Below are 71,829 nucleotides of genomic sequence, written 5' to 3'. Positions count from 1 at the left end.
TAGTTTGGGGAATGATCCAGTGCTGTGGGGAGAGAGGAATTAGTTGACAGAGGGCTGTGGCGAGAGTGGGATTAGTTTGGGGATTGACCCAGGACTGTGGGGTGAGTGGGATTAGTTTGGGGATTGACACAGGGCTGTGGGGAGAGTGGGATTAGTTTGCGGATTGATATAGGGCTATGGGGAGAGAGGCGGGTGAGTGGGATTAGTTTTGGGATTGACACGGTGCTGCGGGGAGAGTGGGATTAGTTTGGGGATTGACACAGGGCTCTGGGGAGAATGGGATTAGTTTGGGGATTGACACAGCGCTGTGGGGAGAGTGGGGTTAGTTTGGGGATTGACACATGGCTGTGGGGATAGTGGGATTAGTTTGGGGATTGACACAGGGCTGTGGGGAGAGTGGGATTAGTTTCGGGATTGACCCAAGGCTGTGGGGAGAGTGGGACTAGTTTGGGGATTGACACATGGCTGTGGGGAGAATGGGATTAGTTTGGGGATTGACACAGGACTGTGGGGAGGGTTGGATTAGTTTTGGGGATTGACACAGGGCTGTGGGTAGAGTGGGAATTAGGTTGGGGATTGACACAGGGCTGTGGGTAGAGTGGGATTAGTTTGGGTATTGACACAGTGCTGTGGGTAGAGTGGGATTAGATTGGGGATTGACACAGGGCTGTGGGGAGAGTGGGATTAGTTTGGGGATAGACACAGGGCTGTGGGTAGAGTGGGATTAGTTTGGGGATTGAAACAGGGCTGTGAGGAGAGTGGGATTAGTTTGGGGATTGACACAGGGCTGTGTGGAGAGTGGGATTAATTTGGGGATTGACACAGGGCTGTAGGGAGAGTGGGAATAATTTGGGGATTGACACAGGGCTGTGGGGAGAGTGGGATTAGTTTGGGGATTGACCCAGAGCTGTGGGGAGAGTGGGATTAGTATTGGGCATTTACACAGGGCTGTGGGGTGAGTGGGATTAGTGTTCAGGATTGACACAGGGCTGTGCGGAGAATGGGATTAGTTTGGGGACTGACACAGGTCTGTGGGGAGAGTGGGATTAGTTTTGGGATTGACACGGTGCTGCGGGGAGAGTGGGATTAGTTTGGGGATTGACACAGGGCTGTGGGGAGAATGGGATTAGTTTGGGGATTGACACAGGGCTGTGGGGAGAGTGGGACTAGTTTGGGGATTGACACTTGGCTGTGGGGAGAGTGGGATTAGTTTGGGGATTGACACAGGGCTGTGGGGCGAGTGGGATTAGTTTGGGGATTGACCCAAGGCTGTGGGGAGAGTGGGACTAGTTTGGGGATTGACACATGGCTGTAGGGAGAGTGGGATTAGTTTGGGGATTGACACAGAGCTGTTATGAGAGTGGGATCAGTTTGGGGATTGACACAGGACTGTGGGGAGGGTTGGATTAGTTTTGGGGATTGACACAGGGCTGTGGGTAGAGTGGGAATTAGTTTGGGGATTGACACATGGCTGTGGGAAGAGTGGGATTAGTTTGGGGATTGACACAGTGCTGTGGGGAGAGTGGGATTAGTTTGGGGATTGACACAGGACTGTGGGGAGAGTGGGATTAGTTTGTGGACAGACAAAGGGCTGTGGGGAGAGTGGGATTAGTTTGGGGATTGAAACAGGGCTGTGAGGAGAGTGGGATTAGTTTGGGGATTCACACAGGGCTGTGGGGAGAGTGGGATTTATTTGGGGATTGGCACAGGGCTGGGGGAGAGTGGGATTAGTTTGTGGATTGACCCAGGGCTGTGGGGAGAGTGGGATTAGTTTGGGGATTGACCCAGGGCTGTGGGGAGAGTGGGATTAGTAATGGGCATTTACACAAGGCTGTGGGGAGAGTGGGATTAGGTTGGGGATTGTCCCAGGGCTGTGCGGAGAGTGGGATTTGTTTGGGGATTGACACAGGACTATGGGGAGGGTGGGATTAGTTTGGTGATTGACCCGGTGCTGCGGGGACAGTGGGATTAGTTTGGGGATTGACACAGGGCTGTGGGGAGAGTGGGATTAGTTTGTGGATTGACCCAAGGCTGTGGGGAGAGTGAGATTAGTTTGGGGATTGACTCATGGCTGTGGGGAGAGTGGGATTAGTTTGGGGATTGAAACAGGGCTGTGCTGAGAGTGGGATTAGTTCGAGGATTGACTAGGGCTGTGGGGAGAGTGGGATTAGTATTCGGCATTGACCCAGGGCTATTGGGAGAGTGGTATAGTTTGGGGATTGACACAGGGCTGTGGGGAGAGTGGGATTAGTTTGGGGATAGACACAGGGCTGTGGGGAGAGTGGGATTAGTTTGGGGATTGAAACAGGGCTGTGAGGAGAGTGGGATTAGTTTGGGGATTGACACAGGGCTGTGTGGAGAGTGGGATTCGTTTGGGGATTGACACAGGGCTGTAGGGAGAGTGGGAATAATTTGGGGATTGACACAGGGCTGTGGGGAGAGTGGGATTAGTTTGGGGATTGACCCAGAGCTGTGGGGAGAGTGGGATTTGTATTGGGCATTTACACAGGGCTGTGGGGTGAGTGGGATTAGTGTTCAGGATTGACACAGGGCTGTGCGGAGAGTGGGATTAGTTTGGGGACTGACACAGGGCTGTGGGGAGAGTGGGATTAGTTTTGGGATTGACACGGTGCTGCGGGGAGAGTGGGATTAGTTTGGGGATTGACACAGGGCTGTGGGGAGAATGGGATTAGTTTGGGGATTGACACAGGGCTGTGGGGAGAGTGGGACTAGTTTGGGGATTGACACTTGGCTGTGGGGAGAGTGAGATTAGTTTGGGGATTGACACAGGGCTGTGGGGAGAGTGGGATTAGTTTGGGGATTGACCCAAGGCTGTGGGGAGAGTGGGATTAGTTTGTGGATTGACCCAGGGCTGTGGGGAGAGTGGGATTAGTTTGGGGATTGACCCAGGGCTGTGGGGAGAGTGGGATTAGTAATGGGCATTTACACAGGGCTGTGGGGAGAGTGGGATTAGGTTGGGGATTGTCCCAGGGCTGTGCGGAGAGTGGGATTTGTTTGGGGATTGACACAGGACTATGGGGAGGGTGGGATTAGTTTGGTGATTGACCCGGTGCTGCGGGGACAGTGGGATTAGTTTGGGGATTGACACAGGGCTGTGGGGAGAGTGGGATTAGTTTGTGGATTGACCCAAGGCTGTGGGTTGAGTGAGATTAGTTTGGGGATTGACTCATGGCTGTGGGGAGTGTGGGATTAGTTTGGGGATTGAAACAGGGCTGTGCTGATAGTGGGATTAGTTCGAGGATTGACTAGGGCTGTGGGGAGAGTGGGATTAGTATTCGGCATTGACCCAGGGCTATTGGGAGAGTGGTAGAGTTTGGAGATTGACACAGGGCTGTGGGGAGAGTGGGATTAGTTTGGGGATTGACACAGGGCTGTGGGGAGAGTGGGATTAGTTTGGGGTTTGATACAGGGCTGTTGGGAGAGTGGGATTAGTTTGGGGAATGATCCAGAGCTGTGGGGAGAGAGGGATTAGTTTGGAGATTGACACAGGGCTGTGGGGAGAGTGGGATTAGTTTGGGGATTGACCCAGGACTGTGGGGTAAGTGGGATTAGTTTGGGGATTGACACAGGGCTGTGGGGAGAGTGGGATTAGTTTGGGGATTGACACAGGGCAGTGGGGAGAGTGGGATTAGTGTTCAGGATTGACACAGGGCTGTGCGGAGAGTGGGATTAGTTTGGGGATTGACACAGGACTGTGGGGAGAGTGGGATTAGTTTGGGGATTGACACGGTGCTGCGGGGAGAGTGGGATTAGTTTGGGGATTGACACAGGGCTGTGGGGAGAATGGGATTAGTTTTGGGATTGACACAGGGCTGTGGGGAGAGTGGGATTAGTTTGGGGATTTACCCAAGGCTGTGGGGAGAGTGGGATTAGTTTGGGGTTTGACTAGGTCTGTGGAGAGAGTGGGATTAGTTTGGGGATGGACACAGGGCTTTGGGGAGAGTGGGATTAGTTTGGGGATTGACACAGGGCTTTGGGGAGAGTGGGATTAGTTTGGGGATTGACACAGGGCTGTGGGGAGAGTGTGATTACTTTGGGGTTTGGTACAGGGCTGTGGGGAGAGTGGGATTAGTTTGGGGAATGATCCAGTGCTGTGGGGAGAGAGGAATTAGTTGACAGAGGGCTGTGGCGAGAGTGGGATTAGTTTGGGGATTGACCCAGGACTGTGGGGTGAGTGGGATTAGTTTGGGGATTGACACAGGGCTGTGGGGAGAGTGGGATTAGTTTGCGGATTGATATAGGGCTATGGGGAGAGAGGCGGGTGAGTGGGATTAGTTTTGGGATTGACACGGTGCTGCGGGGAGAGTGGGATTAGTTTGGGGATTGACACAGGGCTCTGGGGAGAATGGGATTAGTTTGGGGATTGACACAGGGCTGTGGGGAGAGTGGGGTTAGTTTGGGGATTGACACATGGCTGTGGGGATAGTGGGATTAGTTTGGGGATTGACACAGGGCTGTGGGGAGAGTGGGATTAGTTTGGGGATTGACCCAAGGCTGTGGGGAGAGTGGGACTAGTTTGGGGATTGACACATGGCTGTGGGGAGAATGGGATTAGTTTGGGGATTGACACAGGACTGTGGGGAGGGTTGGATTAGTTTTGGGGATTGACACAGGGCTGTGGGTAGAGTGGGAATTAGGTTGGGGATTGACACAGGGCTGTGGGTAGAGTGGGATTAGTTTGGGGATTGACACAGTGCTGTGGGTAGAGTGGGATTAGTTTGGGGATTGACACAGGGCTGTGGGGAGAGTGGGATTAGTTTGGGGATAGACACAGGGCTGTGGGGAGAGTGGGATTAGTTTGGGGAATGAAACAGGGCTGTGAGGAGAGTGGGATTAGTTTGGGGATTGACACAGGGCTGTGTGGAGAGTGGGATTAATTTGGGGATTGACACAGGGCTGTAGGGAGAGTGGGAATAATTTGGGGATTGACACAGGGCTGTGGGGAGAGTGGGATTAGTTTGGGGATTGACCCAGAGCTGTGGGGAGAGTGGGATTAGTATTGGGCATTTACACAGGGCTGTGGGGTGAGTGGGATTAGTGTTCAGGATTGACACAGGGCTGTGCGGAGAATGGGATTAGTTTGGGGACTGACACAGGTCTGTGGGGAGAGTGGGATTAGTTTTGGGATTGACACGGTGCTGCGGGGAGAGTGGGATTAGTTTGGGGATTGACACAGGGCTGTGGGGAGAATGGGATTAGTTTGGGGATTGACACAGGGCTGTGGGGAGAGTGGGACTAGTTTGGGGATTGACACTTGGCTGTGGGGAGAGTGGGATTAGTTTGGGGATTGACACAGGGCTGTGGGGCGAGTGGGATTAGTTTGGGGATTGACCCAAGGCTGTGGGGAGAGTGGGACTAGTTTGGGGATTGACACATGGCTGTAGGGAGAGTGGGATTAGTTTGGGGATTGACACAGAGCTGTTATGAGAGTGGGATCAGTTTGGGGATTGACACAGGGCTGTGGGTAGAGTGGGAATTAGTTTGGGGATTGACACATGGCTGTGGGAAGAGTGGGATTAGTTTGGGGATTGACACAGTGCTGTGGGGAGAGTGGGATTAGTTTGGGGATTGACACAGGACTGTGGGGAGAGTGGGATTAGTTTGTGGACAGACAAAGGGCTGTGGGGAGAGTGGGATTAGTTTGGGGATTGAAACAGGGCTGTGAGGAGAGTGGGATTAGTTTGGGGATTCACACAGGGCTGTGGGGAGAGTGGGATTTATTTGGGGATTGGCACAGGGCTGGGGGAGAGTGGGATTAGTTTGTGGATTGACCCAGGGCTGTGGGGAGAGTGGGATTAGTTTGGGGATTGACCCAGGGCTGTGGGGAGAGTGGGATTAGTAATGGGCATTTACACAAGGCTGTGGGGAGAGTGGGATTAGGTTGGGGATTGTCCCAGGGCTGTGCGGAGAGTGGGATTTGTTTGGGGATTGACACAGGACTATGGGGAGGGTGGGATTAGTTTGGTGATTGACCCGGTGCTGCGGGGACAGTGGGATTAGTTTGGGGATTGACACAGGGCTGTGGGGAGAGTGGGATTAGTTTGTGGATTGACCCAAGGCTGTGGGGAGAGTGAGATTAGTTTGGGGATTGACTCATGGCTGTGGGGAGAGTGGGATTAGTTTGGGGATTGAAACAGGGCTGTGCTGAGAGTGGGATTAGTTCGAGGATTGACTAGGGCTGTGGGGAGAGTGGGATTAGTATTCGGCATTGACCCAGGGCTATTGGGAGAGTGGTATAGTTTGGGGATTGACACAGGGCTGTGGGGAGAGTGGGATTAGTTTGGGGATAGACACAGGGCTGTGGGGAGAGTGGGATTAGTTTGGGGATTGAAACAGGGCTGTGAGGAGAGTGGGATTAGTTTGGGGATTGACACAGGGCTGTGTGGAGAGTGGGATTCGTTTGGGGATTGACACAGGGCTGTAGGGAGAGTGGGAATAATTTGGGGATTGACACAGGGCTGTGGGGAGAGTGGGATTAGTTTGGGGATTGACCCAGAGCTGTGGGGAGAGTGGGATTTGTATTGGGCATTTACACAGGGCTGTGGGGTGAGTGGGATTAGTGTTCAGGATTGACACAGGGCTGTGCGGAGAGTGGGATTAGTTTGGGTACTGACACAGGGCTGTGGGGAGAGTGGGATTAGTTTTGGGATTGACACGGTGCTGCGGGGAGAGTGGGATTAGTTTGGGGATTGACACAGGGCTGTGGGGAGAATGGGATTAGTTTGGGGATTGACACAGGGCTGTGGGGAGAGTGGGACTAGTTTGGGGATTGACACTTGGCTGTGGGGAGAGTGGGATTAGTTTGGGGATTGACACAGGGCTGTGGGGAGAGTGGGATTAGTTTGGGGATTGACCCAAGGCTGTGGGGAGAGTGGGACTAGTTTGGGGATTGACACATGGCTGTAGGGAGAGTGGGATTAGTTTGGGGATTGACACAGAGCTGTTGTGAGAGTGGGATCAGTTTGGGGATTGACACAGGACTGTGAGGAGGGTTGGATTAGTTTTGGGGATTGACACAGGGCTGTGGGTAGAGTGGGAATTAGTTTGGGGATTGACACATGGCTGTGGGTAGAGTGGGATTAGTTTGGGTATTGACACAGTGCTGTGGGGAGAGTGGGATTAGTTTGGGGATTGACACAGGGCTGTGGGGAGAGTGGGATTAGTTTGGGGATAGACACAGGGCTGTGGGGAGAGTGGGATTAGTTTGGGGATTGAAACAGGGCTGTGAGGAGAGTGGGATTAGTTTGTGGATTGACCCAGGGCTGTGGGGAGAGTGGGATTAGTTTGGGGATTGACCCAGGGCTGTGGGGAGAGTGGGATTAGTAATGGGCATTTACACAGGGCTGTGGGGAGAGTGGGATTAGGTTGGGGATTGTCCCAGGGCTGTGCGGAGAGTGGGATTTGTTTGGGGATTGACACAGGACTATGGGGAGGGTGGGATTAGTTTGGTGATTGACCCGGTGCTGCGGGGACAGTGGGATTAGTTTGGGGATTGACACAGGGCTGTGGGGAGAGTGGGATTAGTTTGTGGATTGACCCAAGGCTGTGGGTTGAGTGAGATTAGTTTGGGGATTGACTCATGGCTGTGGGGAGTGTGGGATTAGTTTGGGGATTGAAACAGGGCTGTGCTGATAGTGGGATTAGTTCGAGGATTGACTAGGGCTGTGGGGAGAGTGGGATTAGTATTCGGCATTGACCCAGGGCTATTGGGAGAGTGGTAGAGTTTGGAGATTGACACAGGGCTGTGGGGAGAGTGGGATTAGTTTGGGGATTGACACAGGGCTGTGGGGAGAGTGGGATTAGTTTGGGGTTTGATACAGGGCTGTTGGGAGAGTGGGATTAGTTTGGGGAATGATCCAGAGCTGTGGGGAGAGAGGGATTAGTTTGGAGATTGACACAGGGCTGTGGGGAGAGTGGGATTAGTTTGGGGATTGACCCAGGACTGTGGGGTAAGTGGGATTAGTTTGGGGATTGACACAGGGCTGTGGGGAGAGTGGGATTAGTTTGGGGATTGACACAGGGCAGTGGGGAGAGTGGGATTAGTGTTCAGGATTGACACAGGGCTGTGCGGAGAGTGGGATTAGTTTGGGGATTGACACAGGACTGTGGGGAGAGTGGGATTAGTTTGGGGATTGACACGGTGCTGCGGGGAGAGTGGGATTAGTTTGGGGATTGACACAGGGCTGTGGGGAGAATGGGATTAGTTTTGGGATTGACACAGGGCTGTGGGGAGAGTGGGATTAGTTTGGGGATTTACCCAAGGCTGTGGGGAGAGTGGGATTAGTTTGGGGTTTGACTAGGTCTGTGGAGAGAGTGGGATTAGTTTGGGGATGGACACAGGGCTTTGGGGAGAGTGGGATTAGTTTGGGGATTGACACAGGGCTTTGGGGAGAGTGGGATTAGTTTGGGGATTGACACAGGGCTGTGGGGAGAGTGTGATTACTTTGGGGTTTGGTACAGGGCTGTGGGGAGAGTGGGATTAGTTTGGGGAATGATCCAGTGCTGTGGGGAGAGAGGAATTAGTTGACAGAGGGCTGTGGCGAGAGTGGGATTAGTTTGGGGATTGACCCAGGACTGTGGGGTGAGTGGGATTAGTTTGGGGATTGACACAGGGCTGTGGGGAGAGTGGGATTAGTTTGCGGATTGATATAGGGCTATGGGGAGAGAGGCGGGTGAGTGGGATTAGTTTTGGGATTGACACGGTGCTGCGGGGAGAGTGGGATTAGTTTGGGGATTGACACAGGGCTCTGGGGAGAATGGGATTAGTTTGGGGATTGACACAGGGCTGTGGGGAGAGTGGGGTTAGTTTGGGGATTGACACATGGCTGTGGGGATAGTGGGATTAGTTTGGGGATTGACACAGGGCTGTGGGGAGAGTGGGATTAGTTTGGGGATTGACCCAAGGCTGTGGGGAGAGTGGGACTAGTTTGGGGATTGACACATGGCTGTGGGGAGAATGGGATTAGTTTGGGGATTGACACAGGACTGTGGGGAGGGTTGGATTAGTTTTGGGGATTGACACAGGGCTGTGGGTAGAGTGGGAATTAGGTTGGGGATTGACACAGGGCTGTGGGTAGAGTGGGATTAGTTTGGGGATTGACACAGTGCTGTGGGTAGAGTGGGATTAGTTTGGGGATTGACACAGGGCTGTGGGGAGAGTGGGATTAGTTTGGGGATAGACACAGGGCTGTGGGTAGAGTGGGATTAGTTTGGGGAATGAAACAGGGCTGTGAGGAGAGTGGGATTAGTTTGGGGATTGACACAGGGCTGTGTGGAGAGTGGGATTAATTTGGGGATTGACACAGGGCTGTAGGGAGAGTGGGAATAATTTGGGGATTGACACAGGGCTGTGGGGAGAGTGGGATTAGTTTGGGGATTGACCCAGAGCTGTGGGGAGAGTGGGATTAGTATTGGGCATTTACACAGGGCTGTGGGGTGAGTGGGATTAGTGTTCAGGATTGACACAGGGCTGTGCGGAGAATGGGATTAGTTTGGGGACTGACACAGGTCTGTGGGGAGAGTGGGATTAGTTTTGGGATTGACACGGTGCTGCGGGGAGAGTGGGATTAGTTTGGGGATTGACACAGGGCTGTGGGGAGAATGGGATTAGTTTGGGGATTGACACAGGGCTGTGGGGAGAGTGGGACTAGTTTGGGGATTGACACTTGGCTGTGGGGAGAGTGGGATTAGTTTGGGGATTGACACAGGGCTGTGGGGCGAGTGGGATTAGTTTGGGGATTGACCCAAGGCTGTGGGGAGAGTGGGACTAGTTTGGGGATTGACACATGGCTGTAGGGAGAGTGGGATTAGTTTGGGGATTGACACAGAGCTGTTATGAGAGTGGGATCAGTTTGGGGATTGACACAGGACTGTGGGGAGGGTTGGATTAGTTTTGGGGATTGACACAGGGCTGTGGGTAGAGTGGGAATTAGTTTGGGGATTGACACATGGCTGTGGGAAGAGTGGGATTAGTTTGGGGATTGACACAGTGCTGTGGGGAGAGTGGGATTAGTTTGGGGATTGACACAGGACTGTGGGGAGAGTGGGATTAGTTTGTGGACAGACAAAGGGCTGTGGGGAGAGTGGGATTAGTTTGGGGATTGAAACAGGGCTGTGAGGAGAGTGGGATTAGTTTGGGGATTCACACAGGGCTGTGGGGAGAGTGGGATTTATTTGGGGATTGGCACAGGGCTGGGGGAGAGTGGGATTAGTTTGTGGATTGACCCAGGGCTGTGGGGAGAGTGGGATTAGTTTGGGGATTGACCCAGGGCTGTGGGGAGAGTGGGATTAGTAATGGGCATTTACACAAGGCTGTGGGGAGAGTGGGATTAGGTTGGGGATTGTCCCAGAGCTGTGCGGAGAGTGGGATTTGTTTGGGGATTGACACAGGACTATGGGGAGGGTGGGATTAGTTTGGTGATTGACCCGGTGCTGCGGGGACAGTGGGATTAGTTTGGGGATTGACACAGGGCTGTGGGGAGAGTGGGATTAGTTTGTGGATTGACCCAAGGCTGTGGGGAGAGTGAGATTAGTTTGGGGATTGACTCATGGCTGTGGGGAGAGTGGGATTAGTTTGGGGATTGAAACAGGGCTGTGCTGAGAGTGGGATTAGTTCGAGGATTGACTAGGGCTGTGGGGAGAGTGGGATTAGTATTCGGCATTGACCCAGGGCTATTGGGAGAGTGGTATAGTTTGGAGATTGACACAGGGCTGTGGGGAGAGTGGGATTAGTTTGGGGATTGACACAGGGCTGTGGGGAGAGTGGGATTAGTTTGGGGTTTGATACAGGGCTGTTGGGAGAGTGGGATTAGTTTGGGGAATGATCCAGGGCTGTGGGGAGAGAGGGATTAGTTTGGAGATTGACACAGGGCTGTGGGGAGAGTGGGATTAGTTTGGGGATTGACCCAGGACTGTGGGGTGAGTGGGATTAGTTTGGGGATTGACACAGGGCTGTGGGGAGAGTGGGATTAGTTTGCGGATTGATATAGGGCTATGGGGAGAGAGCCGGGCGGTGGAATTAGTTTGGGGATTGATACAGGGCTATGGGGAGAGAGTAAGGCACTGGGATTAGATTGGGATTGATACAGGGTTAAGGGGAGAGAGTAGGGCTGTGGGATTAGTTTGGGGATGAAAATGGGCTATGGGGAGAAAGCGGAGCAGTGGGATTAGTTTGGGGATTGATACAGGGCAATGGGGACAGAGTGGCGCAGTGGGATTTGTTTGGGATTGATACAGGGCTATGGAGAGAGAGTGGGCAGGTGGATTAGTTTGGGATTGATACAGCGCAAAGGGGCGAGAGGCGGGCAATCTGATTAGTTTAGGGATTGATACAGGTCAATGGGGAGAGAGCGGGGCAATGGGATTACTTTGGGGATTGATACAGGGCTATGGGGAGAGAGGAAGCAGTGGGATTAGTTTGCGGATCGATTCAAGGCTATGGGGAGAGAGCGGGGCAGTGGGATTAGTTTGGGATTGTTACATGGCAATAGGGAGAGAGTAGGGCAGTGAGATTAGTTTGTGATTGATACAGGGATTGGGGAGAGAGCGGGGCAGTGGGATTAGTTTGGCGGTTGATACATGGCTATGGGGAGCGAGTGGGGCAGTGGGATTAGTTTGGGATTGATACAAGGCTATGGGAGAGAGTGGGCAGTGGGATTAGTTCAGTGAGAGATACATGGCTATGGTGAGAGAGAGGGGCAATGGGATCAGTTTGGGGATTGATACATGGCTATGGGGAGAAAGAGGGGTAATGGGTTTAGTTTGGCAATTGATACAGGGGTATGGGGAGAGTGGGATTAGTTTGGGGATTGACACAGGGCTGTGGGGAGAGTGGGACTAGTTTGGGGATTGACACATGGCTGTGGGGAGAGTGGGATTAGTTTGGGGATTGACACAGGGCTGTTGTGAGAGTGGGATGAGTTTGGTGATTTACACAGGACTTTGGGGAGTGTTAGATTAGTTTTGGGGATTGACACAGGGCTGTGTGGAGAGTGGGATTAGTTTGGGGATTGACTAAGGGCTGTGGGGAGAGTGGGATTAGTTTGGGGATAGACACAGGGCTGTGGGGAGAGAGGGATTAGTTTGGGGATTGATTTCGGGCTGTGTGGAGAGTGGGATTAGTTTGGGGATTGACACAGGGCTATGGGGAGAGTGGGATTAGTTTGGGGATTGACACAGGGCTGTGGGGAGAGTGGGATTTGTTTGGGGTTGGACTCAGGGCTGTGGGGAGAATGGGATTAGATTGGGGATTGACGCAGGGCTGTGGGGAGAGTGGGATTAGTTTCGGGATTGACTAAGGGCTGCGGGGAGAGTGGGATTAGTATGGGGATAGACACAGGGCTGTGGGGAGAGAGGGATTTGTTTGGGAATTGATTTCGGGCAGTGGGGAGAGTGGAATTAGTTTGGGGTTTGATACAGGGCTGTGCTGAGAGTGGGATTAGTTTGGGGATTGACACAGGGCTGTGGTGAGAGTGGGATTAGTTTGGGGATTGACACAGGGCTGTGGGGAGAGTGGGATTCGTTTGGGAATTGACACATGGATGTGGGGAGAGTGGGATTAGTTTGGGGATTGACACAGGGCTGTCTGGAGAGTGGGATTAGTTTGGGAATTGACACAGGCCTGTAGGGAGAGTGGGAATAATTTGGGGATTGACACAGGGCTTTGGGGAGAGTGGGATTAGTTTGGGGATTGACCCAGAGCTGTGGGGAGAGTGGGATTAGTATTGGGCATTTACACAGGGCTGTGGGGAGAGTGGGATTAGTGTTCAGGATTGACACAGGGCTGTGCGGAGAGTGGAATTAGTTTGGGGATTGACACAGGTCTGTGGGGAGAGTGGGATTAGTTTTGGGATTGACACGGTGCTGCGGGGAGAGTGGGATTAGTTTGGGGATTGACACAGGGCTGTGGGGAGAATGGGATTAGTTTGGGGATTGACACAGGGCTGTGGGGAGAGTGGGACTAGTTTGGGGATTGACACATGGCTGTGGGGAGAGTGGGATTAGTTTGGGGATTGACACAGGGCTGTGGGGAGAGTGGGATTAGTTTGGGGATTGACCCAAGGCTGTGGGGAGAGTGGGACTAGTTTGGGGATTGACACATGGCTGTGGGGAGAGTGGGATTAGTTTGGGGATTGACACAGAACTGTGGGGAGGGTTGGATTAGTTTTGGGGATTGACACAGGGCTGTGGGTAGAGTGGGAATTAGGTTGGGGATTGACACAGGGCTGTGGGTAGAGTGGGATTAGTTTGGGGATTGACACAGTGCTGTGGGTAGAGTGGGATTAGTTTGGGGATTGACACAGGGCTGTGGGGAGAGTGGGATTAGTTTGGGGATAGACACAGGGCTGTGGGGAGAGTGGGATTAGTTTGGGGATTGAAACAGGGCTGTGAGGAGAGTGGGATTAGTTTGGGGATTGACACAGGGCTGTGTGGAGAGTGGGATTAGTTTGGGGATTGACACAGGGCTATAGGGAGAGTGGGAATAATTTGGGGATTGACACAGGGCTGTGGGGAGAGTGGGATTAGTTTGGGGATTGACCCAGAGCTGTGGGGAGAGTGGGATTAGTATTGGGCATTTACACAGGGCTGTGGGGAGAGTGGGATTAGTGTTCAGGATTGACACAGGGCTGTGCGGAGAGTGGGATTAGTTTGGGGACTGACACAGGTCTGTGGGGAGAGTGGGATTAGTTTTGGGATTGACACGGTGCTGCGGGGAGAGTGGGATTAGTTTGGGATTGACACAGGGCTGTGGGGAGAATGGGATTAGTTTGGGGATTGACACAGGGCTGGGGGGAGAGTGGGACTAGTTTGGGGATTGACACTTGGCTGTGGGGAGAGTGGGATTAGTTTGGGGATTGACACAGGGCTGTGGGGAGAGTGGGATTAGTTTGGGGATTGACCCAAGGCTGTGGGGAGAGTGGGACTAGTTTGGGGATTGACACATGGCTGTAGGGAGAGTGGGATTAGTTTGGGGATTGACACAGAGCTGTTGTGAGAGTGGGATCAGTTTGGGGATTGACACAGGACTGTAGGGAGGGTTGGATTAGTTTTGGGGATTGACACAGGGCTGTGGGTAGAGTGGGAATTAGTTTGGGGATTGACACATGGCTGTGGGTAGACTGGGATAAGTTTGGGGATTGACACAGTGCTGTGGGGAGAGTGGGATTAGTTTGGGGATTGACACAGGGCTGTGGGGAGAGTGGGATTAGTTTGGGGATAGACACAGGGCTGTGGGGAGAGTGGGATTAGTTTGGGGATTGAAACAGGGCTGTGAGGAGAGTGGGATTAGTTTGGGGATTCACACAGGGCTGTGGGGAGAGTGGGATTTATTTGGGGATTGGCACAGGGCTGGGGGAGAGTGGGATTAGTTTGTGGATTGACCCAGGGCTGTGGGGAGAGTGGGATTAGTTTGGGGATTGACCCAGGGCTGTGGGGAGAGTGGGATTAGTAATGGGCATTTACACAAGGCTGTGGGGAGAGTGGGATTAGGTTGGGGATTGTCCCAGGGCTGTGCGGAGAGTGGGATTTGTTTGGGGATTGACACAGGACTATGGGGAGGGTGGGATTAGTTTGGTGATTGACCCGGTGCTGCGGGGACAGTGGGATTAGTTTGGGGATTGACACAGGGCTGTGGGGAGAGTGGGATTAGTTTGTGGATTGACCCAAGGCTGTGGGGAGAGTGAGATTAGTTTGGGGATTGACTCATGGCTGTGGGGAGAGTGGGATTAGTTTGGGGATTGAAACAGGGCTGTGCTGAGAGTGGGATTAGTTCGAGGATTGACTAGGGCTGTAGGGAGAGTGGGATTAGTATTCGGCATTGACCCAGGGCTATTGGGAGAGTGGTATAGTTTGGAGATTGACACAGGGCTGTGGGGAGAGTGGGATTAGTTTGGGGATTGACACAGGGCTGTGGGGAGAGTGGGATTAGTTTGGGGTTTGATATAGGGCTGTTGGGAGAGTGGGATTAGTTTGGGGAATGATCCAGGGATGTGGGGAGAGAGGGATTAGTTTGGAGATTGACACAGGGCTGTCGGGAGAGTGGGATTAGTTTGGGGATTGACCCAGGACTGTGGGGTGAGTGGGATTAGTTTGGGGATTGACACAGGGCTGTGGGGAGAGTGGGATTAGTTTGCGGATTGATATAGGGCTATGGGGAGAGGGCCGGGCGGTGGGATTAGTTTGGGGATTGATACAGGGCTATGGGGAGAGAGTAAGGCACTGGGATTAGATTGGGATTGATACAGGGTTAAGGGGAGAGAGTGGGGCTGTAGGATTAGTTTGGGGATGAAAATGGGCTATGGGGAGAAAGCGGAGCAGTGGGATTAGTTTGGGGATTGATACAGGGCTATGGGGACAGAGTGGCGCAGTGGGATTTGTTTGGGATTGATACAGGGCTATGGGGAGAGAGGGGGCAGGTGGATTAGTTTGGGATTGATACAGCGCAAAGGGGCGAGAGGCGGGCAATCTGATTAGTTTAGGGATTGATACAGGTCAATGGGGAGAGAGCGGGGCAATGGGATTACTTTGTGGATTGATACAGGGCTATGGGGAGAGAGGAAGCAGTGGGATTAGTTTGCGGATCGATTCAAGGCTATGGGGAGAGAGCGGGGCAGTGGGATTAGTTTGGGATTGATACATGGCAATAGGGAGAGAGTAGGGCAGTGAGATTAGTTTGTGATTCATACAGGGATTGGGGAGAGAGCGGGGCAGTGGGATTAGTTTGGGGGTTGATACATGGCTATGGGGAGCGAGTGGGGCAGTGGGATTAGTTTGGGATTGATACATGGCTATGGGAGAGAGTGGGCAGTGGGATTAGTTCAGTGATAGATACATGGCTATGGTGAGAGAGAGGGGCAATGGGATCAGTTTGGGGATTGATACATGGCTATGGGGAGAAAGAGGGGTAATGGGTTTAGTTTGGCAATTGATACAGGGGTATGGGGAGAGTGGGATTAGTTTGGGGATTGACACAGGGCTGTGGGGAGAGTGGGACTAGTTTGGGGATTGACACATGGCTGTGGGGAGAGTGGGATTAGTTTGGGGATTGACACAGGGCTGTTGTGAGAGTGGGATTAGTTTGGGGATTGACACAGGACTTTGGGGAGGGTTGGATTAGTTTTGGGGATTGACACAGGGCTGTGTGGAGAGTGGGATTAGTTTGGGGATTGCCTAAGGGCTGTGGGGAGAGTGGGATTAGTTTCGGGATAGACACAGGGCTGTGGGGAGAGAGGGATTAGTTTGGGGATTGATTTCGGGCTGTGTGGAGAGTGGGATTAGTTTGGGGATTGACACAGGGCAATGGGGAGAGTGGGATTAGTTTGGGGATTGACACATGGCTGTGGGGAGAGTGAGATTAGTTTGGGGATTGACACAGGGCTGTGGTGAGAGTGGGATTAATTTGGGGATTGACACAGGACTGTGGGGAGAGTGGGATTAGTTTGGCGATTGACACAGGGCTGTGGGGAGAGTGGGATTAGTTTGGGGTTTCATACAGGGCTGTGGGGAGAGTGGGATTAATTTGGGGATTGACACATGGCTGTGGGGAGAGTGGGATTAGTTTGGCGATTGACACAGGGCAGTGAGGAGAGTGGGATTAGTGTTCAGGAATGACACAGGGCTGTGCGGAGAGTGGGATTAGTGTTCAGGAATGACACAGGGCTGTGCGGAGAGTGGGATTAGTTTGGGGATTGACACAGTACTGTGGAGAGAGTGGGATTAGTTTGGGGATTGACACGGTGCTGCGGGGAGAGTGGGATTAGTTTGGGGATTGACACAGGGCTGTGGGGAGAATGGGATTAGTTTTGGTATTGACACAGGGCTGTGGGGAGAGTGGGATTAGTTTGGGGATTGACCCAAGTCTGTGGGGAGCGTGGCATTAGTTTGGGGATTGACACAGGTCTGTGGAGAGAGTGGGATTAGTTTGGGGATGGACACAGGGCTGTGGGGAGAGTGGGATTAGTTTGGGGATTGATTTCGTGCTGTGTGGAGAGTGGGATTAGTTTGGGGATTGAGACAGGGCTAAAAGGGAGAGTGGGACTAGTTTGGGGATTGACATATAGCTGTGGGGAGAATGAGATTAGTTTGAGGATTGACACAGGGCTGTGGTGAGAGTGGGATTAATTTGGGGATTGACACAGGGCTGTGGGGAGAGTGGGATTAGTTTGGGGATTGACACATGGCTGTGGGGAGAGTGGGATTAGTTTGGGGATTGACACAGGGCTGTGGGGAGAGTGGGATTATTTTGGGGTTTCATACAGATCTGTGGGGAGAGTGAGATTAGTTTGGGGATTGACACATGGCTGTGGGGAGAGTGGGATTAGTTTGGGGATTGACACAGGGCAGTGGGGAGAGTGGGATTAGTGTTCAGGATTGACACAGGGCTGTGCGGAGAGTGGGATTAGTTTGGGGATTGACACAGGACTGTGGGGAGAGTGGGATTAGTTTGGGGATTGACACGGTGCTGCGGCGAGAGTGGGATTAGTTTGGGGATTGACACAGGGCTGTGGGGAGAATGGGATTAGTTTTGGGATTGACACAGGGCTGTGGGGAGAGTGGGATTAGTTTGGGGATTGACCCAAGGCTGTGGGGAGAGTGGGATTAGTTTCGGGATTGACACATGTCTGTGGAGAGAGTGGGATTAGTTTGGGGATGGACACAGGGCTGTGGGGAGAGTGGGACTAGTTTGGGGATTGACACAGGGCTGTGGGGAGAGTGGGATTAGTTTGGGGATTGACACAGGGCTGTGGGGAGAGTATGATTAGTTGGGGTTTGATACAGGGCTGTGGGGAGAGTGGGATTAGTTTGGGGAATGATCCAGTGCTGTGGGGAGAGAGGAATTAGTTTGGAGATTGACAGAGGGCTGTGGGGAGAGTGGGATTAGTTTGGGGATTGACCCAGGACTGTGGGGTTAGTGGGATTAGTTTAGGGATTGACACAGGGCTGTGGGGAGAGTGGGATTAGTTTGCGGATTGATATAGGGCTATGGGGAGAGAGCCGGGCGGTGGGATAAGTTTGGGGATTGATACAGGGCTATGGGGAGAGAGTGAGGCACTGGGATTAGATTGGGATTGATACAGGGTTAAGGGGAGAGAGTGGGGCAGTGGGATAAGTTTGGGGATGAAAAGGGGCTATGGGGAGGATTCGGAGCAGTGCGATTAGTTTGGGGGTTGATACAGGTCTATGGGGAGAGAGGGGTCAGTGGGATTAGTTTGGGATTCATACAGGGCAAAGGGGCGAGAGCCGGGCAATCTGATTAGTTTAGGGATTGATACAGGTCTATGGGGAGAGAGCGGGGCAATGGGATTACTTTGGGGATTGATACCGGGCTATGGGGAGAGAGGGAGCAGTGGGATTAGTTTGCGGATGGATTCAAGGCTATGGGGAGAGAGCGGGGCAGTGGGATTAGTTTGGGATTGATACATGGCAATAGGGAGAGAGTAGGGCAGTGAGATTAGTTTGTGATTGATACAGTGATTGGGGAGAGAGCGGGGCAGCGGGATGAGTTTCGGGGTTGTTACATGGCTATGGAGAGCGAGTGGGGCAGTGGGATTAGCTTGGGATTGATACCTGGCTATACGTGAGACTGGGCAGTGGGATTAGTTCAGTGATTGATACATGGCTATGGTGAGAGAGAAGGGCAATGGTATCAGTTTGGGGATTGACACATGGCTATGGGGAGAGAGAGGGGTAATGGGTTTAGTTTGGCATTTGATACAGGGCTATGGGGAGAGTGGGATTAGATTGGGGATTGACACAGGGCTGTGGGGAGAGTCGGATTCGTTTGGGGTTGGACTCAGGGCTGTGGGGAGAATGGGATTAGATTGGGAATTGACCCAGGGCTGTGGGGAGAGTGGGATTAGTTTGGGGATTGACTAAGGGCTGCGGGGAGAGTGGGATTAATTTGGGGATAGACACAGGGCTGTGGGGAGAGAGGGATTGGTTTGGGGATTGATACAGGGCTGTGGTGAGAGTGGGATTAGTTTGGGGATTGACACAGGGCTGTGGTGAGAGTGGGATTAGTTTGGGGATTGACACAGGGCTGTGGGGAGAGTGGGATTCGTTTGGGAATTGACACATGGCTGTGGGGAGAGTGGGATTAGTTTGGGGATTGACACAGGGCTGTCTGGAGAGTGGGATTAGTTTGGGGATTGACACAGGGCTGTGTGGAGAGTGGGATTAGTTTGGGGATTGACACAGGGCTGTAGGGAGAGTGGGAATAGTTTGGGGATTGACACAGGGCTGTGGGGAGAGTGGGATTAGTTTGGGGATTGACCCAGAGCTGTTGGGGAGTGGGATTAGTATTGGGCATTTACACAGGGCTGTGGGGAGAGTGGGATTAGTGTTCAGGATTGACACAGGGCTGTGCGGAGAGTGGGATTAGTTTGGGGATTGACACAGGTCTGTGGGGAGAGTGGGATTAGATTTGGGATTGACACGGTGCTGCGGGGAGAGTGGGATTAGTTTGGGGATTGACACAGGGCTGTGGGGAGAATGGGATTAGTTTGGGGATTGACACAGGGCTGGCGGGAGAGTGGGACTAGTTTGGGTATTGACACATGGCTGTGGGGAGAGTGGGATTAGTTTTGGGATTGACACAGGGCTGTGGGGAGAGTGGGATTAGTTTGGGGATTGACCCAAGGCTGTGGGGAGAGTGGGACTTGTTTGGGGATTGACACATGGCTGTGGGGAGAGTGGGATTAGTTTGGGGATTGACACAGAGCTGTTGTGAGAGTGGGATCAGTTTGGGGATTGACACAGGACTGTGGGGAGGGTTGGATTCGTTTTGGGGATTGACACAGGGCTGTGGGTAGAGTGGGAATTAGTTTAGGGATTGACACAGGGCTGTGGGTAGAGTGGGATTAGTTTGGGTATTGACACAGTGCTCTGGGGAGAGTGGGATTAATTTGGGGATAGACACAGGGCTGTGGGGAGAGTGGGATTAGTTTGGGGATTGAAACAGGGCTGTGGGGAGAGTGGGATTAGTTTGGGGATTCACACAGGGCTGTGGGGAGAGTGGGATTTGTTTGGGGATTGGCACAGGGCTGTGGGGAGAGTGGGCTTAGTTTGTGGATTGACCCAGGGCTGTGGGGAGAGTGGAATTAGTTTGGGGATTGACTCTGGGCTGTGGGGAGAGTGGGATTAGTATTGGGCATTTACACAGGGCTGTGGAGAGAGTGGGATTAGGTTGGGGATTGTCCCAGGGCTGTGCGGAGAGTGGGATTTGTTTGGGGATTGACACAGGACTGTGGGGAGGGTGTGATTAGTTTGGTGATTGACCCGGTGCTGCGGGGAGAGTGGGATTAGTTTGGGGATTGACACAGGGCTGTTGGGAGAGTGGGATTAGTTTGTGGATTGACCCAAGGCTGTGGGGAGAGTGAGATTAGTTTGGGGATTGACACATGGCTGTGGGGAGAGTGGGATTAGTTTGGGGATTGAAACAGGGCTGTGCTGAGAGTGGGATTAGTTCGAGGATTGACTAGGGCTGTGGGGAGAGTGGGATTAGTATTCGGCATTGACCCAGGGCTATTGGGAGAGTGGTATTAGTTTGGAGATTGACACAGGACTGTGGGGAGAGTGCGATTAGTTTGCGGATTGATATAGGGCTATGGGGAGAGAGCCGGGCGGTGGGATTAGATTGGGGATTGATACAGGGCTATGGGGAGAGAGTAAGGTGCTGGGATTAGATTGGGATTGATACAGGGTTAAGGGGAGAGAGTGGGGCAGTGGGATTAGTTTGGGGATGAAAATGGGCTATGGGGAGAAAGCGGAGCAGTGGGATTAGTTTGGGGATTGATACAGGGCTATGGGGACAGAGTGGCGCAGTGGGATTTGTTTGGGATTGATACAGGGCTATGGGGAGAGAGGGGGGGCAGGTGGATTAGTTTGGGATTGATACAGCGCAAAGGGGCGAGAGCCGGGCAATCTGATTAGTTTAGGGATTGATACAGGTCAATGGGGAGAGAGCGGGGTAATGGGATTACGTTGGGGATTGATACAGGGCTATGGGGAGAGAGGAAGCAGTGGGATTAGTTTGCGGATAGATTCAAGGCTATGGGGAGAGAGCGGGGCAGTGGGATTAGTTTGGGATTGATACAAGGCAATAGGGAGAGAGTAGGGCAGTGAGATTAGTTTGTGATTGATACAGGGATTGGGGAGAGAGCGGGGCAGTGGGATTAGTTTGGGATTGATACATGGCTATGGGAGAGAGAGGGCAGTGGGATTAGTTCAGTGATAGATACATGGCTATGGTGAGAGAGAGGGGCAATGGGATCAGTTTGGGGATTGATACATGGCTATGGGGAGAAAGAGGGTTAATGGGTTTAGTTTGGCAATTGATACAGGGGTATGGGGAGAGTGGGATTAGTTTGGGGATTGACACAGGGCTGTGGGGAGAGTGGGACTAGTTTGGGGATTGACACATGGCTGTGGGGAGAGTGGGATTAGTTTGGGGATTGACACAGGGCTGTGGTGAGAGTGGGATTAGTTTGGGGATTGACACAGGACTGTGGGGAGGGCTGGATTAGTTTTGGGGATTGACACTGGGCTGTGGGGAGAGTGGGATTAGTTTGGGGGTTGACCCAGGGCAAATGGAGAGTGGGATTAGTTTGGGGATTGACACAGGGCTGTGGGGAGAGAGTGGGGCAGTGACATTAGTTTGGGAGTGATACATGGCTATGGGAGAGAGTGGGCAGTGGGATTTGTTCAGTGATTGATACAAGGCTATGGTGAGAGAGAGGGGCAATGGGATCAGTTTGGGGATTGATACAGGGCAATGGGGAGAGAGAGGGGTAACGGGTTTAGTTTGGTAATTGATACAGGGCTATTTGGAGAGTGGGATTAGTTTGGGGATTGACACAGGGCTCTGGGGATAGTGGGATTAGTTTGGGGATGGACAAAGGGCTGTGGGGAGAATGGGATTAGATTGGGGATTGACACAGGGCTGTGGGGAGAGTGGGATTAGTTTGTGGATTGACCCAGGGCTACGGGGAGAGTGGGATTAGTTTGAGGATTGACCAGGGCTGTGGGGAGAGTGGGATAAGTTTGGGGGTTGACCCAGGCAATGGGGAGAGTGAGATTAGTTTGGGGACTGACACAGGGCTGTGGGGAGAGTGTGTGGCAGTGAGATTAGTTTGGGAGTGATACATGGCTATGGGAGACAGTGGGCAGTGGGATTTGTTCAGTGATTGATACAAGGCTATGGTGAGAGAGAGGGGCAATGGGATCAGTTTCGGGATTGATACAGGGCTATGGGGAGAGAGAGGGGTAATGGGTTTAGTTTAGTAATTGATACAGGGCTATGGGGAGAGTGGGATTAGTTTGGGGATTGACACAGGGCTCTGGGGAGAGTGGGATTAGTTTGGGGATGGACACAGGGCTGTGGGGAGAATGGGATTAGATTGGGCATGACACAGGGCTGTGGGGAGAGTGGGATTAGTTTGGGGATTGACTAAGGGCTGTGGGGAGAGTGGGATTAGTTTGGGGATTGACACAGGGCTGTGGGGAGAGTGGGATGAGTTGGGTATTGACCCAAGGCTGTAGGGAGAGTGGGACTAGTTTGGGGATTGACACATGGCTGTGGGGAGAGTGGGATTAGTTTGGGGATTGACACAGGGCTGTGGGGAGACTGGGATTAGTTTGGGGATTGACACATGGCTGTGGGGAGAGTGGGATTAGTTTGGGGATTGACACAGTGCTGTTGTGAGAGTGGGATTAGTTTGGGGATTGACACAGGACTGTGGGAGGGTTGGATTAGTTTTCGGGATTGACACAGGGCTGTGGGTAGAGTGGGATTTGTTTGGGGATTGACACAGGGCTGTGGGGAGAGTGGGATTAGTTTGGGTATTGACACAGGGCTGTGGTGAGAGTGGGATTAATTTGGTGATTGACACAGGACTGTGGGGATGGCTGGATTAGTTTTGGGGATGGACACTGGGTTGTGGGGAGAGTGGGATTATTTTGGGAATTGATACAGGGCTGTGGGGAGAGTGGGATTAGTTTGAGGATTGACCAGGGCTGTGGGGAGATTGGGATTAGTATTGGGCATTGACCCAGTGCTATGGGGAGAGTGGGATTAGTTTGGAGATTGACACAGGGCTGTGGGGAGAGTGGGATTAGTTTGGGGAATAACACAGGGCTGTGGGGAGAGTGGGATTAGTTTGGAGATTGACACAGGGCTGTGGGGAGGGTGGGATACGTTTGGGGATTGACACAGGTCTGTGGGGAGAGTGGGATTAGTTTGGGGATTGACACAGGGCTGTGGGGGGAGAATGGGGCAGTGATATTAGTTTGGGATTGATACATGGCTATGGGTGAGAGTGGGCAGTGGGATTAGTTCAGTGATTGATACAAGGCTATGGTGAGAGAGAGGGGCAATGGGTTTAGTTTGGTAATTGATACATTGCTATGGGGAGAGTGGGATTAGTTTGGGGATTGACACAGGGCTGTGGGGAGAGTGGGATTAGTTTGAGGATGGACACGGGGCTGTGGGGAGAATGGGATTAGATTTGGGATTGACACGGGGCTGTGGGGAGAGTAGGATTAGTTTGGGGATTGACACAGGGCTGTGGGGAGAGTGGGATTAGTTTGGGGATAGACACAGGGCTGTGGGCAGAGTGGGATTAGTATTCAGGATTGACACAGGGCTGTGGGGAGAGTGGGATTAGTATTCAGGATTGACACAGGGCTGTGCGGAGAGTGGGATTAGTTTGGGGATTGACCCAAGGCTGTGGAGAGAGTGGGATTAGTTTGGGGATTGACACAGGGCTGTGGGGAGAGTGGGACTTGTTTGGGGATTGACACATGTCTGTAGGGAGAGTGGGATTAGTTTGGGGATTGATACAGGGCTGTGGGGAGATTGGGATTAGTTTGGGGATTGATACAGGGCTGTGGGGAGAGTGGGATTAGTTTGGAGATTGATACAGGGCTGTGGGGAGAGTGGGTTTAGTTTGAGGATTGACCAGGGCTGTGCGGAGAGTCGGATTAGTTTGGGGATTGACCCAGGGCTATGGGAAGAGTGGGATTAGTTTGGAGATTGACGTAGGGCTGTGGGGAGAGTGGGATTAGTTTGGGGATTGACACAGGGCTGAGTGGAGACTGGGATTAGTTTGGGGTTTGATACAGGGCTGTGGGGAGAGTGGGATTAGTTTGTGGAATGATCCAGGGCTGTGGGGAGAGTGGGATTAGTGTTCAGGATTGACACAGGGCTGTGGGGAGAGTGGGATTAGTTTGGGGATTGACACAGGTCTGTGGGGAGAGTGGGATTAGTTTGGGGAGTGACACGGTGCTGCCGGGAGAGTGGGATTAGTTTGGGGATTGACACAGGGCTGTGGGGAGAGTGGGAATAGTTTGGGGATTGACACAGGGCTGTGGGGAGAGTGGGATTAGTTTGGGGATTGACACGGTGATGCGGCGACAGTGGGATTAATTTGGGGATTGACACAGGGCTGTGGGGAGAGTGGGATTAGTTTGGGGATTGACACGGTGATGCGGCGACAGTGGGATTAATTTGGGGATTGACACAGGGCTGTGGGGAAAGTGGGATTAGTTTGGGGGTTGACACAGGGCTGTGGGGAGAATGGGATTCGTTTTGGGATTGACACAGGGCTGTTGGGAAAGTGGTATTAGTTTGGGGATTGACCCAGGGCTGTGGGGAGAGTGGGGTTAGTTTGGGGATTGACACAGGGCTGTGGTGAGAGTGGGATTAGTTTGAGGATTAACCAGGGCTGTGGGGAGAGTGGGATTAGTTTGGGGATTGACACAGGGCTGTGGGGAGAGTGGGATTAGTTTGGGGATTGACAATTGGCTGTGGGGAGAGTGGGATTAGTTTGGGGATTGACCCAAGGCTGTGGGGAGAGTGGGGTTAGTTTGGGGATTGACACAGGGATGTGGTGATAGTGGGATTAGTTTGAGGATTGACCAGGGCTGTGGGGAGAGTGGGATTAGTTTGGGGGTTGACCCAGGGCTGTGGTGATAGTGGGATTAGTTTGGGGATTGACACAGGGCTGTGGGGAGAGTGGGACTAATTTGGGGATTGATACAGGGCTGTGGGGAGAGTGGGATTAGTTTGGGGATAGACACAGGGCTGTGGGAAGAGTGGGATTAGTTTGAGGATTGACCAGGGCTGTGGGGAGAGTAGGATTAGTTTGGGGGTTGACCCAGGGCTATGGGGAGAGTGGGATTACTTTGCGGATTGACACAGGGCTGTGGGGAGAGAGTGGGGCAGTGATATTAGTTTGGGATTGAGACATGGCTATGGGAGAGAGTGGGCAGTGGGATTAGTTCAGTGATTGATACAAGGCTATGGTGAGAGAGAGGGGCAATGGGATCAGTTTGGGGATTGGTACAGGGCTATGGGGAGAGAGAGGGGTAATGGGTTTAGTTTGGTAATTGATACTGGGCTATGGGGAGAGTGGGATTAGTTTGGGGATTGACACAGGGCTGTGGGGAGCGTGGGATTAGTTTGGGGATTGACACAGGGCTGTGGGGAGAATGGGATTAGTTTGGAGATTGACATAGGGCTGTGGGGAGAGTGGGATTACTTGGGGGATGGACACAGGGCTGTGGGGAGAATGGGATTAGATTGGGGATTGACACGGGGCTGTGGGGAGAGTGGGATTAGTTTGGGGATTGACTAAGGGCTGTGGGGAGAATGGGATTAGTTTTGGGATTGACACAGGGCTGTGGGGAGAGTGGGATTAGTTTGGGGATTGATACAGGGATGTGGGGAGAGTGGGATTAGTTTGGGGATTGTCACAGGCTGTTGGGAGAGCGGGATTAGTTTGGGGATTGACACAGGGCTGTGGTGAGAGTGGGATTAGTTTGAGGATTGACCAGGGCTGTGGGGAGAGTGGGATTAGTTTGGGGGTTGGCCCAGGGCTATGGGGAGAGTGGGATTAGTTTGGGGATTGACACAGGGCTGTGGGGAGAGTGGGATTATTGTTCAGAATTGACACTGGGCTGTGCGGGGAGTGGGATTAGTTTGGTGATTGACACACGTCTGTGGGGAGAGTGGGATTAGTTTGGGGAGTGACACGGTGCTGCGGGGAGAGTGGGATTAGTTTGGGGATTGACACAGGGCTGTGGGGAGAGTGGGATTAGTTTGGGGATTGACCCAGGGCTGTGGGGAGAGTGGGATTCGTTTCGGGATTGACCCAAGGCTGTGGGGAGAGTGGGACTAGTTTGGGGTTTGACACAGGGCTGTGGTGAGAGTGGGATTAGTTTGAGGATTGACCAGGGCTGTGGGGAGAGTGGGATTAGTTTGCGGGTTGACCCAGGGCTATGGGAAGAGTGGGATTAGTTTGGGGATTGAAACAGGGCTGTGAGGAGAGAGTGGGGCAGTGATATTAGTTTGGGATTGATACATGGCTATGGGAGAGAGTGGGCAGTGGGATTAGTTCAGTGATTGATACAAGGCTATGGTGAGAGAGAGGGGCAATGGGATCAGTTTGGGGATTGGTACAGGGCTATGGGGAGAGAGAGGGGTAATGGGTTTAGTTTGGTAATTGATACTGGGCTACGGGGAGAGTGGGATTAGTTTGGGGATTGACACAGGGCTGTGGGGAGCGTGGGATTAGTTTGGGGATTGACACAGGGCTGTGGGAAGAATGGGATTAGTTTGGAGATTGACATAGGGCTGTGGGGAGAGTGGGATTACTTGGGGGATGGACACAGGGCTGTGGGGAGAATGGGATTAGATTGGGGATTGACACGGGGCTATGGGGAGAGTGGGATTAGCTTGGGGATTGACTAAGGGCTGTGGGGAGAATGGGATTAGTTTTGGGATTGACACAGGGCTGTGGGGAGAGTGGGATTCGTTTGGGGATTGATACAGGGATGTGGGGAGAGTGGGATTAGTTTGGGGATTGTCACAGGCTGTTGGGAGAGCGGGATTAGTTTGGGGATTGACACAGGGCTGTGGTGAGAGTGGGATTAGTTTGAGGATTGACCAGGGCTGTGGGGAGAGTGGGATTAGTTTGGGGGTTGACACAGGACTGTGGGGAGAGTGGGATTAGTTTGGGGATTGACACAGGGCTGTGGGGAGAGTGGGATTAGTTTGGGGATTGATACAGGGATGTGGGGAGAGTGGGATTAGTTTGGGGATTGTCACAGGCTGTTGGGAGAGTGGGATTAGTTTGAGGATTGACCTGGGCTGTGGGGAGAGTGGGATTAGTTTGGGGGTTGACCCAGGGCTATGGGGAGAGTGGGATTAGTTTGGGAATTGACACAGGGCTGTGGGGAGAGAATGGGGCAGTGATATTAGTTTGGGATTGATACATGGCTATGGGAGAGAGTGGGCAGTGGGATTAGCTCAGTGATTGATACAAGGCTATGGTGAGAGAGAGGGGCAATGGGATCAGTTTGGGGATTGGTACAGGGCTATGGGGAGAGAGAGGCGTAATGGGTTTAGTTTGGTAATTGATACATTGCTATGGGGAGAGTGGGATTAGTTTGGGGATTGACACAGGGCTGTGGGGAGAGTGGGATTAGTTTGAGGATGGACACAGGGCTGTGGGGAGAATGGGATTAGATTGGGGATTGACACGGGGCTGTGGGGAGAGTGGGATTAGTTTGGGGATTGACACAGGGCTGTGGGGAGAGTGGGATTAGTTTGGGGATAGACACAGGGCTGTGATCAGAGTGGGATTAGTATTCAGGATTGACACAGGGCTGTGCGGAGACTGGGATTAGTTTGGGGATTGACACAGGACAGTGTGGAGAGTGGGATTAGTATGGGGATTGACCCAAGGCTGTGGAGAGAGTGGGATTAGTTTGGGGATTGACACAGGGCTGTGGGGAGAGTGGGACTTGTTTGGGGATTGACACATGTCTGTAGGGAGAGTGGGATTAGTTTGGGGATTGATACAGGGCTGTGGGGAGAGTGGGACTAATTTGGGGATTGATACAGGGCTGTGGGGAGAGTGGGATTAGTTTGGGGATAGACACAGGGCTGTGGGAAGAGTGGGATTAGTTTGAGGATTGACCAGGGCTGTGGGGAGAGTAGGATTAGTTTGGGGGTTGACCCAGGGCTATGGGGAGAGTGGGATTAGTTTGGGGATTGACACAGGGCTGTGGGGAGAGAGTGGGGCAGTGATATTAGTTTGGGATTGATACATGGCTATGGGAGAGAGTGGGCAGTGGGATTAGTTCAGTGATTGATACAAGGCTATGGTGAGAGAGAGGGGCAATGGGATCAGTTTGGGGATTGGTACAGGGCTATGGGGAGAGAGAGGGGTAATGGGTTTAGTTTGGTAATTGATACTGGGCTATGGGGAGAGTGGGATTAGTTTGGGGATTGACACAGGGCTGTGGGAAGCGTGTGATTAGTTTGGGGATTGACACAGGGCTGTGGGGAGAATGGGATTAGTTTGGAGATTGACATAGGGCTGAGGGGAGAGTGGGATTACTTGGGGGATGGACACAGGGCTGTGGGGAGAATGGGATTAGATTGGGGATTGACACGGGGCTGTGGGGAGAGTGGGATTAGTTTGGGGATTGACTAAGGGCTGTGGGGAGAATGGGATTAGTTTTGGGATTGACACAGGGCTGTGGGGAGAGTGGGATTAGTTTGTGGATTGATACAGGGATGTGGGGAGAGTGGGATTAGTTTGGGGATTGTCACAGGCTGTTGGGAGAGCGGGATTAGTTTGGGGATTGACACAGGGCTGTGGTGAGAGTGGGATTAGTTTGAGGATTGACCAGGGCTGTGGGGAGAGTGGGATTAGTTTGGGGGTTGACCCAGGGCTATGGGGAGAGTGGGATTAGTTTGGGGATTGACACAGGGCTGTGGGGAGAGAATGGGGCAGTGATATTAGTTTGGGATTGATACATGGCTATGGGAGAGAGTGGGCAGTGGGATTAGCTCAGTGATTGATACAAGGCTATGGTGAGAGAGAGGGGCAATGGGATCAGTTTAGGGATTGGTACAGGGCTATGGGGAGAGAGAGGGGTAATGGGTTTAGTTTGGTAATTGATACATTGCTCTGGGGAGAGTGGGATTAGTTTGGGGATTGACACAGGGCTGTGGGGAGAGTGGGATTAGTTTGAGGATGGACACAGGGCTGTGGGGAGAATGGGATTAGATTGGGGATTGACACGGGGCTGTGGGGAGAGTGGGATTAGTTTGGGGATTGACACAGGGCTGTGGGGAGAGTGGGATTAGTTTGGGGATAGACACAGGGCTGTGATCAGAGTGGGATTAGTATTCAGGATTGACACAGGGCTGTGCGGAGACTGGGATTAGTTTGGGGATTGACACAGGACTGTGGGGAGAGTGGGATTAGTTTGGGGATTGACCCAAGGCTTTGGAGAGAGTGGGATTAGTTTGGGGATTGACACAGGGCTGTGGGGAGAGTGGGATTAGTTTGGGGATTGACTAAGGGCTGTGGGTAGAATGGGATTAGTTTTGGGATTGACACAGGGCTGTGGGGAGAGTGGGATTAGTTTGGGGATTGATACAGGGATGTGGGGAGAGTGGGATTAGTTTGGGGATTGTCACAGGCTGTTGGGAGAGCGGGATTAGTTTGGGGATTGACACAGGGCTGTGGTGAGAGTGGGATTAGTTTGAGGATTGACCTGGGCTGTGGGGAGAGTGGGATTAGTTTGGGGGTTGACCCAGGGCTATGGGGAGAGTGGGATTAGTTTGGGAATTGACACAGGGCTGTGGGGAGAGAATGGGGCAGTGATATTAGTTTGGGATTGATACATGGCTATGGGAGAGAGTGGGCAGTGGGATTAGCTCAGTGATTGATACAAGGCTATGGTGAGAGAGAGGGGCAATGGGATCAGTTTGGGGATTGGTACAGGGCTATGGGGAGAGAGAGGCGTAATGGGTTTAGTTTGGTAATTGATACATTGCTATGGGGAGAGTGGGATTAGTTTGGGGATTGACACAGGGCTGTGGGGAGAGTGGGATTAGTTTGAGGATGGACACAGGGCTGTGGGGAGAATGGGATTAGATTGGGGATTGACACGGGGCTGTGGGGAGAGTGGGATTAGTTTGGGGATTGACACAGGGCTGTGGGGAGAGTGGGATTAGTTTGGGGATAGACACAGGGCTGTGATCAGAGTGGGATTAGTATTCAGGATTGACACAGGGCTGTGCGGAGACTGGGATTAGTTTGGGGATTGACACAGGACAGTGTGGAGAGTGGGATTAGTATGGGGATTGACCCAAGGCTGTGGAGAGAGTGGGATTAGTTTGGGGATTGACACAGGGCTGTGGGGAGAGTGGGACTTGTTTGGGGATTGACACATGTCTGTAGGGAGAGTGGGATTAGTTTGGGGATTGATACAGGGCTGTGGGGAGAGTGGGACTAATTTGGGGATTGATACAGGGCTGTGGGGAGAGTGGGATTAGTTTGGGGATAGACACAGGGCTGTGGGAAGAGTGGGATTAGTTTGAGGATTGACCAGGGCTGTGGGGAGAGTAGGATTAGTTTGGGGGTTGACCCAGGGCTATGGGGAGAGTGGGATTAGTTTGGGGATTGACACAGGGCTGTGGGGAGAGAGTGGGGCAGTGATATTAGTTTGGGATTGATACATGGCTATGGGAGAGAGTGGGCAGTGGGATTAGTTCAGTGATTGATACAAGGCTATGGTGAGAGAGAGGGGCAATGGGATCAGTTTGGGGATTGGTACAGGGCTATGGGGAGAGAGAGGGGTAATGGGTTTAGTTTGGTAATTGATACTGGGCTATGGGGAGAGTGGGATTAGTTTGGGGATTGACACAGGGCTGTGGGAAGCGTGTGATTAGTTTGGGGATTGACACAGGGCTGTGGGGAGAATGGGATTAGTTTGGAGATTGACATAGGGCTGAGGGGAGAGTGGGATTACTTGGGGGATGGACACAGGGCTGTGGGGAGAATGGGATTAGATTGGGGATTGACACGGGGCTGTGGGGAGAGTGGGATTAGTTTGGGGATTGACTAAGGGCTGTGGGGAGAATGGGATTAGTTTTGGGATTGACACAGGGCTGTGGGGAGAGTGGGATTAGTTTGTGGATTGATACAGGGATGTGGGGAGAGTGGGATTAGTTTGGGGATTGTCACAGGCTGTTGGGAGAGCGGGATTAGTTTGGGGATTGACACAGGGCTGTGGTGAGAGTGGGATTAGTTTGAGGATTGACCAGGGCTGTGGGGAGAGTGGGATTAGTTTGGGGGTTGACCCAGGGCTATGGGGAGAGTGGGATTAGTTTGGGGATTGACACAGGGCTGTGGGGAGAGAATGGGGCAGTGATATTAGTTTGGGATTGATACATGGCTATGGGAGAGAGTGGGCAGTGGGATTAGCTCAGTGATTGATACAAGGCTATGGTGAGAGAGAGGGGCAATGGGATCAGTTTAGGGATTGGTACAGGGCTATGGGGAGAGAGAGGGGTAATGGGTTTAGTTTGGTAATTGATACATTGCTCTGGGGAGAGTGGGATTAGTTTGGGGATTGACACAGGGCTGTGGGGAGAGTGGGATTAGTTTGAGGATGGACACAGGGCTGTGGGGAGAATGGGATTAGATTGGGGATTGACACGGGGCTGTGGGGAGAGTGGGATTAGTTTGGGGATTGACACAGGGCTGTGGGGAGAGTGGGATTAGTTTGGGGATAGACACAGGGCTGTGATCAGAGTGGGATTAGTATTCAGGATTGACACAGGGCTGTGCGGAGACTGGGATTAGTTTGGGGATTGACACAGGACTGTGGGGAGAGTGGGATTAGTTTGGGGATTGACCCAAGGCTTTGGAGAGAGTGGGATTAGTTTGGGGATTGACACAGGGCTGTGGGGAGAGTGGGATTAGTTTGGGGATTGACTAAGGGCTGTGGGTAGAATGGGATTAGTTTTGGGATTGACACAGGGCTGTGGGGAGAGTGGGATTAGTTTGGGGATTGATACAGGGATGTGGGGAGAGTGGGATTAGTTTGGGGATTGTCACAGGCTGTTGGGAGAGCGGGATTAGTTTGGGGATTGACACAGGGCTGTGGTGAGAGTGGGATTAGTTTGAGGATTGACCTGGGCTGTGGGGAGAGTGGGATTAGTTTGGGGGTTGACCCAGGGCTATGGGGAGAGTGGGATTAGTTTGGGAATTGACACAGGGCTGTGGGGAGAGAATGGGGCAGTGATATTAGTTTGGGATTGATACATGGCTATGGGAGAGAGTGGGCAGTGGGATTAGCTCAGTGATTGATACAAGGCTATGGTGAGAGAGAGGGGCAATGGGATCAGTTTGGGGATTGGTACAGGGCTATGGGGAGAGAGAGGCGTAATGGGTTTAGTTTGGTAATTGATACATTGCTATGGGGAGAGTGGGATTAGTTTGGGGATTGACACAGGGCTGTGGGGAGAGTGGGATTAGTTTGAGGATGGACACAGGGCTGTGGGGAGAATGGGATTAGATTGGGGATTGACACGGGGCTGTGGGGAGAGTGGGATTAGTTTGGGGATTGACACAGGGCTGTGGGGAGAGTGGGATTAGTTTGGGGATAGACACAGGGCTGTGATCAGAGTGGGATTAGTATTCAGGATTGACACAGGGCTGTGCGGAGACTGGGATTAGTTTGGGGATTGCCACAGGACAGTGGGGAGAGTGGGATTAGTATGGGGATTGACCCAAGTCTGTGGAGAGAGTGGGATTAGTTTGGGGATTGACACAGGGCTGTGGGGAGAGTGGGACTTGTTTGGGGATTGACACATGTCTGTAGGGAGAGTGGGATTAGTTTGGGGATTGATACAGGGCTGTGGGGAGAGTGGGACTAATTTGGGGATTGATACAGGGCTGTGGGGAGAGTGGGATTAGTTTGGGGATAGACACAGGGCTGTGGGAAGAGTGGGATTAGTTTGAGGATTGACCAGGGTTGTGGGGAGAGTAGGATTAGTTTGGGGGTTGACCCAGGGCTATGGGGAGAGTGGGATTAGTTTGGGGATTGACACAGGGCTGTGGGGAGAGAGTGGGGCAGTGATATTAGTTTGGGATTGATACATGGCTATGGGAGAGAGTGGGCAGTGGGATTAGTTCAGTGATTAATACAAGGCTATGGTGAGAGAGAGGGGCAATGGGATCAGTTTGGGGATTGGTACAGGGCTATGGGGAGAGAGAGGGGTAATGGGTTTAGTTTGGTAATTGATACTGGGCTATGGGGAGAGTGGGATTAGTTTGGGGATTGACACAGGGCTGTGGGGAGCGTGGGATTAGTTTGGGGATTGACACAGGGCTGTGGGGAGAATGGGATTAGTTTGGAGATTGACATAGGGCTGAGGGGAGAGTGGGATTACTTGGGGGATGGACACAGGGCTGTGGGGAGAATGGGATTAGATTGGGGATTGACACGGGGCTGTGGGGAGAGTGGGATTAGTTTGGGGATTGACTAAGGGCTGTGGGGAGAATGGGATTAGTTTTGGGATTGACACAGGGCTGTGGGGAGAGTGGGATTAGTTTGTGGATTGATACAGGGATGTGGGGAGAGTGGGATTAGTTTGGGGATTGTCACAGGCTGTTGGGAGAGCGGGATTAGTTTGGGGATTGACACAGGGCTGTGGTGAGAGTGGGATTAGTTTGAGGATTGACCAGGGCTGTGGGGAGAGTGGGATTAGTTTGGGGGTTGACCCAGGGCTATGGGGAGAGTGGGATTAGTTTGGGGATTGACACAGGGCTGTGGGGAGAGAATGGGGCAGTGATATTAGTTTGGGATTGATACATGGCTATGGGAGAGAGTGGGCAGTGGGATTAGCTCAGTGATTGATACAAGGCTATGGTGAGAGAGAGGGGCAATGGGATCAGTTTGGGGATTGGTACAGGGCTATGGGGAGAGAGAGGGGTAATGGGTTTAGTTTGGTAATTGATACATTGCTCTGGGGAGAGTGGGATTAGTTTGGGGATTGACACAGGGCTGTGGGGAGAGTGGGATTAGTTTGAGGATGGACACAGGGCTGTGGGGAGAATGGGATTAGATTGGGGATTGACACGGGGCTGTGGGGAGAGTGGGATTAGTTTGGGGATTGACACAGGGCTGTGGGGAGAGTGGGATTAGTTTGGGGATAGACACAGGGCTGTGATCAGAGTGGGATTAGTATTCAGGATTGACACAGGGCTGTGCGGAGACTGGGATTAGTTTGGGGATTGACACAGGACTGTGGGGAGAGTGGGATTAGTTTGGGGATTGACCCAAGGCTTTGGAGAGAGTGGGATTAGTTTGGGGATTGACACAGGGCTGTGGGGCGAGTGGGATTAGTTTGGGGATTGACTAAGGGCTGTGGGTAGAATGGGATTAGTTTTGGGATTGACACAGGGCTGTGGGGAGTCTGGGATTAGTTTGGGGATTGGTACAGGGATGTGGGGAGAGTGGGATTAGTTTGGGGATTGTCACAGGCTGTTGGGAGAGCGGGATTAGTTTGGGGATTGACACAGGGCTGTGGTGAGAGTGGGATTAGTTTGAGGATTGACCTGGGCTGTGGGGAGAGTGGGATTAGTTTGGGGGTTGACCCAGGGCTATGGGGAGAGTGGGATTAGTTTGGGAATTGACACAGGGCTGTGGGGAGAGAATGGGGCAGTGATATTAGTTTGGGATTGATACATGGCTATGGGAGAGAGTGGGCAGTGGGATTAGCTCAGTGATTGATACAAGGCTATGGTGAGAGAGAGGGGCAATGGGATCAGTTTGGGGATTGGTACAGGGCTATGGGGAGAGAGAGGCGTAATGGGTTTAGTTTGGTAATTGATACATTGCTATGGGGAGAGTGGGATTAGTTTGGGGATTGATACAGGGCTGTGGGGAGAGTGTGTTTAGTTTGAGGATTGACCAGGGCTGTGGGGAGAGTCGGATTAGTTTGGGGATTGACCCAGGGCTATGGGGAGAGTGGGATTAGTTTGGAGATTGACGTAGGGCTGTGGGGAGAGTGGGGTTAGTTTGGGGATTGACACAGGGCTGTGGGGAGAGTGGGATTAGTTTGGAAATTGAGACAGGGCTGTAGCAAGAGTGGGATTAGTTTCGGCATTGACACAGGGCTGTGGGGAGAGTGGGATTAGTTTGGGGATTGACACGGTGCTGCGGGGAGAGTGGGATTCATTTGGGGATTGACACAGGGCTCTGGGGAGAGTGGGATTAGTATTCAGGATTGACACAGGGCTGTGGGGAGTGTGGGATTAGTTTGGGGATTGACACAGGGCTGTGGGGAGAATGGGATTAGTTTGGAGATTGACACAGGGCTGTAGGGAGGGCTGGATTAGTTTTGGGGATTGACACAGGGCTCTGGGGAGAGTGGGATTAGTTTGGGGATTGATACAGGGCTGTGGGGAGACTGGGATTAGTTTGGGGATTGACCCAAGACTGTGGAGAGAGTGGGACTTGTTTGGGGATTGACACATGTCTGTAGGGAGAGTGGGATTAGTTTGGGGATTGATACAGGGCTGTGGGGAGATTGGGATTAGTTTGGGGATTGATACAGGGTTGTGGGGAGAGTAGGATTAGTTTGGGGGTTGACCCAGAGCGATGGGGAGAGTGGGATTACTTTGCGGATTGACACAGGGCTGTGGGGAGAGAGTGGGGCAGTGATATTAGTTTGGGATTGAGACATGGCTATGGGAGAAAGTGGGCAGTGGGATTAGTTCAGTGATTGATACAAGGCTATGGGGAGAGAGAGGGGTAATGGGTTTAGTTTGGTAATTGATACTGGGCTATGGGGAGAGTGGGATTAGTTTGGGGATTGACACAGGGCTGTGGGGAGCGTGGGATTAGTTTGGGGATTGACACAGGGCTGTGGGGAGAATGGGATTAGTTTGGAGATTGACATAGGGCTGTGGGGAGAGTGGGATTACTTGGGGGATGGACACACGGCTGTGGGGAGAATGGGATTAGATTGGGGATTGACACGGGGCTGTGGGGAGAGTGGGATTAGTTTGGGGATTGACTAAGGGCTGTGGGGAGAATGGGATTAGTTTTGGGATTGACACAGGGCTGTGGGGAGAGTGGGATTAGTTTGTGGATTGATACAGGGATGTGGGGAGAGTGGGATTTGTTTGGGGGTTGACCCAAGGCTATGGGGAGAGTGGGATTAGTTTGGGGATTGACACAGGGCTGTGGGGAGAGAATGGGGCAGTGATATTAGTTTGGGATTGATACATGGCTATGGGAGAGAGTGGGCAGTGGGATTAGCTCAGTGATTGATACAAGGCTATGGTGAGAGAGAGGGGCAATGGGATCAGTTTGCGGATTGGTACAGGGCTATGGGGAGAGAGAGGGGTAATGGGTTTAGTTTGGTAATTGATACATTGCTCTGGGGAGAGTGGGATTAGTTTGGGGATTGACACAGGGCTGTGGGGAGAGTGGGATTAGTTTGAGGATGGACACAGGGCTGTGGGGAGAATGGGATTAGATTGGGGATTGACACGGGGCTGTGGGGAGAGTGGGATTAGTTTGGGGATTGACACAGGGCTGTGGGGAGAGTGGGATTAGTTTGGGGATAGACACAGGGCTGTGATCAGAGTGGGATTAGTATTCAGGATTGACACAGGGCTGTGCGGAGACTGGGATTAGTTTGGGGATTGACACAGGACTGTGGGGAGAGTGGGATTAGTTTGGGGATTGACCCAAGACTGTGGAGAGAGTGGGATTAGTTTGGGGATTGACACATGTCTGTAGGGAGAGTGGGATTAGTTTGGGGATTGATACAGGGCTGTGGGGAGATTGGGATTAGTTTGGGGATTGATACAGGGCTGTGGGGAGAGTGGGATTAGTTTGGAGATTGATACAGGGCTGTGGGGAGAGTGGGTTTAGTTTGAGGATTGACCAGGGCTGTGGGGAGAGTCGGATTAGTTTGGGGATTGACCCAGGGCTATGGGGAGAGTGGGATTAGTTTGGAGATTGACGTAGGGCTGTGGGGAGAGTGGGGTTAGTTTGGGGATTGACACAGGGCTGTGGGGAGAGTGGGATTAGTTTGGAAATTGAGACAGGGCTGTAGCAAGAGTGGGATTAGTTTCGGGATTGACACAGGGCTGTGGGGAGAGTGGGATTAGTTTGGGGATTGACACGGTGCTGCGGGGAGAGTGGGATTCATTTGGGGATTGACACAGGGCTCTGGGGAGAGTGGGATTAGTGTTCAGGATTGACACAGGGCTGTGGGGAGTGTGGGATTAGTTTGGGGATTGACACAGGGCTGTGGGGAGAATGGGATTAGTTTGGAGATTGACACAGGGTTGTGGGGAGGGCTGGATTAGTTTTGGGGATTGACACAGGGCTCTGGGGAGAGTGGGATTAGTTTGGGGATTGATACAGGGCTGTGGGGAGACTGGGATTAGTTTGGGGATTGATACAGGGCTGTGGGGAGAGTAGGATTAGTTTGGGGGTTGACCCAGAGCTATGGGGAGAGTGGGATTACTTTGCGGATTGACACAGGGCTGTGGGGAGAGAGTGGGGCAGTGATATTAGTTTGGGATTGAGACATGGCTATGGGAGAGAGTGGGCAGTGGGATTAGTTCAGTGATTGATACAAGGCTATGGTGAGAGAGAGGGGCAATGGGATCAGTTTGGGGATTGGTACAGGGCTATGGGGAGAGAGAGGGGTAATGGGTTTAGTTTGGTAATTGATACTGGGCTATGGGGAGAGTGGGATTAGTTTGGGGATTGACACAGGGCTGTGGGGAGCGTGGGATTAGTTTGGGGATTGACACAGGGCTGTGGGGAGAATGGGATTAGTTTGGAGATTGACATAGGGCTGTGGGGAGAGTGGGATTACTTGGGGGATGGACACAGGGCTGTGGGGAGAATGGGATTAGATTGGGGATTGACACGGGGCTGTGGGGAGAGTGGGATTAGTTTGGGGATTGACTAAGGGCTGTGGGGAGAATGGGATTAGTTTTGGGATTGACACAGGGCTGTGGGGAGAGTGGGATTAGTTTGGGGATTGATACAGGGATGTGGGGAGAGTGGGATTAGTTTGGGGATTGTCACAGGCTGTTGGGAGAGCGGGATTAGTTTGGGGATTGACACAGGGCTGTGGTGAGAGTGGGATTAGTTTGAGGATTGACCAGGGCTGTGGGGAGAGTGGGATTAGTTTGGGGGTTGACCCAGGGGTATGGGGAGAGTGGGATTAGTTTGGGGATTGACACAGGGCTGTGGGGAGAGTGGGATTATTGTTCAGAATTGACACTGGGCTGTGCGGGGAGTGGGATTAGTTTGGTGATTGACACACGTCTGTGGGGAGAGTGGGATTAGTTTGGGGAGTGACACGGTGCTGCGGGGAGAGTGGGATTAGTTTGGGGATTGACACAGGGCTGTGGGGAGAGTGGGATTAGTTTGGGGATTGACCCAGGGCTGTGGGGAGAGTGGGATTCGTTTGGGGATTGACCCAAGGCTGTGGGGAGAGTGGGACTAGTTTGGGGTTTGACACAGGGCTGTGGTGAGAGTGGGATTAGTTTGAGGATTGACCAGGGCTGTGGGGAGAGTGGGATTAGTTTGCGGGTTGACCCAGGGCTATGGGGAGAGTGGGATTAGTTTGGGGATTGAAACAGGGCTGTGAGGAGAGAGTGGGGCAGTGATATTAGTTTGGGATTGATACATGGCTATGGGAGAGAGTGGGCAGTGGGATTAGTTCAGTGATTGATACAAGGCTATGGTGAGAGAGAGGGGCAATGGGATCAGTTTGGGGATTGGTACAGGGCTATTGGGAGAGAGAGGGGTAATGGGTTTAGTTTGGTAATTGATACTGGGCTATGGGGAGAGTGGGATTAGTTTGGGGATTGACACAGGGCTGTGGGGAGCGTGGGATTAGTTTGGGGATTGACACAGGACTGTGGGGAGAGTGGGATTAGTTTGGGGATTGACCCAAGGCTTTGGAGAGAGTGGGATTAGTTTGGGGATTGACACAGGGCTGTGGGGAGAGTGGGATTAGTTTGGGGATTGACTAAGGGCTGTGGGTAGAATGGGATTAGTTTTGGGATTGACACAGGGCTGTGGGGAGAGTGGGATTAGTTTGGGGATTGATACAGGGATGTGGGGAGAGTGGGATTAGTTTGGGGATTGTCACAGGCTGTTGGGAGAGCGGGATTAGTTTGGGGATTGACACAGGGCTGTGGTGAGAGTGGGATTAGTTTGAGGATTGACCTGGGCTGTGGGGAGAGTGGGATTAGTTTGGGGGTTGATCCAGGGCTATGGGGAGAGTGGGATTAGTTTGGGAATTGACACAGGGCTGTGGGGAGAGAATGGGGCAGTGATATTAGTATGGGATTGATACATGGCTATGGGAGAGAGTGGGCAGTGGGATAAGCTCAGTGATTGATACAAGGCTATGGTGAGAGAGGGGGGCAATGGGATCAGTTTGGGGATTGGTACAGGGCTATGGGGAGAGAGAGGCGTAATGGGTTTAGTTTGGTAATTGATACATTGCTATGGGGAGAGTGGGATTAGTTTGGGGATTGACACAGGGCTGTGGGGAGAGTGGGATTAGTTTGAGGATGGACGCAGGGCTGTGGGGAGAATGGGATTAGATTGGGGATTGACACGGGGCTGTGGGGAGAGTGGGATTAGTTTGGGGATTGACACAGGGCTGTGGGGAGAGTGGGATTAGTTTGGGGATAGACACAGGGCTGTGATCAGAGTGGGATTAGTATTCAGGATTGACACAGGGCTGTGCGGAGACTGGGATTAGTTTGGGGATTGACACAGGACTGTGGGGAGAGTGGGATTAGTATGGGGATTGACCCAAGGCTGTGGAGAGAGTGGGATTAGTTTGGGGATTGACACAGGGCTGTGGGGAGAGTGGGACTTGTTTGGGGATTGACACATGTCTGTAGGGAGAGTGGGATTATTTTGGGGATTGATACAGGGCTGTGGTGAGAGTGGGACTAATTTGGGGATTGATACAGGGCTGTGGGGAGAGTGGGATTAGTTTGGGGATAGACACAGGGCTGTGGGAAGAGTGGGATTAGTTTGAGGATTGACCAGGGCTGTGGGGAGAGTAGGATTAGTTTGGGGGTTGACCCAGGGCTATGGGGAGAGTGGGATTAGTTTGGGGATTGACACAGGGCTGTGGGGAGAGAGTGGGGCAGTGATATTAGTTTGGGATTGATACATGGCTATGGGAGAGAGTGGGCAGTGGGATTAGTTCAGTGATTGATACAAGGCTATGGTGAGAGAGAGTGGCAATGGGATCAGTTTGGGGATTGGTACAGGGCTATGGGGAGAGAGAGGGGTAATGGGTTTAGTTTGGTAATTGATACTGGGCTATGGGGAGAGTGGGATTAGTTTGGGGATTGACACAGGGCTGTGGGGAGCGTGGGATTAGTTTGGGGATTGACACAGGGCTGTGGGGAGAATGGGATTAGTTTGGAGATTGACATAGGGCTGAGGGGAGAGTGGGATTACTTGGGGGATGGACACAGGGCTGTGGGGAGAATGGGATTAGATTGGGGATTGACACGGGGCTGTGGGGAGAGTGGGATTAGTTTGGGGATTGACTAAGGGCTGTGGGGAGAATGGGATTAGTTTTGGGATTGACACAGGGCTGTGGGGAGAGTGGGATTAGTTTGTGGATTGATACAGGGATGTGGGGAGAGTGGGATTAGTTTGGGGATTGTCACAGGCTGTTGGGAGAGCGGGATTAGTTTGGGGATTGACACAGGGCTGTGGTGAGAGTGGGATTAGTTTGAGGATTGACCAGGGCTGTGGGGAGAGTGGGATTAGTTTGGGGGTTGACCCAGGGCTATGGGGAGAGTGGGATTAGTTTGGGGATTGACACAGGGCTGTGGGGAGAGAATGGGGCAGTGATATTAGTTTGGGATTGATACATGGCTATGGGAGAGAGTGGGCAGTGGGATTAGCTCAGTGATTGATACAAGGCTATGGTGAGAGAGAGGGGCAATGGGATCAGTTTGGGGATTGGTACAGGGCTATGGGGAGAGAGAGGGGTAATGGGTTTAGTTTGGTAATTGATACATTGCTCTGGGGAGAGTGGGATTAGTTTGGGGATTGACACAGGGCTGTGTGGAGAGTGGGATTAGTTTGAGGATGGACACAGGGCTGTGGGGAGAATGGGATTAGATTGGGGATTGACACGGGGCTGTGGGGAGAGTGGGATTAGTTTGGGGATTGACACAGGGCTGTGGGGAGAGTGGGATTAGTTTGGGGATAGACACAGGGCTGTGATCAGAGTGGGATTAGTATTCAGGATTGACACAGGGCTGTGCGGAGACTGGGATTAGTTTGGGGATTGACACAGGACTGTGGGGAGAGTGGGATTAGTTTGGGGATTGACCCAAGACTGTGGAGAGAGTGGGACTTGTTTGGGGATTGACACATGTCTGTAGGGAGAGTGGGATTAGTTTGGGGATTGATACAGGGCTGTGGGGAGATTGGGATTAGTTTGGGGATTGATACAGGGCTGTGGGGAGAGTGGGATTAGTTTGGAGATTGATACAGGGCTGTGGGGAGAGTGGGTTTAGTTTGAGGATTGACCAGGGCTGTGGGGAGAGTCGGATTAGTTTGGGGATTGACCCAGGGCTATGGGGAGAGTGGGATTAGTTTGGAGATTGACGTAGGGCTGTGGGGAGAGTGGGGTTAGTTTGGGGATTGACACACGGCTGTGGGGAGAGTGGGATTAGTTTGGAAATTGAGGCAGGGCTGTAGCAAGAGTGGGATTAGTTTCGGGATTGACACAGGGCTGTGGGGAGAATGGGATTAGTTTGGGGATTGACACGGTGCTGCGGGGAGAGTGGGATTCATTTGGGGATTGACACAGGGCTCTGGGGAGAGTGGGATTAGTGTTCAGGATTGACACAGGGCTGTGGGGAGAGAGTGGGGCAGTGATATTAGTTTGGGATTGATACATGGCTATGGGAGAGAGTGGGCAGTGGGATTAGTTCAGTGATTGATACAAGGCTATGGTGAGAGAGAGTGGCAATGGGATCAGTTTGGGGATTGGTACAGGGCTATGGGGAGAGAGAGGGGTAATGGGTTTAGTTTGGTAATTGATACTGGGCTATGGGGAGAGTGGGATTAGTTTGGGGATTGACACAGGGCTGTGGGGAGCGTGGGATTAGTTTGGGGATTGACACAGGGCTGTGGGGAGAATGGGATTAGTTTGGAGATTGACATAGGGCTGAGGGGAGAGTGGGATTACTTGGGGGATGGACACAGGGCTGTGGGGAGAATGGGATTAGATTGGGGATTGACACGGGGCTGTGGGGAGAGTGGGATTAGTTTGGGGATTGACTAAGGGCTGTGGGGAGAATGGGATTAGTTTTGGGATTGACACAGGGCTGTGGGGAGAGTGGGATTAGTTTGTGGATTGATACAGGGATGTGGGGAGAGTGGGATTAGTTTGGGGATTGTCACAGGCTGTTGGGAGAGCGGGATTAGTTTGGGGATTGACACAGGGCTGTGGTGAGAGTGGGATTAGTTTGAGGATTGACCAGGGCTGTGGGGAGAGTGGGATTAGTTTGGGGGTTGACCCAGGGCTATGGGGAGAGTGGGATTAGTTTGGGGATTGACACAGGGCTGTGGGGAGAGAATGGGGCAGTGATATGAGTTTGGGATTGATACATGGCTATGGGAGAGAGTGGGCAGTGGGATTAGCTCAGTGATTGATACAAGGCTATGGTGAGAGAGAGGGGCAATGGGATCAGTTTGGGGATTGGTACAGGGCTATGGGGAGAGAGCGGGGTAATGGGTTTAGTTTGGTAATTGATACATTGCTCTGGGGAGAGTGGGATTAGTTTGGGGATTGACACAGGGCTGTGGGGAGAGTGGGATTAGTTTGAGGATGGACACAGGGCTGTGGGGAGAATGGGATTAGATTGGGGATTGACACGGGGCTGTGGGGAGAGTGGGATTAGTTTGGGGATTGACACAGGGCTGTGGGGAGAGTGGGATTAGTTTGGGGATAGACACAGGGCTGTGATCAGAGTGGGATTAGTATTCAGGATTGACACAGGGCTGTGCGGAGACTGGGATTAGTTTGGGGATTGACACAGGACTGTGGGGAGAGTGGGATTAGTTTGGGGATTGACCCAAGACTGTGGAGAGCGTGGGATTAGTTTGGGGATTGACACATGTCTGTAGGGAGAGTGTGATTAGTTTGGGGATTGATACAGGGCTGTGGGGAGATTGGGATTAGTTTGGGGATTGATACAGGGCTGTGGGGAGATTGGGATTAGTTTGGGGATTGATACAGGGCTGTGGGGAGAGTGGGATTAGTTTGGAGATTGATACAGGGCTGTGGGGAGAGTGGGTTTAGTTTGAGGATTGACCAGGGCTGTGGGGAGAGTCGGATTAGTTTGGGGATTGACCCAGGGCTATGGGGAGAGTGGGATTAGTTTGGAGATTGACGTAGGGCTGTGGGGAGAGTGGGGTTAGTTTGGGGATTGACACACGGCTGTGGGGAGAGTGGGATTAGTTTGGAAATTGAGGCAGGGCTGTAGCAAGAGTGGGATTAGTTTCGGGATTGACACAGGGCTGTGGGGAGAGTGGGATTAGTTTGGGGATTGACACGGTGCTGCGGGGAGAGTGGGATTAGTTTGGGGATTGACCCAAGACTGTGGAGAGAGTGGGACTTGTTTGGGGATTGACACATGTCTGTAGGGAGAGTGGGATTAGTTTGGGGATTGATACAGGGCTGTGGGGAGATTGGGATTAGTTTGGGGATTGATACAGGGCTGTGGGGAGAGTGGGATTAGTTTGGAGATTGATACAGGGCTGTGGGGAGAGTGGGTTTAGTTTGAGGATTGACCAGGGCTGTGGGGAGAGTCGGATTAGTTTGGGGATTGACCCAGGGCTATGGGGAGAGTGGGATTAGTTTGGAGATTGACGTAGGGCTGTGGGGAGAGTGGGGTTAGTTTGGGGATTGACACACGGCTGTGGGGAGAGTGGGATTAGTTTGGAAATTGAGGCAGGGCTGTAGCAAGAGTGGGATTAGTTTCGGGATTGACACAGGGCTGTGGGGAGAGTGGGATTAGTTTGGGGATTGACACGGTGCTGCGGGGAGAGTGGGATTCATTTGGGGATTGACACAGGGCTCTGGGGAGAGTTGGATTAGTGTTCAGGATTGACACAGGGCTGTGGGGAGTGTGGGATTAGTTTGGGGATTGACACAGGGCTGTGGGGAGAATGGGATTAGTTTGGAGATTGACACAGGGCTGTGGGGAGGGCTGGATTAGTTTTGGGGATTGACACAGGGCTCTGGGGAGAGTGGGATTAGTTTGGGGATTGATACAGGGCTGTGGGGAGACTGGGATTAGTTTGAGGATTGACCAGGGCTGTGGGGAGAGTGGGATTAGTATTGGGCATTGACCCAGGGCTATGGGGAGAGTGGGATTAGTTTGGAGATTGACACAGGGCTGTGGGGAGAGTGGGATTAGTTTGGGGATTGTTACAGTGCTATGGGGAGAGTGGGATTAGATTGGGGATTGATACAGGGCTGTGGGGAGAGTGGAATTAGTTTCGGGATTGACACAGGTCTGTGGGGAGAGTGGGATTAGTTTGGGGATTGACACCGTGCTGCGGGGAGAGTTGGATTAATTTGGGGATTGACTCAGAGCTGTGGGAGAGTGGGATTAGTGTTCAGGATTGACACAGGGCTGTGCGGGCAGTGGGATTAGTTTGGGGATTGACACAGGTCTGTGGGGAGAATGGGATTAGTTTTGTGATTGACACAGGGCTGTGGGGAGAGTGGGATTAGTTTGGGGATTGACCCAGGGCTGTGGGGACACTGGGATTAGTTTGGGGATTGACCCCAGGCTGTGGGGAGAGTGGGACTAGTTTGGGGATTGACACAGGGCTGTGGTGAGAGTGGGATTAGTTTGAGGATTGACCAGGGCTGTGGGGAGAGTGGGATTAGTTTGGGGGTTGACCCAGGGCAATGGGGAGAGTGGGATTAGTTTGGGGATTGACACAGGGCTGTGGGGAGAGAGTGGGGCAGTCAGATTAGTTTGGGAGTGATACATGGCTATGGGAGAGAGTGGGCAGTGGAATTTGTTCTGTGATTGATACAAGACTATGGTGAGAGAGAGGGGCAATGGGATCAGTTTGGGGATTGATACAGGGCTATGGGGAGAGAGAGGGGTAATGGGTTTTGTTTGGTAATTGATACAGGGCTATGGGGAGAGTAGGGTTAGTTTGGGTATTGACACAGGGCTGTGGGGAGAGTGGGATTAGTTTGGGGATTGATTAAGGGCTGTGGGGATAGTGGGATTAGTTTGGGGATTGACCCAGGGCTGTGGGGAGAGTGGGATTAGTTGGGGTTTGACCCAAGGATGTGGGGAGAGTGGGACTAGTTTGGGGATCGACACATGGCTGTGGGGAGAGTGGGATTAGTTTGGGGATTGACACAGGGCTGTGGGGAGACTGGGATTAGTTTGGGATTGATACATGGCTGTGGGGAGAGTGGGGTTAGTTTGGGGATTGACACAGGGCTGTTGTGAGAGTGGGATTAGTTTGGGGATTGACACAGGACTGTGGGGAGGGTTGGATTAGTTTTCGGGATTGACACAGGGCTGTGGTTAGAGTGGGATTAGTTTGGGGATTGACACAGGGCTGTGGGGCGAGTGGGATTAGTTTGGGTATTGACACAGTGATGTGGTGAGAGTGGGATTAATTTGGTGATTGACACAGGACTGTGGGGATGGCTGGATTAGTTTTGGGGATTGACACTGGGTTGTGGGGAGAGTGGGATTATTTTGGGGATTGATACAGGGCTGTGGGGACAGTGGGATTTGTTTGAGGATTGACCAGGGCTGTGGGAAGAGTGGGATTAGTATTGGGCATTGACCCAGTGCTATGGGGAGAGTGGGATTAGTTTGGAGATTGACACAGGGCTGTGGGGAGAGTGGGATTAGTTTGGGGATTGATACAGGGCTGTGGGGAGAGTGGGATTAGTTTGGAGATTGACACAGGGCTGTGGGGAGAGTGGGATTAGTTTGGGGATTGACACAGCTCTGTGGGGAGAGTGGGATTAGTTTGGGGATTGACACCGGGCTGTGGGGAGAGTGGCATTAGTTTGGGGATTGACACAGGTCTGTGGGGAGAGTGGGATTAGTTTGGAGATTGACACAGGGCTGTGGGTAGAGTGGGATTAGTTTGGGGATTGACACAGGGCTGTGGGGAGAGTGGGATTAGTTTGGGTATTGACACAGTGCTGTGGTGTGAGTGGGATTAATTTGGTGATTGACACAGGACTGTGGGGATGGCTGGATTAATTTTGGGGATTGACACAGTGTTGTGGGGAGAGTGGGATTATTTTGGGGATTGATACAGGGCTGTGGGGAGAGTGGGATTAGTTTGAGGATTGACCAGGGCTGTGGGGAGAGTGGGATTAGTATTGGGCATTGACCCAGTGCTATGGGGAGAGTGGGATTAGTTTGTGGATTGACACAGGGATGTGGGGAGAGTGGGATTAGTTTGGAGATTGACACAGGGCTGTGGGGAGAGTGGGATTAGTTTGGGGATTGACACAGGTCTTTGGGGAGAGTGGGATTAGTTTGGGGATTGACACAGGGCTGTGAGGAGAGTGGGATTAGTTTGGGGATTGACACAGGTCTGTGGGGTGAGTGGCATTAGTTTGCAGATTGACACAGGGCTGTGGGGAGAGTGGGATTAGTTTGGGGATTGACACAGGGCTGTGGGGAGAGTGGGATTAGTTTGGGGATTGACATAGGGCTGCGGGGAGAGTGGGATTAGATTGGGGATTGACACAGGGCTGCGGGGAGAGTGGGATTAGTTTGGGGATTGACACAGGTCTGTGGGGAGAGTGGAATTAGTTTGGGGATTGACACGGTGCTGCGGGGAGAGTGGGATTAATTTGGGGAATGACACCGGGCTGTGCGGAGAGTGGGATTAGTGTTCAGGGTTGACACAGGGCTGTGCGGGGAGTGGGATTAGTTTGGGGATTGACACAGGTCTGTGGGGAGAGTGGGATTAGTTTGGGGAGTGACACGGTGCTGCGGGGAGAGTGGGATTAGTTTGGGGATTGACCCAAACCTATGGGGAGAGTGGCACTAGTTTGGGGATTGACACAGGGCTGTGGGGAGAGTGGCATTAGTTTGAGGATTGACCAGGGCTGTGGGCAGAGTGGGATTAGTTTGGGGGTTGACCCAGGGTTTTGGGGAGAGTGGGATTAGTTTGGGGATTGACACAGGGCTGTGGGGGGAGAATGGGGCAGTGATATTAGTTTGGGATTGAAACATGGCTATGGGAGAGAGTGGGCAGTGGGATTAGTTCAGTGATTGATACAAGGCTATGGTGAGAGAGAGGGGCAATGGGATCAGTTTGGGTATTGGTACAGGGCTATGGGGAGAGAGAGGGGTAATGGGTTTAGTTTGGTAATTGATACATTGCTATGGGGAGAGTGGGATTAGTTTGGGGATTGACACAGGGCTGTGGGGAGAGTGGGATTAGTTTGAGGATGGACACAGGGCTGTGGGGAGAGTCGGATTAGTTTGGGGATTGACCCAGGGCTATGGGGAGAGTGGGATTAGTTTGGAGATTGACGTAGGGCTGTGGGGAGAGTGGGATTAGTTTGGGGATTGACACAGGTCTGAGTGGAGACTGGGATTAGTTTGGGGTTTGATACAGGGCTGTGGGGAGAGTGGTATTAGTTTGGGGAATGATCCAGGGCTGTAGGGAGAGAGAGATTAGTTTAGAGATTGACACCGGTCTGTGGGGAGAGTGAGATTAGTTTGGGGATTGACACAGGTCTGTGGGGAGAGTGGGATAAGTTTGGGAATTGACACAGGGCTGTAGCAAGAGTGGGATTAGTTTCGGGATTGACACAGGGCTGTGGGGAGAGTGGGATTAGTTTGGGGATTGACACGGTGCTGCGGGGAGAGTGGGATTAATTTGGGGATTGACACAGGGCTCTGGGGAGAGTGGGATTAGTGTTCAGGATTGACACAGGGCTGTGGGGAGAGTGGGATTAGTTTGGGGATTGACACAGGTCTGTGGGGAGAGTGGGACTAGTTTGGGGAGTGACACGGTGCTGCGGGGAGAGTGGGATTAGTTTGGGGATTGACACAGGGCTGTGGGGAGAGTGGGAATAGTTTGGGGATTGACACAGGGCTGTGGGGAGAGTGGGATTAGTTTGGGGATTGACACGGTGATGCGGGGACAGTGGGATTAATTTGGGGATTGACACAGGGCTGTGGGGAGAGTGGGATTAGTTTGGGGGTTGACACAGGGCTGTTGGGAGAATGGGATTCGTTTTGGGATTGACACAGGGCTGTTGGGAGAGTGGTATTAGTTTGGGGATTGACCCAGGGCTGTGGGGAGAGTGGGGTTAGTTTGGGGATTGACACAGGGCTGTGGTGAGAGTGGGATTAGTTTGAGGATTAACCAGGGCTGCGGGGAGAGTGGGATTAGTTTGGGGATTGACACAGGGCTGTGGGGAGAGTGGGATTAGTTTCGGGATTGACAATGGGCTGTGGGGAGAGTGGGATTAGTTTGGGGATTGACCCAAGGCTGTGGGGAGAGTGGGGTTAGTTTGGGGATTGACACAGGGCTGTGGTGATAGTGGGATTAGTTTGAGGATTGACCAGGGCTGTGGGGAGAGTGGGATTAGTTTGGGGGTTGACCCAGGGCTGTGGTGATAGTGGGATTAGTTTGGGGATTGACACAGGGCTGTGGGAGAGTGGGACTAATTTGGGGAATGATACAGGGCTGTGGGGAGTGTGGGATTAGTTTGGGGATAGACACAGGGCTGTGGGAAGAGTGGGATTAGTTTGAGGATTGACCAGGGCTGTGGGGAGAGTAGGCTTAGTTTGGGGGTTGACGCAGGGGTATGGGGAGAGTGGGAATAGTTTGGGGATTGACACAGGGCTGTGGGGAGAGAGTGGGGCAGTGATATTAGTTTGGGATTGATACATGGCTATGGGAGAGAGTGGGCAGTGGGATTAGTTCAGTGATTTATACAAGGCTATGGTGAGAGAGAGGGGCAATTGGATCAGTTTGGGGATTGGTACAGGGCTACGGGGAGAGAGATGGGTAATGGGTTTAGTTTGGTAATTGATACTCGGCTATGGGGAGAGTGGGATTAGTTTGGGGATTGACACAGGGCTGTGGGGAGCGTGGGATTAGTTTGGGGATTGACACAGGGCTGTGGGGAGAATGGGATTAGTTTGGAGATTGACATAGGGCTGTGGGGAGAGTGGGATTACTTGGGGGATGGACACAGGGCTTTGGGAAGAATGGGATTAGATTGGGGATTGACACGGGGCTGTGGGGAGAGTGCGATTAGTTTGGGGATTGACTAAGGGCTGTGGGGAGAATGGGATTAGTTTTGGGATTGACACAGGGCTGTGGGGAGAGTGGGATTAGTTTGGGGATTGATTCAGGGATGTGGGGAGAGTGGGATTAGTTTGGGGATTGTCACAGGCTGTTGGGAGAGCGGGATTAGTTTGGGGATTGACACAGGGCTGTGGTGAGAGTGGGATTAGTTTGAGGATTGACCAGGGCTGTGGGGAGAGTGGGATTAGTTTGGGGGTTGACCCAGGGCTATGGGGAGAGTGGGATTAGTTTGGGGATTGACACAGGGCTGAGGGGAGAGAATGGGGCAGTGATATTAGTTTGGGATTGATACATGGCTATGGGAGAGAGTGGGCAGTGGGATTAGCTCAGTGATTGTTACAAGGCTATGGTGAGAGAGAGGGGCAATGGGATCAGTTTGGGGATTTGTAGAGGGCTATGGGGAGAGAGAGGGGTAATGGGTTTAGTTTGGTAATTGATACATTGCTATGGGGAGAGTGGGATTAGTTTGGGGATTGATACAGGGATGTGGGGAGAGTGGGATTAGTTTGGGGATTGTCACAGGCTGTTGGGAGAGCGGGATTAGTTTGGGGATTGACCCAGGGCTGTGGGGAGAGTGGGATTAGTTTGGGGATTGACACAGGGCTGTGGGGAGAGTGGGATTAGTTTGAGGATTGACCAGGGCTATGGGGAGAGTGGGATTAGTTTGGGCATTTACACAGGCCTGTGGGGAGAGTGGGATTAGTGTTCAGGATTGACATAGTGTTGTGCGGAGAGTGGGATTAGTTTGTGGATTGACACAGGGCTGTGGGGAGAATGGGATTAGTTTGGGGATTGACACAGGGCTGTGGGGAGTGTGGGATTAGTTTGGGGATTAACCCAAGGCTGTGGGGAGAGTGGGACTAGTTTGGGGATTGACACATGTCTGTAGTGAGACTGGGATTAGTTTGGGGATTGGCACAGGTCTGTGGGGAGAGTGGGATTAGTTTGGAGATTGACACAGGGCTGTGGGGAGAGTGGGATTAGTTTGGGGAGTGACACGGTGCTGCGGGGAGAGTGGGATTAGTTTGGGGATTGACACAGGGCTGTGGGGAGAGTGGGATTAGTTTGGGGATTGACCCAGGGCTGTGGGGAGAGGGGGATTCGTTTGGGGATTGACCCAAGGCTGTGGGGAGAGTGGGACTAGTTTGGGGTTTGACACAGGGCTGTGGTGAGAGTGGGATTAGTTTGAGGATTGACCAGGGCTGTGGGGAGAGTGGGATTAGTTTGGGGGTTGACCCACGGCTATGGGGAGAGTGGGATTAGTTTGGGGATTGAAACAGGGCTGTGGGGAGAGAATGGGGCAGTGATATTAGTTTGGGATTGATACATGGCTATGGGAGAGAGTGGGCAGTGGGATTAGTTCAGTGATTGATACAAGGCTATGGTGAGAGAGAGGGGCAATGGGATCAGTTTGGGGATTGGTACAGGGCTATGGGGAGAGACAGGGGTAATGGGTTTAGTTTGGTAATTGATACATTGCTATGGGGAGGGTGAGATTAGTTTGGGGATTGACACAGTGCTGTGGGGAGAGTGGGATTAGTTTGGGGATGGACACAGGGCTGTGGGGAGAATGGGATTAGATTGGGGATTGACACGGGGCTGTGGGGAGAGTGGGATTAGTTTGGGGATTGACACAGTGCTGTGGGGAGAATGGGATTAGTTTGGGGATAGACACAGGGCTGTGGGGAAGGTGGGATTAGTATTCGGGATTGACACAGGGCTGTGCGGAGAGTGGGATTAGTTTGGGGATTGACACAGGACTGTGGGGAGAGTGGGATTAGTTTGGGGAGTGACCCAGGGCTGTGGGGAGAGTGGGATTAGTATTCAGGATTGACACAGGGCTGTGCGGAGAGTGGGATTAGTTTGGGGATTGATACAGGGCTGTGGGGAGAGTGGGATTAGTTTGGAGATTGATACAGGGCTGTGGGGAGAGTGGGTATAGTTTGAGGATTGACCAGGGCTGTGGGGAGAGTCGGATTAGTTTGGGGATTGACCCAGGGGTATGGGGAGAGTGGGATTAGTTTGGAGATTGACGTAGGACTGTTGGGAAAGTGGGATTAGTTTGGGGATTGACACAGGGCTGAGTGGAGAGTGGGATTAGTTTGGGGTTTGATACAGGGCTGTGGGGAGAGTGGGATTAGTTTGGGGATTGATCCAGGGCTGTGGGGAGAGACAGATTAGTTTGGAGATTGACACCGGGCTGTGGGGAGAGTGAGATTAGTTTGGGGATTGACACAGGTCTGTGGGGAGAGTGGGATTAGTTTGGGGATTGACACAGGGCTGTGGGGAGAGTGGGATTAGTTTCGGGATTGACACAGGGCTGTGGGGAGAGTGGGATTAGTTTGGGGATTGACAAGGTGCTGCGGGGAGAGTGGGATTAATTTGGGGATTGACTCAGGGCTCTGGGGAGAGTGGGATTAGTGTTCAGCATTGACACAGGGCTGTGGGGAGACTGGGATTAGTTTGGGGATTTACACAGGTCGGTGGGGAGAGTGGGATTAGTTTGGGGAGTGACACGGTGGTCCGGGGAGAGTGGGATTAGTTTGGGGATTGACGCAGGGCTGTGGGGAGAGTGGGAATAGTTTGGGGATTGACACAGGGCTGTGGGGAGAGTGGGATTAGTTTGGGGATTGACACAGGGCTGTGGGGAGAATGGGATTCGTTTTGGGATTGACACAGGGCTGTTGGGAGAGTGGGATTAGTTTGGGGATTGACCCAGGGCTGTGGGGAGAGTGGGGTTAGTTTGGGGATTGACACAGGGCTGTGGTGAGAGTGGGATTAGTTTGAGGATTAACCAGGGCTGTGGGGAGAGTGGGATTAGTTTGGGGATTGACACAGTGCTGTGGGGTGAGTGGGATTAGTTTGGGGATTGACACAGGGCTGTGGGGAGAGTGGGACTAATTTGGGGATTGATACAGGGCTGTGGGGAGAGTGGGATTAGTTTGGGGATAGACACAGGGCTGTGGGAAGAGTGGGATTAGTTTGAGGATTGACCAGGGCTGTGGGGAGAGTGGGATTAGTTTGGGGGTTGACCCAGGGCTATGGGGAGAGTGGGATTAGTTTGGGGATTGACACAGGGCTGTGTGGAGAGAGTGGGGCAGTGATATTAGTTTGGGATTGATACATGGCTATGGGAGAGAGTGATCAGTGGGATTAGTTCAGTGATTGATACAAGGCTATGGTGAGAGAGAGGGGCAATGGGATCAGTTTGGGGATTGGTACAGGGCTATGGGGAGAAAGAGGGGTAATGGGTTTAGTTTGGTAATTGATACAGGGCTATGGGGAGAGTGGGATTAGTTTGGGGATTGAGACAGGGCTGTGGGGAGCGTGGGATTAGTTTGGGGATTGACACAGGGCTGTGGGGAGAATGGGATTAGTTTGGAGATTGACACAGGGCTGTGGGGAGAGTGGGATTAGTTGGGGGATGGACACAGGGCTGTGGGGAGAATGGGATTAGATTGGGGATTGACACGGGGCTGTGGGGAGAGTGGGATTAGTTTGGGGATTGACTAAGGGCTGTGGGGAGAGTGGGATTAGATTGGAGATTGACACAGGGCTGTGGGGAGAGTGGGATTAGTTTGGGGATTGATACAGGGATGTGGGGAGAGTGGGATTATTTTGGGGATTGTCACAGTCTGTTGGGAGAGCGGGATTAGCTTGGGGATTGACCCATGGCTGTGGGGAGAGTGGGATTAGTTTGGGGATTGACACAGGGCTGTGGGGAGAGTGGGATTAGTTTGCGGATTGACCAGGGCTATGGGGAGACTGGGATTAGTTTGGGCATTTACACAGGGCTGTGGGGAGAGTGGGATTAGTGTTCAGGATTGACACAGTGCTGTGCGGAGAGTGGGATTAGGTTGGGGATTGACACAGGACTGTGGGGAGAGTGGGATTAGTTTGGGGATTGACACGGTGCTGCTGGGAGAGTGGGATTAGTTTGTGGATTGACACAGGGCTGTGGGGAGAATGGGATTAGTTTGGGGATTGACACAGGGCTGTGGGGAGAGTGGGATTAGTTTGGGGATTAACCCAAGGCTGTGGGGAGAGTGGGACTAGTTTGGGGATTGACACATGTCTGTAGTGAGACTGGGATTAGTTTGGGGATTGGCACAGGTCTGTGGGGAGAGTGGGATTAGTTTGGAGATTGACACAGGGCTGTGGGTATTGTGGGATTAGTTTGGGGATTGACACAGGGCTGTGGGGAGAGTGGGATTAGTTTGGGTATTGACACAGGGCTGTGGGGAGAGTGGGATTAGTTTGGGGGTTGACACAGAACTGTGGGGATGGCTGGATTAGTTTTGGGGATTGACACTGTGTTGTGGGGAGAGTGGGATTATTTTGAGGATTGATTCAGGGCTGTGGGGAGAGTGGGATTAGTTTGAGGATTGACCAGGGCTGTGGAGAGAGTGCGATTAGTATTGGGCATTGACCCAGTGCTATGGGGAGAGTGGGATTAGTTTGGAGATTGACACAGGGCTGTGGGGAGAGTGGGATTAGTTTGGGGATTGACACAGGGCTGTGGGGAGAGTGGGATTAGTTTGGAGATTGACACAGGGCTGTGGGGATAGTGGGATTAGTTTGGGGATTGACACAGGTCTTTGGGGAGAGTGGGATTAGTTTGGGGATTGACACAGGTCTTTGGGGAGAGTGGGATTAGTTTGGGGATTGACACAGGGCTGTGGGGAGAGTGGGATTAGTTTGGGGATTGACACAGGTCTGTGGGGAGAGTGGGATTAGTTTGGAGATTGACACAGGGCTGTGGGGAGAGTGGGATTAGTTTGGGGATTGATACAGGGCTGTGGGGAGAGTGGGATTAGTTTGGGGATTGACACAGGGCTGCGGGGTGAGTGGGATTAGACTGGGGATTGACACAGGGCTGCGGGGAGAGGGGGATTCGTTTGCGGATTGACCCAAGGCTGTGGAGAGAGTGGGACTAGTTTGGGGTTTGCCACAGGGCTGTGGTGAGAGTGGGATTAGTTTGAGGATTGACCAGGGCTGTGGGGAGAGTGGGATTAGTTTGGGGGTTGACCCAGGGCTATGGGGAGAGTGGGATTAGTTTGGGGATTGACACAGGGCTGTGGGGAGAGAATGGGGCAGTGATATTAGTTTGGGATTGATACATGGCTATGGGAGAGAGTGGGCAGTGGGATTAGTTCAGTGATTGATACAAGGCTATGGTGAGAGAGAGGGGCAATGGGATCAGTTAGGGGATTGGTACAGGGCTATGGGGAGAGAGAGGTGTAATGGGTTTAGTTTGGTAATTGATACATTGCTATGGGGAGAGTGAGATTAGTTTGGGGATTGACACTGTGCTGTGGGGAGAGTGGGATTAGTTTGGGGATGGACACAGGGCTGTGGGAAGAATGTGATTAGATTGGGGATTGACACGGGGCTGTGGGGAGAGTGGGAATAGTTTGGGGATTGACACAGGGCTGTGGGGAGAGTGGGATTAGTTTGGGGATAGACACAGGGCTGTGGGGAGAGTGGGATTAGTATTCAGGATTGACACAGGGCTGTGTGGAGAGTGGGATTAGTTTGGGGATTGACACAGGACTGTGGGGAGAGTGGGATTAGTTTGGGGATTGACGCAGGGCTGTGGGGAGAGTGGGGTTAGTATTCAGGATTGACACAGGGCTGTGCGGAGAGTGGGATTAGTTTGGGGATTGACCCAAGGCTGTGGAGAGTGTGGGATTAGTTTGGGGATTGACACAGGGCTGTGGGGAGAGTGGGATTAGTTTGGGGATTGATACAGGGCTGTGGGGAGATTGGGATTAGTTTGGGGATTGATAGAGGGCTGTGGGGAGATTGGGATTAGTTTGGATATTGATACAGGGCTGTGGGGAGAGTGGGTTTAGTTTGAGGATTGACCAGGGCTATGGGGAGAGTGGGATTAGTTTGGGCATTTACACAGGCCTGTGGGGAGAGTGGGATTAGTGTTCAGGATTGACACAGTGCTGTGCGGAGAGTTGGATTAGTTTGGGGATTGAGACAGGACTGTGGGGAGACTGAGATTAGTTTGGGGATTGACACGGTGCTGCTGGGAGAGTGGGATTAGTTTGTGGATTGACACAGGGCTGTGGGGAGAATGGGATTTGTTTGGGGATTGACACAGGGCTGTGGGGAGAGTGGGACTAGTTTCGGGATTGACACATGTCTGTAGTGAGACTGGGATTAGTTTGGGGATTGGCACATGTCTGTCGGGAGAGTGGGGTTAGTTTGGAGATTGACACAGGGCTGTGGGGAGAGTGGGATTAGTTTGCGTATTGACACAGGGCTGTGGGGAGAGTGGGATTAGTTTGGGGGTTGACACAGGACTGTGGGGATGGCTGGATTAGTTTTTGGGATTGATTCTGTGTTGTGGGGAGAGTGGGATTATTTTGAGGATTGATACAGGGCTGTGGGGAGAGTGGGATTAGTTTGAGGATTGACCAGGGTTGTGGGGAGAGTGCGATTAGTATTGGGCATTGACCCAGTGCTATGGGGAGAGTGGGATTAGTGTGGAGATTGACACAGGGCTGTGGGGAGAGTGGGATTAGTTTCGGGATTGACACAGGGCTGTGGGGAGAGTGGGATTAGTTTGGAGATTGACACAGGGCTGTGGGGAGAGCGGGATTAGTTTGGGGATTGACACAGGGCTGTGGGGAGAGTGGGATTAGATTGGGGATTGACACAGGGCTGCGGGGAGAGTGGGATTAGATTGGGGATTGACACAGGGCTGCGGGGAGAGTGGGATTAGTTTGGGGATTGACACAGGGCTGCGGGGAGAGTGGGATTAGATTGGGGATTGACACAGGGCTGCGGGGAGAGTGGGATTAGTTTGGGGATTGACACCGGTCTGTGAGGAGAGTGGGATTAGTTTGGGGATTGACACGGTGCTGCGGGGAGAGTGGGATTAATTTGGGGAATGACACAGGGCTGTGGGGAGAGTGGGATTAGTGTTCAGGATTGACACAGGGCTGTGCAGGGAGTGGGAGTAGTTTAGGGATTGACACACGTCTGTGGGGAGAGTGGGATTAGTTTGGGGAGTGACACGGTGCTGCGGGGAGAGTGGGATTAGTTTGGAGGTTGACACAGGACTGTGGGGATGGCTGGATTAGTTTTGGGGATTGACACTGTGTTGTGGGGAGAGTGGGATTATTTTGAGGATTGATACAGGGCTGTGGGGAGAGTGGGATTAGTTTGAGGATTGACCAGGGCTGTGGGGAGAGTGCGATTAGTATTGGGCATTGACCCAGTGCTATGGGGAGAGTGGGATTAGTGTGGAGATTGACACAGGGCTGTGGGGAGAGTGGGATTAGTTTGGGGATTGACACAGGGCTGTGGGGAGAGTGGGATTAGTTTGGAGATTGACACAGGGCTGTGGGGAGAGTGGGATTAGTTTGGGGATTGACACAGGTCTTTGGGGAGAGTGGGATTAGTTTGGGGATTGACACAGGGCTGTGTGGAGAGTGGGATTAGTTTGGGGATTGACACAGGTCTGTGGGGAGAGTGGGATTAGTTTGGAGATTGACACAGGGCTGTGGGGAGAGTGGGATTAGTTTGGGGATTGACACAGGGCTGTGGGGAGAGTGGGATTAGTTTGGGGATTGACACAGGGCTGCGGGGAGAGTGGGATTAGATTGGGGATTGACACAGGGCTGTGCGGGGAGTGGGATTAGTTTAGGGATTGACACACGTCTGTGGGGAGAGTGGGATTAGTTTGGGGAGTGACACGGTGCTGCGGGGAGAGTGGGATTAGTTTGGGGATTGACACAGGGCTGTGGGGTGAGTGGGATTAGTTTGGGGATTGACCCAGGGCTGTGGGGAGAGTGGGATTCGTTTGGGGTTTGACCCAAGGCTGTGGGGAGAGTGGGACTAGTTTGGGGTTTGACACAGGGCTGTGGTGGGAGTGGGATTAGTTTGAGGATTGACCAGGGCTGTGGGGAGAGTGGGATTAGTTTGGGGATTGACCCAGGGCTGTGGGGAGAGTGGGATTCGTTTGGGGTTTGACCCAAGGCTGTGGGGAGAGTGGGACTAGTTTGGGGTTTGACACAGGGCTGTGGTGAGAGTGGGATTAGTTTGAGGATTGACCAGGGCTGTGGGGAGAGTGGGATTAGTTTGGGGATTGACACAGGGCTGTGGGGAGAGAATAGGGCAGTGATATTAGTTTGTGATTGATACATGGCTATGGGAGAGAGTGGGCAGTGGGATTAGTTCAGTGATTGATACAAGGCTATGGGGAGAGAGAGGGGTAATGGGTTTAGTTTGGTAATTGATACATTGCTATGGGGAGAGTGAGATTAGTTTGGGGAATGACGCAGTGCTGTGGGGAGAGTGGGATTAGTTTGGGGATGGACACAGGGCTGTGGGGAGAATGTGATTAGATTGGGGATTGACACGGGGCTGTGGGGAGAGTGGGATTAGTTTGGGGATTGACACAGGGCTGTGGGGAGAGTGGGATTAGTTTGGGGATAGACACAGGGCTGTGGGGAGAGTGGGATTAGCATTCAGGATTGACACAGGGCTGTGCGGAGAGTGGGATTAGTTTGGGGATTGACACAGGACTGTGGGGAGAGTGGGATTAGTTTGGGGATTGACCCAGGGCTGTGGGGAGAGTGGGATTAGTATTCAGGATTGACACAGGGCTGTGCGGAGAGTGGAATTAGTTTGGGGATTGACCCAAGGCTGTGGAGAGAGTGGGCTTAGTTTAGGGATTGACACAGGGCTGTTGGGAGAGTGGGACTAGTTTGGGGATTGACACATGTCTGTAGGGAGAGTGGGATTAGTTTGGGGATTGATACAGGGCTGTGGAGAGAGTGGGATTAGTTTAGGGATTGACACAGGGCTGTGGGGAGAGTGGGACAAGTTTGGGGATTGACACAGGGCTGTGGGGAGAGTGGGATTAGTTTGGGGATTGATACAGGGCTGTGGGGAGATTGGGATTAGTTTGGGGATTGATACAGGGCTGTGGGGAGAGTGGGATTAGTTTGGAGATTGATACAAGGCTGTGGGGAGAGTGGGTTTAGTTTGAGGATTGACCCAGGGCTATGGGGAGAGTGGGATTAGTTTGGGGATTGACCCAGGGCTATGGGGAGAGTGGGATTAGTTTGGAGATTGACGTAGGGCTGTGGGGAGAGTTGGATTAGTTTGGGGATTGACACAGGGCTGAGTGGAGAGTGGGATTAGTTTGGGGTTTGATACAGGGCTGTGGGGAGAGTGGGATCAGTTTGGGGAATGATCCAGGTCTGTGGGGAGAGAGAGATTAGTTTGGAGATTGACACCGGGCTGTGGGGAGAGTGAGATTAGTTTGGGGATTGACACAGGTCTGTGGGGAGAGTGGGATTAGTTTGGGGATTGACACAGGGCTGTGGGGAGAGTGGGATTAGTTTGGGGATTGACACAGGTCTGTGGGGAGAGTTGGATTAGTTTGGGGAGTGACACGGTGCTGCGGGGAGAGTGGGATTAGTTTGGGGATTGACACAGGGCTGTGGGGAGAGTGGGAATAGTTTGGGGATTGACACATGTCTGTGGGGAGAGTGGGATTAGTTTGGGGATTGACACGGTGCTGCGGGGAGAGTGGGATTAATTTGGGGAATGACACAGGGCTGTGGGGAGAGTGGGATTAGTGTTCAGGATTGACACAGGGCTGTGCGGGGAGTGGGATTAGTTTAGGGATTGACACACGTCTGTGGGGAGAGTGGGATTAGTTTGGGGAGTGACACGGTGCTGCGGGGAGAGTGGGATTAGTTTGGGGATTGACACAGGGCTGTGGGGAGAGTGGGATTAGTTTGGGGATTGACCCAGGGCTGTGGGGAGAGTGGGATTCGTTTGGGGTTTGACCCAAGGCTGTGGGGAGAGTGGGACTAGTTTGGGGTTTGACACAGGGTTGTGGTGAGAGTGGGATTAGTTTGAGGATTGACCAGGGCTGTGGGGTGAGTGGGATTAGTTTGGGGATTGACACAGGGCTGTGGGGAGAGAATAGGGCAGTGATATTAGTTTGTGATTGATACATGGCTATGGGAGAGAGTGGGCAGTGGGATTAGTTCAGTGATTGATACAAGTCTATGGTGAGAGAGAGGGGCAATGGGATCAGTTTGGGGATTGGTACAGGGCTATGGGGAGAGAGAGGGGTAATGGGTTTAGTTTGGTAATTGATACATTGGTATGGGGAGAGTGAGATTAGTTTGGGAATTGACACAGTGCTGTGGGGAGAGAGTGATTAGTTTGGGGATGGACACAGGGCTGTGGGGAGAATGTGATTAGATTGGGGATTGACACGGGGCTGTGGGGAGAGTGGGATTAGTTTGGGGATTGACACAGGGCTGTGGGGAGAGTGGGATTAATTTGTGGATAGACACAAGGCTGTGGGGAGAGTGGGATTAGTATTCAGGATTGACACAGGGCTGTGCGGAGAGTGGGATTAGTTTGGGGATTGACACAGGACTGTGGAGAGAGTGGGATTAGTTTGGGGATTGACCCAGGGCTGTGGGGAGAGTGGGATTAGTATTCAGGATTGACACAGGGCTGTGCGGAGAGTGGGATTAGTTTGGGGATTGGCCCAAGGCTGTGGAGAGAGTGGGATTAGTTTAGGGATTGACACAGGGCTGTGGGGAGAGTGGGACTAGTTTGGGGATTGACACATGTCTGTAGGGAGAGTGGGGTTATTTTGGGGATTGACACAGGGCTGTGGAGAGAGTGGGATTATTTTGTGGATTGATACAGGGCTGTGGGGAGATTGTGATTAGTTTGGGGATTGATACAGGGCTGTGGGGAGAGTGGGATTAGTTTGGAGATTGATACAGGGCTGTGGGGAGAGTGGGTTTAGTTTGAGGATTGACCCAGGGCTATGGGGAGAGTGGGATTAGTTGGGGGATTGACCCAGGGCTATGGGGAGAGTGGGATTCGTTTGGAGATTGACGTAGGGCTGTGGGGAGAGTTGGATTAGTTTGGGGATTGACACAGGGCTGAGTGGAGAGTGGGATTAGTTTGGGGTTTGATACAGGGCTGTGGGGAGAGTGGGATTAGTTTGGGGATTGACACAGGGCTGTGGGGAGAGTGGGATTAGTTTGGGGATTGACACAGGGCTGCGGGGAGAGTGGGATTAGATTGGGGATTGACACAGGGCTGTGCGGGGAGTGGGATTAGTTTAGGGATTGACACACGTCTGTGGGGAGAGTGGGATTAGTTTGGGGAGTGACACGGTGCTGCGGGGAGAGTGGGATTAGTTTGGGGATTGACACAGGGCTGTGGGGAGAGTGGGATTAGTTTGGGGATTGACCCAGGGCTGTGGGGAGAGTGGGATTCGTTTGCGGTTTGACCCAAGGCTGTGGGGAGAGTGGGACTAGTTTGGGGTTTGACACAGGGCTGTGGTGGGAGTGGGATTAGTTTGAGGATTGACCAGGGCTGTGGGGAGAGTGGGATTAGTTTGGGGATTGACCCAGGGCTGTGGGGAGAGTGGGATTCGTTTGGGGTTTGACCCAAGGCTGTGGGGAGAGTGGGACTAGTTTGGGGTTTGACACAGGGCTGTGGTGAGAGTGGGATTAGTTTGAGGATTGACCAGGGCTGTGGGGAGAGTGGGATTAGTTTGGGGATTGACACAGGGCTGTGGGGAGAGAATAGGGCAGTGATATTAGTTTGTGATTGATACATGGCTATGGGAGAGAGTGGGCAGTGGGATTAGTTCAGTGATTGATACAAGGCTATGGGGAGAGAGAGGGGTAATGGGTTTAGTTTGGTAATTGATACATTGCTATGGGGAGAGTGAGATTAGTTTGGGGAATGACGCAGTGCTGTGGGGAGAGTGGGATTAGTTTGGGGATGGACACAGGGCTGTGGGGAGAATGTGATTAGATTGGGGATTGACACGGGGCTGTGGGGAGAGTGGGATTAGTTTGGGGATTGACACAGGGCTGTGGGGAGAGTGGGATTAGTTTGGGGATAGACACAGGGCTGTGGGGAGAGTGGGATTAGCATTCAGGATTGACACAGGGCTGTGCGGAGAGTGGGATTAGTTTGGGGATTGACACAGGACTGTGGGGAGAGTGGGATTAGTTTGGGGATTGACCCAGGGCTGTGGGGAGAGTGGGATTAGTATTCAGGATTGACACAGGGCTGTGCGGAGAGTGGAATTAGTTTGGGGATTGACCCAAGGCTGTGGAGAGAGTGGGCTTAGTTTAGGGATTGACACAGGGCTGTTGGGAGAGTGGGACTAGTTTGGGGATTGACACATGTCTGTAGGGAGAGTGGGATTAGTTTGGGGATTGATACAGGGCTGTGGAGAGAGTGGGATTAGTTTAGGGATTGACACAGGGCTGTGGGGAGAGTGGGACTAGTTTGGGGATTGACACAGGGCTGTGGGGAGAGTGGGATTAGTTTGGGGATTGATACAGGGCTGTGGGGAGATTGGGATTAGTTTGGGGATTGATACAGGGCTGTGGGGAGAGTGGGATTAGTTTGGAGATTGATACAAGGCTGTGGGGAGAGTGGGTTTAGTTTGAGGATTGACCCAGGGCTATGGGGAGAGTGGGATTAGTTTGGGGATTGACCCAGGGCTATGGGGAGAGTGGGATTAGTTTGGAGATTGACGTAGGGCTGTGGGGAGAGTTGGATTAGTTTGGGGATTGACACAGGGCTGAGTGGAGAGTGGGATTAGTTTGGGGTTTGATACAGGGCTGTGGGGAGAGTGGGATCAGTTTGGGGAATGATCCAGGTCTGTGGGGAGAGAGAGATTAGTTTGGAGATTGACACCGGGCTGTGGGGAGAGTGAGATTAGTTTGGGGATTGACACAGGTCTGTGGGGAGAGTGGGATTAGTTTGGGGATTGACACAGGGCTGTGGGGAGAGTGGGATTAGTTTGGGGATTGACACAGGTCTGTGGGGAGAGTTGGATTAGTTTGGGGAGTGACACGGTGCTGCGGGGAGAGTGGGATTAGTTTGGGGATTGACACAGGGCTGTGGGGAGAGTGGGAATAGTTTGGGGATTGACACAGGTCTGTGGGGAGAGTGGGATTAGTTTGGGGATTGACACGGTGCTGCGGGGAGAGTGGGATTAATTTGGGGAATGACACAGGGCTGTGGGGAGAGTGGGATTAGTGTTCAGGATTGACACAGGGCTGTGCGGGGAGTGGGATTAGTTTAGGGATTGACACACGTCTGTGGGGAGAGTGGGATTAGTTTGGGGAGTGACACGGTGCTGCGGGGAGAGTGGGATTAGTTTGGGGATTGACACAGGGCTGTGGGGAGAGTGGGATTAGTTTGGGGATTGACCCAGGGCTGTGGGGAGAGTGGGATTCGTTTGGGGTTTGACCCAAGGCTGTGGGGAGAGTGGGACTAGTTTGGGGTTTGACACAGGGTTGTGGTGAGAGTGGGATTAGTTTGAGGATTGACCAGGGCTGTGGGGTGAGTGGGATTAGTTTGGGGATTGACACAGGGCTGTGGGGAGAGAATAGGGCAGTGATATTAGTTTGTGATTGATACATGGCTATGGGAGAGAGTGGGCAGTGGGATTAGTTCAGTGATTGATACAAGTCTATGGTGAGAGAGAGGGGCAATGGGATCAGTTTGGGGATTGGTACAGGGCTATGGGGAGAGAGAGGGGTAATGGGTTTAGTTTGGTAATTGATACATTGCTATGGGGAGAGTGAGATTAGTTTGGGGATTGACACAGTGCTGTGGGGAGAGAGTGATTAGTTTGGGGATGGACACAGGGCTGTGGGGAGAATGTGATTAGATTGGGGATTGACACGGGGCTGTGGGGAGAGTGGGATTAGTTTGGGGATTGACACAGAGCTGTGGGGAGAGTGGGATTAATTTGGGGATAGACACAAGGCTGTGGGGAGAGTGGGATTAGTATTCAGGATTGACACAGGGCTGTGCGGAGAGTGGGATTAGTTTGGGGATTGACACAGGACTGCGGAGAGAGTGGGATTAGTTTGGGGATTGACCCAGGGCTGTGGGGAGAGTGGGATTAGTATTCAGGATTGACACAGGGCTGTGCGGAGAGTGGGATTAGTTTGGGGATTGACCCAAGGCTGTGGAGAGAGTAGGATTAGTTTAGGGATTGACACAGGGCTGTGGGGAGAGTGGGACTAGTTTGGGGATTGACACATGTCTGTAGGGAGAGTGGGGTTATTTTGGGGATTGACACAGGGCTGTGGAGAGAGTGGGATTAGTTTGGGGATGGATACAGGGCTGTGGGGAGATTGTGATTAGTTTGGGGATTGATACAGGGCTGTGGGGAGAGTGGGATTAGTTTGGAGATTGATACAGGGCTGTGGGGAGAGTGGGTTTAGTTTGAGGATTGACCCAGGGCTATGGGGAGAGTGGGATTAGTTGGGGGATTGACCCAGGGCTATGGGGAGAGTGGGATTCGTTTGGAGATTGACGTAGGGCTGTGGGGAGAGTTGGATTAGTTTGGGGATTGACACAGGGCTGAGTGGAGAGTGGGATTAGTTTGGGGTTTGATACAGGGCTGTGGGGAGAGTGGGATTAGTTTGGGGAATGATCCAGGTCTGTGGGGAGAGAGAGATTAGTTTGGAGATTGACACCGGGCTGTGGGGAGAGTGAGATTAGTTTGGGGATTGACACAGGTCTGTGGGGAGAGAGGGATTAGTTTGGGGATTGACACAGGGCTGTGGGGAGAGTGGGATTAGTTTCGGGATTGACACAGGGCTGTGGGGAGAGTGGGATTAGTTTGGGGATTGACACGGTGCTGCGGGGAGAGTGGGCTTAATTTGGGGATTGACACAGGGCTCTGGGGAGAGTGGGATTAGTTTGGGGATTGACACAGGTCTGTGGGGAGAGTTGGATTAGTTTGGGGAGTGACACGGTGCTGCGGGGAGAGTGGGATTAGTTTGGGGATTGACACAGGGCTGTGGGGAGAGTGGGAATAGTTTGGGGATTGACACAGGGCTGTGGGGAGAGTGGGATTAGTTTGGGGATTGACACGGTGCTGCGGGGACAGTGGGATTAATTTGGGGATTGACACAGGGCTGTGGGCAGAGTGGGATTAATTTGGGGATTGACACAGGGCTGTGGGGAGAGTGGGACTAGTTTGGGGATTGACACAGGGCTGTGGGGAGAGTGGGATTAGTTTGGGGATTGATACAGGGCTGTGGGGAGATTGGGATTAGTTTGGGGATTGATACAGGGCTGTGGGGAGAGTGGGATTAGTTTGGAGATTGATACAAGGCTGTGGGGAGAGTGGGTTTAGTTTGAGGATTGACCCAGGGCTATGGGGAGAGTGGGATTAGTTTGGGGATTGACCCAGGGCTATGGGGAGAGTGGGATTAGTTTGGAGATTGACGTAGGGCTGTGGGGAGAGTTGGATTAGTTTGGGGATTGACACAGGGCTGAGTGGAGAGTGGGATTAGTTTGGGGTTTGATACAGGGCTGTGGGGAGAGTGGGATCAGTTTGGGGAATGATCCAGGTCTGTGGGGAGAGAGAGATTAGTTTGGAGATTGACACCGGGCTGTGGGGAGAGTGAGATTAGTTTGGGGATTGACACAGGTCTGTGGGGAGAGTGGGATTAGTTTGGGGATTGACACAGGGCTGTGGGGAGAGTGGGATTAGTTTGGGGATTGACACAGGTCTGTGGGGAGAGTTGGATTAGTTTGGGGAGTGACACGGTGCTGCGGGGAGAGTGGGATTAGTTTGGGGATTGACACAGGGCTGTGGGGAGAGTGGGAATAGTTTGGGGATTGACACAGGTCTGTGGGGAGAGTGGGATTAGTTTGGGGATTGACACGGTGCTGCGGGGAGAGTGGGATTAATTTGGGGAATGACACAGGGCTGTGGGGAGAGTGGGATTAGTGTTCAGGATTGACACAGGGCTGTGCGGGGAGTGGGATTAGTTTAGGGATTGACACACGTCTGTGGGGAGAGTGGGATTAGTTTGGGGAGTGACACGGTGCTGCGGGGAGAGTGGGATTAGTTTGGGGATTGACACAGGGCTGTGGGGAGAGTGGGATTAGTTTGGGGATTGACCCAGGGCTGTGGGGAGAGTGGGATTCGTTTGGGGTTTGACCCAAGGCTGTGGGGAGAGTGGGACTAGTTTGGGGTTTGACACAGGGTTGTGGTGAGAGTGGGATTAGTTTGAGGATTGACCAGGGCTGTGGGGTGAGTGGGATTAGTTTGGGGATTGACACAGGGCTGTGGGGAGAGAATAGGGCAGTGATATTAGTTTGTGATTGATACATGGCTATGGGAGAGAGTGGGCAGTGGGATTAGTTCAGTGATTGATACAAGTCTATGGTGAGAGAGAGGGGCAATGGGATCAGTTTGGGGATTGGTACAGGGCTATGGGGAGAGAGAGGGGTAATGGGTTTAGTTTGGTAATTGATACATTGCTATGGGGAGAGTGAGATTAGTTTGGGGATTGACACAGTGCTGTGGGGAGAGAGTGATTAGTTTGGGGATGGACACAGGGCTGTGGGGAGAATGTGATTAGATTGGGGATTGACACGGGGCTGTGGGGAGAGTGGGATTAGTTTGGGGATTGACACAGGGCTGTGGGGAGAGTGGGATTAATTTGGGGATAGACACAAGGCTGTGGGGAGAGTGGGATTAGTATTCAGGATTGACACAGGGCTGTGCGGAGAGTGGGATTAGTTTGGGGATTGACACAGGACTGCGGAGAGAGTGGGATTAGTTTGGGGATTGACCCAGGGCTGTGGGGAGAGTGGGATTAGTATTCAGGATTGACACAGGGCTGTGCGGAGAGTGGGATTAGTTTGGGGATTGACCCAAGGCTGTGGAGAGAGTAGGATTAGTTTAGGGATTGACACAGGGCTGTGGGGAGAGTGGGACTAGTTTGGGGATTGACACATGTCTGTAGGGAGAGTGGGGTTATTTTGGGGATTGACACAGGGCTGTGGAGAGAGTGGGATTAGTTTGGGGATTGATACAGGGCTGTGGGGAGATTGTGATTAGTTTGGGGATTGATACAGGGCTGTGGGGAGAGTGGGATTAGTTTGGAGATTGATACAGGGCTGTGGGGAGAGTGGGTTTAGTTTGAGGATTGACCCAGGGCTATGGGGAGAGTGGGATTAGTTGGGGGATTGACCCAGGGCTATGGGGAGAGTGGGATTCGTTTGGAGATTGACGTAGGGCTGTGGGGAGAGTTGGATTAGTTTGGGGATTGACACAGGGCTGAGTGGAGAGTGGGATTAGTTTGGGGTTTGATACAGGGCTGTGGGGAGAGTGGGATTAGTTTGGGGAATGATCCAGGTCTGTGGGGAGAGAGAGATTAGTTTGGAGATTGACACCGGGCTGTGGGGAGAGTGAGATTAGTTTGGGGATTGACACAGGTCTGTGGGGAGAGAGGGATTAGTTTGGGGATTGACACAGGGCTGTGGGGAGAGTGGGATTAGTTTCGGGATTGACACAGGGCTGTGGGGAGAGTGGGATTAGTTTGGGGATTGACACGGTGCTGCGGGGAGAGTGGGCTTAATTTGGGGATTGACACAGGGCTCTGGGGAGAGTGGGATTAGTTTGGGGATTGACACAGGTCTGTGGGGAGAGTTGGATTAGTTTGGGGAGTGACACGGTGCTGCGGGGAGAGTGGGATTAGTTTGGGGATTGACACAGGGCTGTGGGGAGAGTGGGAATAGTTTGGGGATTGACACAGGGCTGTGGGGAGAGTGGGATTAGTTTGGGGATTGACACGGTGCTGCGGGGACAGTGGGATTAATTTGGGGATTGACACAGGGCTGTGGGCAGAGTGGGATTAATTTGGGGATTGACACAGGGCTGTGGGGAGAGTGGGATTAGTTTGGGGATTGACACAGGTCTGTGGGGAGAGTGGGTTTAGTTTGAGGATTGACCCAGGGCTATGGGGAGAGTGGGATTAGTTGGGGGATTGACCCAGGGCTATGGGGAGAGTGGGATTCGTTTGGAGATTGACGTAGGGCTGTGGGGAGAGTTGGATTAGTTTGGGGATTGACACAGGGCTGAGTGGAGAGTGGGATTAGTTTGGGGTTTGATACAGGGCTGTGGGGAGAGTGGGATTAGTTTGGGGAATGATCCAGGTCTGTGGGGAGAGAGAGATTAGTTTGGAGATTGACACCGGGCTGTGGGGAGAGTGAGATTAGTTTGGGGATTGACACAGGTCTGTGGGGAGAGAGGGATTAGTTTGGGGATTGACACAGGGCTGTGGGGAGAGTGGGATTAGTTTCGGGATTGACACAGGGCTGTGGGGAGAGTGGGATTAGTTTGGGGATTGACACGGTGCTGCGGGGAGAGTGGGCTTAATTTGGGGATTGACACAGGGCTCTGGGGAGAGTGGGATTAGTTTGGGGATTGACACAGGTCTGTGGGGAGAGTTGGATTAGTTTGGGGAGTGACACGGTGCTGCGGGGAGAGTGGGATTAGTTTGGGGATTGACACAGGGCTGTGGGGAGAGTGGGAATAGTTTGGGGATTGACACAGGGCTGTGGGGAGAGTGGGATTAGTTTGGGGATTGACACGGTGCTGCGGGGACAGTGGGATTAATTTGGGGATTGACACAGGGCTGTGGGCAGAGTGGGATTAATTTGGGGATTGACACAGGGCTGTGGGGAGAGTGGGATTAGTTTGGGGATTGACACAGGTCTGTGGGGAGAGTTGGATTAGTTTGGGGAGTGACACGGTGCTGCGGGGAGAGTGGGATTAGTTTGGGGATTGACACAGGGCTGTGGGGAGAGTGGGAATAGTTTGGGGATTGACACAGGGCTGTGGGGAGAGTGGGATTAGTTTGGGGATTGACACGGTGCTGCGGGGACAGTGGGATTAATTTGGGGATTGACACAGGGCTGTGGGCAGAGTGGGATTAGTTTGGGGATTGACACAGGGCTGTGGGGAGAATGGGATTCGTTTTGGGATTGACACAGGGCTGTTGGGAGAGTGGGATTTGCTTGGGGATTGACCCAGGTCTGTGGGGAGAGTGGGGTTAGTTTGGGGATTGACACAGGGCTGTGGTGAGAGTGGGATTAGTTTGAGGATTAACCAGGGCTGTGGGGAGAGTGGGATTAGTTTGGGGATTGACACAGGGCTGTGGGGTGAGTGGGAATAGTTTGAAGATTGACACAGGGCTGTGGGGAGAGTGAGATTAGTTTGGGGATTGACACAGGGCTGTGGGGAGAGTGGGATTAGTTTGGGGATTGAACCAAGGCTGTGGGGAGAGTGGGGTTAGTTTGAGGATTGACACAGGGCTGTGGTGAGAGTGGGATTAATTTGAGGATTGACCAGGGCTGTGGGGAGAGTGGGATTAGTTTGGGGGTTGACCCAGGGCTGTGGTGAGAGTCGGATTAGTTTGGGGATTGACACAGGGCTGTGGGGAGAGTGGGTTTAGTTTGAGGATTGACGCAGGGCTATGGGGAGAGTGGGATTAGTTTGGGGATTGACCCAGGGCTATGGGGAGAGTGGGATTAGTTTGGAGATTGACGTAGGGCTGTGGGGAGAGTGGGATTAGTTTGGGTATTGACACAGGGCTGAGTGGAGAGTGGGATTAGTTTGGGGTTTGATACAGGGCTGTGGGGAGAGTGGAATTAGTTTGGGGAATGATCCAGGTCTGTGGGGAGAGAGAGATTAGTTTGGAGATTGACACCGGGCTGTGGGGAGAGTGAGATTAGTTTGGGGATTCACACAGGTCTGTGGGGAGAGTGGGATTAGTTTGGGGATTGACACAGGGCTGTGGGGAGAGTGGGATTAGTTTCGGGATTGACACAGGGCTGTGGGGAGTGTGGGATTAGTTTGGGGATTGACACGGTGCTGCGGGGACAGTGGGATTAATTTGGGGATTGACACAGGGCTGTGGGGAGAGTGGGATTAGTTTGGGGATTGACACAGGGCTGTGGGGAGAATGGGATTAGTTTGGGGATTGACACAGGGCTGTGGGGAGAATGGGATTCGTTTTGGGATTGACACAGGGCTGTTGGGAGAGTGGAATTTGTTTGGGGATTGACCCAGGGCTGTGGGGAGAGTGGGGTTAGTTTGGGGATTGACACAGGGCTGTGGTGAGAGTGGGATTAGTTTGAGGATTAACCAGGGCTGTGGGGAGAGTGGGATTAGTTTGGGGATTGACACAGGGCTGTGGGGTGAGTGGGAATAGTTTGGGGATTGACACAGGGCTGTGGGGAGAGTGAGATTAGTTTGGGGATTGACACAGGGCTGTGGGGAGAGTGGGATTATTTTGGGGATTGACCCAAGGCTGTGGGGAGAGTGGGGTTAGTTTGAGGATTGACACAGGGCTGTGGTGAGAGTGGGATTAGTTTGAGGATTGACCAGGGCTGTGGGGAGAGTGGGATTAGTTTGGGGGTTGACCCAGGGCTGTGGTGAGAGTCGGATTAGTTTGGGGATTGACACAGGGCTGTGGGGAGAGTGGGACTAATTGGGGGATTGATACAGGGCTGTGGGGAGAGTGGGTTTAGTTTGAGGATTGACCAGTGCTTTGGGGAGAGTCGGATTAGTTTGGGGATTGACCCAGGGCTATGGGGAGTTTGGGATTAGTTTGGAGATTGACGTAGGGCTGTGGGGAGAGTGGGATTAGTTTGGGGATTGACACAGGGCTGAGTGGAGAGTGGGATTAGTTTGGGGTTTGATACAGGGCTGTGGGGAGAGTTGGATTAGTTTGGGGATTGACCAGGGCTGTGGGGAGAGTCGGATTAGTATTGGGCACTGACCCAGGGCGATGGGGAGAGTGGGATTAGTTTGGAGATTGACATAGGTCTTTGGGGAAAGTGGGATTAGTTTGGGGATTGACACAGGGCTGTGGGAAGAGTGGGATTAGTTTGAGGATTGACACAGGGCTGTGGTGAGAGTGGGATTAGTTTGAGGATTGACACAGGGCTGTGGGGAGAGTGGGACTAATTTGGGGATTGATACAGGGCTGTGGGGAGAGTGGGTTTAGTTTGAGGATTGACCAGTGCTTTGGGGAGAGTCGGATTAGTTTGGGGATTGACCCAGGGCTATGGGGAGATTGGGATTAGTTTGGAGATTGACGTAGGGCTGTGGGGAGAGTGGGATTAGTTTGGGGATTGACACAGGGCTGAGTGGAGAGTGGGATTAGTTTGGGGTTTGATACAGGGCTGTGGGGAGAGTTGGATTAGTTTGGGGATTGACCAGGGCTGTGGGGAGAGTCGGATTAGTATTGGGCACTGACCCAGGGCGATGGGGAGAGTGGGATTATTTTTGAGATTGACATAGGTCTTTGGGGAAAGTGGGATTAGTTTGGGGATTGACAAAGGGCTGTGGGGAGAGTGGGATTAGTTTGGGGATAGACACAGGGCTGTGGGAAGAGTGGGATTAGTTTGAGGATTGACCAGGGCTGTGGGGAGAGTGGGATTAGTTTGGGGGTTGACCCAGGGCTATGGGGAGAGTGGGATTAGTTTGGGGATTGACACAGGGCTGTGGGGAGAGTGGGATTAGTTTGGGGATTGACACAGGTCTGTGGGGAGAGTTGGATTAGTTTGGGGAGTGACACGGTGCTGCGGGGAGAGTGGGATTAGTTTGGGGATTGACACAGGGCTGTGGGGAGAGTGGGAATAGTTTGGGGATTGACACAGGGCTGTGGGGAGAGTGGGATTAGTTTGGGGATTGACACGGTGCTGCGGGGACAGTGGGATTAATTTGGGGATTGACACAGGGCTGTGGGCAGAGTGGGATTAGTTTGGGGATTGACACAGGGCTGTGGGGAGAATGGGATTCGTTTTGGGATTGACACAGGGCTGTTGGGAGAGTGGGATTTGCTTGGGGATTGACCCAGGTCTGTGGGGAGAGTGGGGTTAGTTTGGGGATTGACACAGGGCTGTGGTGAGAGTGGGATTAGTTTGAGGATTAACCAGGGCTGTGGGGAGAGTGGGATTAGTTTGGGGATTGACACAGGGCTGTGGGGTGAGTGGGAATAGTTTGAAGATTGACACAGGGCTGTGGGGAGAGTGAGATTAGTTTGGGGATTGACACAGGGCTGTGGGGAGAGTGGGATTAGTTTGGGGATTGAACCAAGGCTGTGGGGAGAGTGGGGTTAGTTTGAGGATTGACACAGGGCTGTGGTGAGAGTGGGATTAATTTGAGGATTGACCAGGGCTGTGGGGAGAGTGGGATTAGTTTGGGGGTTGACCCAGGGCTGTGGTGAGAGTCGGATTAGTTTGGGGATTGACACAGGGCTGTGGGGAGAGTGGGTTTAGTTTGAGGATTGACGCAGGGCTATGGGGAGAGTGGGATTAGTTTGGGGATTGACCCAGGGCTATGGGGAGAGTGGGATTAGTTTGGAGATTGACGTAGGGCTGTGGGGAGAGTGGGATTAGTTTGGGTATTGACACAGGGCTGAGTGGAGAGTGGGATTAGTTTGGGGTTTGATACAGGGCTGTGGGGAGAGTGGAATTAGTTTGGGGAATGATCCAGGTCTGTGGGGAGAGAGAGATTAGTTTGGAGATTGACACCGGGCTGTGGGGAGAGTGAGATTAGTTTGGGGATTCACACAGGTCTGTGGGGAGAGTGGGATTAGTTTGGGGATTGACACAGGGCTGTGGGGAGAGTGGGATTAGTTTCGGGATTGACACAGGGCTGTGGGGAGTGTGGGATTAGTTTGGGGATTGACACGGTGCTGC

Source organism: Scyliorhinus torazame, chromosome 20, assembly GCF_047496885.1.
Source record: "Scyliorhinus torazame isolate Kashiwa2021f chromosome 20, sScyTor2.1, whole genome shotgun sequence".
In the NCBI taxonomy this organism is placed as follows: domain Eukaryota; kingdom Metazoa; phylum Chordata; class Chondrichthyes; order Carcharhiniformes; family Scyliorhinidae; genus Scyliorhinus; species Scyliorhinus torazame.
This window is presented reverse-complemented; position numbering follows the sequence as displayed.